A 61,123-nucleotide genomic window follows, 5' to 3' on the forward strand; every position below is an offset into this window, starting at 1 on the left:
ATTCTGGCACAGATTTGTACCCTGGTTCATCATCTGACTATTATGATAGTTTATATGACTGAAAGTATTATATGGCTGACCTTGATTGTTCAAATGTTGTCCATTTTGTGTCATTAAAGTTGGCGATACAAAATTTTGCGCCATATCTGGTCTCTTTGTTGTTGGGGTGTCTGTATTGTTTGGCGAATTTTTATCCTTTTTACGCTTTCTATTACCCATAGAACTGGTTCACATATTCCGTCAACAATTGCTCATATGCCTCACACAGAGTTATATCCAACTTATGTATTTAGCAGTTATTAAATCCAATATTTTATCATATATTCTTCTTCAGAAAAAAATACGTCCATTTTTTACGCATGCGCAACAACCATTTCATAAACAGCATTTGGGTGTTATTTTGTAGACAATTCACTTGTCTTTCAGATGGAGTCTTAAAATGTTACTGAAATTATCCCATTTAATTATTTTATTACTGTATTTGATACCACTCTCACCCGCAGAAATGGACCAAGAGTTTCTCGTCTTCCCGTGGATTTAGATTTGACTTTTCATCACAAATAAGTTGTAGAATTTAAAACATTAAAATTACCATTGTGTTATAAAAAGATATATTCTGTAGTAAATACATCAAGAAATATTACAATTAATTGCATAATCAATAATTTATGGCAAATTTGCTAACACCACCAGAAAAAATAAGGATTTTTTTTGAAAATTGAGTAAAATGCTGATAGTTTCGTCAATATGCATTCAAATCACTTGAAATTTTCAGTGTGTCAGTTTTGTACCATTCCTGTCTAGAAAATAACAAACATTAAATTATTTGACACCTTGAAGGCAAAAAACGAGAATATGAGAAACCCTGAGAATCTGAGAAACAGGGATATATATATAAATCCATTGTGGCTCGAGTTGATACTTAGTTACTGATTTGACGGCATTTGGCATTTTTGATGTTTACCTAACTTGATGTACGATTAGATGCGGTTACTTGATAGAAGCTCTACATCTACAGCTAGGTCTTACATTCAGCCAGCTGATATATATACTTTAATTAATATCTAATGACAAAATGTTTAGCAGTTAATGGTGAACTGAAAACATGAAACGTAAGGGTAGAACCACTGTACATGCATCAGTATTTATATAAAATAATATAAAGTTATATTCAAATAAAAGTATGCCAGAGCTGAATTCCTGGAAGTACTAAACAGCTTAAAGAATTCTACTTTCTAAAAACTAAAACTATATCATTTATCAAACCTTAGGTGTGCTTGTGAACCATACCACCTGAAAACTGTAGCATGGATTATGTTATAAACAGAAAACTCTTGCTATTGTCAAGAGTACATGTACACTTTAGTAGTAACAAAAAAGTTGATATACAGGAAATTACATCTTCATTTAGAACTATTACTCTATTACAAACCAAGCTGAAAGAATATGCTAGTCAGGGCGCGTTCAGATAAGAGTCAATGACTATTTTAAGACGTATTTGGAAGCAAACGTTTCTAAACATAAACATATATTTGCGTCAGGATTTATACAGAAGCATTGTTATTGATAAACTTATTCAGTCTGTTTTGAGTAAATGTTCTCAAATCTGATAATTACAAAAACGATTTGATGAGCTTTATAGTTATTTGTACTTCACTGTTGAATTATGTAGCTCCTGCCAAGAAGTTTGCTTAGGGAACATAACATCGGGTGTCACTGTACGATTTGATGAAGTAGGTGTGCCACAAATCAGAAAGATGAACAACTGTGCTATAATTAGCTTATTTTAGCTTGTAGGAGTTGTTTCCCATTATACAGATTTGATATGTTATTTTGATAGTTGTACAATATGCATTGTGTAATGATGATACATATACTCTTCCATATTATCAATTAAACGATATATGATGCATTATATAGCGTATTATAGACAAGTAAACAAACAAATGTTTCTTATGCTAAATGTACGAAATGACTATATCTTGCATCCACTTAAAATTACATGAACATTTAAAGTACAAGCCATAATACTAGTTTATTGCGTTGTTTCAATTCTGCACATTTTTTAATTATAACGCTGATCAGATTAGTACCTTGATTCTTGCGAGCCTTCTGAAGTCGACGACTTGTATATACTCCTCCTATAGTGCACTATCTCACTTCAAAGTTCAAAGTATCAAGTTGAATATAATAGATATCTGACCTTTGATATAAGAGTCATTTTTTTAACATAAGGATGTCTGCTTAATACAACTGTTTTATAAAAAAAATACTTATATAGCTCCTTACCTGAGTTTCTTATGACTTTTCAAGCATTTTTTCTACATAAATCTAAAATGGCGGACAAGCATATTAACGTGACGTCATTTCGTTCAAATGAGCCCCATCCCGAAAATTGACTCCTCCCAATCCAAGATGGCGGTTTTATATAGACAAAGAAGGAAAAAAGTGGTCTAGAGTCAGGTCCTCTACTCTGTGATCGAACAGGATGCGCGATTGGCGGTGAAAAATATAGCCGGTTGTACTTGCATACCAGAAGGCAGTGGGCAAACAATTCTAAGAAAGTGTTTAGACCTGAGAAAGACTTTTTATCTGCTTTTCGCGATTAGGTAAAAAGGTTACAAAATGTGTTTCGGTAATAAAGGGAGAATACTTTGAAAGTTTATATTAAAAATAATTTTGATAAACGTAGCACTTAGGAAATCCGAAACCAATGACAGAACCATTACAGGACCCTCGTGAAAATTTATCTGTTTCATTTCAAGCGGATTTCTCAAATATTGTTATATTCCGTCTCACCCTGACTGTATTTTACTAAACACTCGCGTTATTGCGTTATTGCCATTTCTTCACCATGCAAAAGATACTATAGAAAGTTTTATTTAGTATGTTGGGTTTACAATCACTAGTACGTAAGTTAGATTGTATGGCAACTTCTTTAGCCTTTGGCAGTAGACCCCGGGTGTTACTATTTACAATTTATTTCATTTAATATGCTAAGATGAGGGGGTTATATCTTTCATGCATTTCTACCTTTAAATGTTGATACTTCCACTAACGTATTTCGAAGTAAACTTTCAAATCAACATTCAAAGAATACCAGAAGACGTTGTGTTCGATCCCCACCAGCACCATACCTTTTTGAATAAGTTACTCATAATAATATCAGTTTAATATGACTTCAACCCAAATGATATTAAAAAAATGTACGTACTAATGACTTGAGATCATGTTTATCATTAACAGGTACGCATTACCGTAGCGATGCTGCATAAACGTGTGGTTCTTTCAATGTGGAAGTGACATATGGTTTAAAGTAATTATATTTAAGTCTGTGTCCATCAAATACTTATGGGTCCGGCAGAATTAAGGGGGCATTTGGCATTTCAGACAATCTTTCTATTTTTCTTCTCCCCTCTCACTTTCAAGATTTCATTTATCTGGTATTTTTATACATGATTATTTAGTTATTTATTTTCTACACTGTAATAGATCTACCATAATTGTAAAGATACAATAATTGCATGACAAGTATCGGAACAGGTGTATATGTGAAACTGTGAATTTTTAGGTAGTACTGTCGCTAATGATGTTAAAATTTGAGGCCCGACCCATTTGCACTATATATATGACAGATGTATACATATGTATTGTTACCATTCATGAAATTGTAATAGTTGCAATAAGATATTATTAAACTGGTACCCGAAAGTCGCCATATGACCTAAAGTTTAATATAGCTACGAATGTGCAACCTGTATTGATCATGATAAAAATATCAAAATAAGTAAGTAAACCTAAATAGTACCATGGTAGTGCCTTACTTTAAAAAATAACACACAACAACTTCTATTATCATACCCTTTCATGTACTTATCTTTTAAATGACATGTACGTTATATTCCGGTCTCTTAAGATCGTTCAACATGACATTTTTTCAGTTTAAACATTTCGGCTTTCGTACTTCCAAATACTGCCGCTTTTAAACAGCTTTAGATATTGTTAAATCACCCCTGATTTTTAATTTTGTCTGTTGGCAGTGTCTGTACGTGGCTCCGTAACTACAGATCCCCTCTCTAAATTCTAGTTTTTTCAGTTCTACCGTTTAAAGCAAAGCTATTTTTATCAGGGGCATACGCCACTTTTCATGGAATTGCACTCTGTGCATCGTGCGCTGTCGTATGAAATTCTATGCATACATCTGCGGAGGTCACTAAATGAGCCGTGCCATGAAAAAACCAACATAGTGGGTTTGCGATCAGCATGGATCCAAACCAGCGCAGTCTGGTCAGGATCCATGCTGTTCGCTTTTAAAGCCTATTGGAATCGGAGAAACTGTTAGCGAACAGCATGGATCCTGACCAGACTGCGCGGATGCGCAGGCTGGTCTGGATCCATGCTGGTCGCAAAGCCACTATGTTGATTTTCTCATGGCACGGCTCAAATTATATTACTGATACCTGTAACATGTGTAAATATTGAGTTCTGCTCAATCCGGGTTATAAAGGGTGTAAACGAAAGCTTGCGTTTCCACTATCCTCTATGAACAGGCTCAATCAAACTGAACCTGCAAAATTTTCGTTTATGTAGTGTTGGGCGACCTGCGGTTTTCATCCTTTTTTTATTGCATGTAAATTCAATAATTCGATTTATACATGTTAATAGAATTTTCCCATGCTTTTAGATTTAGATCGACACTAATTTTGGCAGCATGAACTAAAATTGTCCTAGAAATTGATAATTTCCCTGGGAAACGTTATATTAAGATGCAGGTATCACATCAACAGTGCGTCTTGCTGACGACTGTGTGTTGTATCGTGATAACCATTCCTAATCAGATTGTATGATCCTACAAGATGATCTGGACCCGCTTTCACTAACGTTCTCAAAGTGAGAAAATTCTCAAGCTGAGAATCAAAGTTGAGATTTTCCTCAGACTTGAGCTGAGATTTTGACTTGAGAACGTTAGTGCCCAGTAGGCATTTGACGTCGGTTAGACGTCGTATAGACGTCGGACCGTGACGTCGGATTAACGTTGGATTTTGGTTGGATTTGCAAACCGTTTAGACGTCGGATCCCGACGTTGGCTAGACGTCGCAATCCGACCGTTTTCCAACCAAAATCTAACCATTTTCCAACCAAAATCTGACCAAATTTTCAACAGAATTTGCAATCAAACAAATTATCAACACATGTATTTTATCATCTTTATTTCATATAATAGCGACGTAAGTCTAATAATTATCATAAATCCAAAACAGGTAATCCAGTTATTGAAACTTTCAAGTTTAGTCATGTCAGCATGATTCTTCAACTCCGGTAAAATTCCCATCTGAAATGTATAAAATTTGACAGTTTCACCATTTTATAAAATTTGAGAACTTATACAAGTGTGCTAGAGCTTTTACTAAAGAACATAATTGCTACGAGCAAAAATAGTCATGTTATATTTTAAATTCTAAATGAAATCAGGAAGGTCTAATACGTATCAGTTGTTCCAGATGAAATCTCTAAAACCTCATAAAATATAAGTTTTATGTTAAACTCAATTGATTTTTAAAGTAATAAGCATAATGCATCAATCTTTAAAAGAATACGTAACATTAAAAAGAATAACTGTTAAACTAAGTACAACTTTCAAAAATCTGCTACTCACGTTGTGGATCCCTTTGTGTAAAGTATTTATAAACTTGCTCTATCTTATCCCACAAGTATCAAATTACCGGAAGACTTGTGTAAACCGATGCAGGCTGATCTCGCGAAGGCATGACTAATAAACAACATGTGTAGAAGAAGATCCTTAGATGAATTTAGAATAATTTATACATGTGTATAGAATGCATTTTTTTTTCTGAACAGTTCTAAATTGGTAAAAAAGAAATCCATTTCCGAAAATAGACAATCTTATGCCATTTTGTAACATAATTAATGATAATGTTTGATGTGCGAATGAACTATTATCTATAAGCGCAATCTTAAAATTACACCAGTTAATTTTATAAATGAAAACATTTAAACAGACTTTCTATCCAACCTTATTCCAACGTCTCCTAGACGTCTAAGTCTGACGTCTATTAGACGTCGTGGTTATGACGTTGGTTAGACGTTGGATTCAGGTCGGCGACGTCGCGACCAAAATCCAACGTCTAACCAACGTCGGTACGACGTCAGGTGTTTACTGGGTGAAAGCGGGGCCTGAACAAACTGCAACAGTGGAAGCAAACTTGTTTAATGAAATTTAATGTGGCCAAACACGAGGTTATGAGAATTTCCAGACATAGGTAAACCTTATAAAATATGATTACTTGCTTCATGGCCGAGTCCTGGAAGCAGTAACCAATACTTTTGATTGGTCTAAACACATAGACAATGTGTCTAGCATAGCCATTAGAACACCGAGTTTCATACATCGTAATGTGAAAGGTGCAACTCAATGCGGCAAGATGGGCATGTAGGAGGTGGCGTAGGACTAGTCATATGGGTGGCATGTTGACCAAATTAGATATGAACAGTTTAGAGCATAGAAAAGTCTCAAGTCTAACCCTTTTCTATAAAATACACAATAATCTAGTTTATATTGAAAAGAATAGGAGCTTGGCCCCGATTGCAAATAGGTCACTCAGAACCAGACACAGTCATCCCTATCAATGCCATATAGACCTTCTCCGCACACAGAGTTTCAAGCGTTCTTTCTTCCCTAGGCTAATACACGTCTGAAATGGCCTGTCTGATTCATCTGTCTCCATTGGCACAGTGAACCCCTGTAAGAAGGCCATTATGCCACTGTAATGTAGTATATCCTTGTATATAGTTTTAGCAGGACGTGTCAGTGACCCTTTTTAAACATGTAATTAGGTTGTAAACATGTAATTAGGTTGTCAGAGCGATTTCGGCTTCAAAATTACTTCTTTTACACGGTGGGGAAACCAAGAATGCAACGTCATCAAAAAGCAGCGCAAATGAGCTGACCACACACAAATTTACGTCGATTCAGGTAAGAAAAGTCTGTAACTTTTTTATTACTGCAGCTTTCGACTCGAGATAAAGAGCACCGTACCCGGCATGGAGTATACTATTCTGCGGTAGTGTTCCATGTTGTACGTATAGCTTGGTTTTTGCTCGAAAACGCGAACAGTTGGCAAAGAGGGTATGAGCTGTACCACACTTTTGTCTAAGAAAGTGAGTTTTGATCGTGTTTTCGTAAATTGAGGACAGATTTGACGCTCATGTAATATCAGTGAGGAGCATAATAGTCAATCATTGTTTTATTTTGCTATTTACAAGGATATCTGACGATATTTTATTCGAAACAAACAACATTATTAAAATGAGAACATCCACACTGACGACTTTGTTGGAGAACATCCACACTCTTAATTACCATTATTGCAGTTATGCTTCCTAAAAGCTATGTCTTAGGCAGTCAAGCTACGTTGTTCAACAACCAGTGTCGTCTATACATACAATCAGCAGTTTACTCGAGTCTAGACCAGTTAAAATAGAGCTGCCTAATCATATGGCAATGGCTGAGCACATGTTAGGCTAACATTAATCTCTGTGTATAGTGTGGCATAAGGACACGGTGTTCAGATTGGTTGCATCTTAGGAAAAAAAATATTTTAAGATAACAAGACAAATTTGCATAAAAGTCCTGCACACAAAGTTTCAAAGCAAATAGAGGATTGGAATAGTTATTGTATTGTTATTTTGTTTATAACTATATCAACCCCAAAGTGCATAAAACACGGATAGTTAGTACTTTAACTAAATATTATAAGTGTAAGATATTTTAAATCTTATTTCAGCAAATGGAAGTCTCTTTCAAATATCAAATACAATCCAACCTTATACATAAAAAGGGCATTATCACTTAAGGTGATTATGCACATTTGATAAACAGGCAGAAAGGCATACAATGTATTATCATTGCGTAGACTAAAGCCTGGGTTCTGCATACGGAACCGAAATTCATTTATTGAATGGCAATCCCATGACAACAATATTATATTTCTAAAGATAAAACGTGATATTAAAATTGTTCGAACATTAAATAGTTCTAAATAGTGTCTTTAAATCAGCTTGAAATGCGCTGATCTCTTAAAATAAAGGCAATGTCTATAGCCTAGTGGTAGAGCGTCCGCTTCGAGCGCGCGAGGTCGTGGGTTCGATCCCCGGCCGCGTCATACCAAAGACGTGAAAAATGGTATCAGTAGCTTCCTTACTTGGCGCTCAGCATTAAAAGGGAAACTGGCCTCTTCTCTCATACCCTCATGGAGATAGATCCTATCAGGAATGAGGGGTCGAGAGTGAATAATATAAGTTGTAGAACTTCCTTCACAATCGACCTAAAATGAATTCTGTATAAACTAAAATAAAGGCACACGTAAGACCGTAGCTTATATTTTCGACTGAGAAGATTCATTAAAGCTTCATTGGGGACAATTTACTTTTGAAAAGATGATTTCCTATAGGCACATATTACAAAAAGTTACTTAAGGTCAAAACATTTTGTTAAGCAGAAAAAATCACATGACACTATCAATTTACATTTGCCAAAAGTTGCAAGTTTATTCTATAATTTGGAAAAAATCGGAGTTTAATCGAATTTTAAATCAGTGAAGAAAAACAAATGGATCAGAACTTGTAGAACTACCTTAGGCAACATACGGGAAAGATTTTCATGTGACGCCTTCAACTTTCGTCAGTATTTATACACCTTTCCACACTCCTCACATCCTTGGTTTTCTCTCTCCGCTGTGACTGTCTTAAGTGATCCCGCAGAGCAGGTTTTCTGGCTGAAGCTTAGCCCCTAATATCGCACTCAAATCAAATGCTGATTTATTAAAATAAATTTCCCATAATTTGAAATGTACTGCAATGCTATTGGACAAGAAATAATTTCAAACATAATACTGTTACAACTGTATTAATAAATTTACTAGTTGCGGATACCTTTTGATATTAGCAGATCTTAAGAATTTCAAACTGTTTTATAGAGCTTGAGCCGTATTGTTCATTAATAGTAGTTCAGCCAGGAAAATTGTAAGGGTGTTTAAGTATAGGTTTGTGGTTTGGCAAAAGAAATTTACATATACTTTGTTATCTCGCATATGTAATTGGTGCCAAAATTATTTAAATGAAATGAGAAGATTTATTTTTCTAATTATTGGCTATCTGTTTAGTATTTAAAATTATTTTGTGAACAAATTTAAGCTCCGCATACAGTATGTGACTTACCTGGTTAATTAACGACTGGAAGTAAATGTTGATTTACCAAAATTAATTTCCCAACGACATTTGTCGTTGAACAACGTAGCTTGACTGCCTAAGACATAGCTTTTAGGAAGCATAACTGCAATAATTGTAATTAAGAGTGTGGATGTTCTCCAACAAAGTCGTCAGTGTGGATGTTCTCATTTTCATAATGTTGTTTGTTTTGAATAAAATATCGTCAGATATCCTTGAAAATAGCAGGATAAAACAATGATTGACTATTATGCTCGTCACTGATATTAAATGAGCGTCAAATCTGTCCTCAATTTACGAAAACACGATCAAAACTCACTTTCTTAGACAAAAGTGTGGTACAGCTCATACCCTCTTTGCCAACTGTTCGCGTTTTCGAGCAATAACCAAGCTAAACGTACAACATGGAACACTACCGCAGAATAGTATACTCCAGGCCGGGTACGGTGCTCTTTATCTCGAGTCGAAAACTGCAGTAATAAAAAAGTTACAAGACTTTTCTGACCTGAATCGACGTAAATTTGTGTGTGGTCAGCTCATTTGCGCTGCTTTTTGATGACGTTGCATTCTTGGTTTCCCCACCGTGTTTTATATAGCGTATTAAACTATTTATTATATATGGGTAGTTGTTTTATCAACTTTTCTGACTGCTTAAATTGCCACCCGCATGACGTAACAATCAGTCTTGACTGAAGTAATTAATGGAAGAAAGAAAGAAAGATTACACGTAACAATAACGTTCTTCAGTTGGAAGAATTTCGGGAATACTCGAGTAAATGGAAACTGGTTCCATACATCAATGCTTCATTTGTTAAAAAAAGTTAATTTGAAGATAATGTGTATGAGCTGCGTCATGAAAAAATCAACATAGTGCGTTTGCGATCAGCAGGGATCCAGACTTTCAAAGCTTATTGCAATTAGAGAAACCGTTAGCGAACAGCATGGATCCTGGCCAGACTGCGCGGTCGCAAATGCAATATGTTGGGTTTTTCATGGTGCGGTTCATATGAAGCCACAAGAGTAATTTATGACTTCAGGGTTCTTTCGTTTGACATAATGGAAACTGTAACACCATTCACGCCCCCTAGCACCGGCTTCTAAAAATAAGAAAAAAAAGAAAGAAAGAAAAACAAGGAAAAATATCAAACAGTGAAAACCACGTTCTATAAACGCAGCCAACCCAGCACGCGGACGCGCACCTAACCTCACTCTCACCTCACCATGTTCCAAAGTCACAGGATAGTGTAAATAAAATTTATTTATTAAACCATATAACATACGCAAAGGCAGCAGAAGGCATTATGTAAAACACAAAAATGCTCTTACCTATATTGCAATTCTTAAGAACCTAAAACATATGTACTCAATGTCTTTTCAGAAGGCAGAGCAACAAGGGAACACCCTTAGGGGTCCGACGAAACAGGCCAGAAGACGGAAATCAAAATAGCTCAGTCCCGGTGGGATTTAAGAACTACTTTTCCTAGGGTCATCCACGTGTTCCAACAGGAAAGCGTAGCTTCCAACTGTAAAAAGGGCAGAACACCAAACATGCGGTATGTCTCAAAACAGTTGGGTCATAACCTCTTTTAATAAAACGTTTAATGACATTACTAAATACAATGGGAAAACTGTCATGACACAAAATCTTACGAAGTTTGTAAAATAAAAAGTGGAAACTCCACAGGTCGCACAACACGACAAAAACGAAAATGTTGCAGGCTCGGTTTGATTGAGCCTGCTCATATACGGTAGTGGAAATGCATGTTATCGTCCATGCCCTCTAGCCCCGGGCTGAGCAGAACTCAACATTTACGCATGCTAAAAGTACAAAAAAAAAAAGAAATCCGCAGATGTATTCATACGGCGGTGCACATAAACCACATCCTCATAAAAACGGGTTTTGATATGCCTTCTCGCAGAAGTGTCTTTAAATTGCTTTTGTATTAAAACCAAATCTGAATTACGATAGTAAAATTTAGCAAAGTATTTACGTAATTTATAATAACGGTAGCCCTGTTGAAGACGCTTATTAGTCTGTGTTCAGACCTTATGTTTTGTTCATAGGAGAGAACTCTTGAGACTTTTCAAATGTTGTATAATTATGTCCCTTTCCTTCTCAAAACATAAGATAATCAGAGCCAAGACTGATGAAGTCAGAATATATGAAAGAAATATTTTTTTTTCAAAAAAAAAAAAAGATTATCTAGTCGGTATCCAGACTAGACGCTAATTTTTATTAGCCTATATACGTTCATTGGTATCCTCAACATGACTATAGTATACATGTTCTTGCAAACCGAATAAACTGAGAAATATATTTCCCATAAGATGTAGCCCGAGGTACATCCCCATCCAAATGGGGTAAATTTACAATACTAAAATTAAATTCATCCTTCTTGTCATAAATTTTGGTATATATAAAATTGTCGTAAATAGAGAAATACAAATCAAGAAATGAGTCAGTGGTATCCGAGTTGTTAGTCTTAAAAATTTATAAAAAGTTAAAAACCTTTCTGGCGGTTCTTAACATAATGCAAAGGTACTTTTTTTATTTATTTACCGTCGCTTTGTGAAACATTTAACTTTATAAGCTCTTTAGAGCTGTTTGAGTGCGTTATGACTGAACTTGATAGCGAGATCAAGTTGATTTCGCGAAATCAAATCAAATAAGCGAAATCAAGACATAAAAAAACCTTTAAACCTTTCATTTAAAATATAATTCTACGTGCGCACGTCAATTTTCAAGAAAAAAATATTTATATTTAGTGTGGTTTTGAAACGAAAAACGTATACCGGGTGTTGATTTCGCCAGATTCTATATGCGCAGAAATCTCTTGAAATGAAAGTGACAGGCAAAATCGAGATAAAATTTAGAGTGAAGAATATCTTTTTAAGATCATTTTACGCTTTTATTAACAATATACTTCTACGTGTGCATGTCAATTTTCAAGAAAAAATATTTATATTTAGTGTGGTTTGATCAACACAATATAAATGTTATTCTTTGATTGACCCTTTTTAAGAACAGTTAAACCAATTATACCTTACCCCAACAATTTGCTGACCCGTATCTATTTACAACCGGGTCCACTGAGGCAATCGTGATAAGAAGGGGCCTTCACCACCGTAGGAAATCGTCTTAGCCCTCTCGGCCAGTGTGTTCGCTGCAAACCCGAAAGCGACAAGAAAAAATTGATATTCAATGAATGATATTCAATGAACAATTCATGAACGATTTTGATTCTAGGGGATGATAAAAACATTTAATGATATAATGTCTCAAGTCATTCTTTAACATTGCAATAATTATAAAACTAAAATGACTTGAAATTGAAATTATACCTTCTTGATGCTACGTGTCGCTTTGTGAGCCCCACGAAGTTAGAGCACAAACAGACACACCATCAAACAAGAAAAGAGACGCATAATACAAAATACTCCCTTATATATACCAGTATTATGGAAATGAATAAATGCACAGAAACACCATTAGCAAGCGCGCACTAACGGTGAGCATTAAAACTAGCGCGCATTAAATTGAGTGTTGAAATCAGAAATAAAACTGGCGAACAGTAGCTTGCGAACGTAACTAAACTGCGACCAAGGAATCTATTTACGGTCCGCACACTAGAGCTTTGGCCAGTTGGATGGTTATTGTGGCCCGGGCACTAATTTTAAATAAAAGACGTACATGTACTTTAAAGGCATTCATATATATTGGGTTATTTATAATGTTTGAAGAACTAAGAATTTCCGCGAAAGAGTAATTGTATAAATAAACGAAAATGACTGAATTGATTTTCCTAGCTCCTTAGGGACTGTAGGGTCTAAAATCTTAACTGAGGTATTGGAAAAATGTCGAAACGAAAACGACCATTTATCCATCAATTAAGATACAACTCACATTTGTAAAAGAAGAAACCCCTCTAACCCAATGTTCAGACTGGACAAATATAACAACCAGGTGATTGTTAAAAGTTATTTCAGAATTTAACACTAATCAATAAAAACAATCTGTCACATTATGAAATTCTAAAAATATAAATCTTAGAATGCTGAATCAAATAGGAAAGGGAAACCTGTTAGGGTCGTGAAAAGGACAGTGTCGGAGACAAAATGGGCCTCCTTGGCCCCCTTTGAGCCGCTGTAGCTCAGAACCCAGGAAGTGTGCCCCCCCTAAAACCGGGACGTAAACCGGTTATTTCGTTTGCTTACGGTCTCTACTGAACTCGTATATACATGTTGCTCTTTTCTGATATCTGTTGTGCCGTAGCTGAAAAGTCTGAAACAATATATATTTGATACGAACGAGAACACAAAATCGTAAGTTTCGAACTCACAAGATGTGCTTCCAAAATTCAATATCTGGTAAACGTCCTTACTCGTATGGGGACAGCCTCATTTACCCACCTTATCCTAGTCTTGGCAAAATGTCCCTTTAAAAGTTTCAGCTTCTATTGAGCATATCAAAGGTCACTGATTCTGGATACTTTGGAGTTTGATAATGTTCCCAACGGGGAAAATTGTAATGGAAAAATGGATGATATTTGGTATGTAAAACCTTTTTGCGACCAGGTTTGCAAATAATGAAGGAGCCTCCGGGGCCGATTGGTTCAGTCGCCAGACTTCGAATCACCTGCCTCTCCGGCGTAGATGTGTGCTCGAGCTTCGCTCGGGGCTTTAAAATTCTTCAATGTGAGGTAGCCATTTCTGGTTCCAAAGGTCGTTGTTCTACTGGTTGCAGTTCGTGATGAAATAATGCAGGGAGGGACACCTTCGGTCTTCCTCTACCACCAAAAATCTTGAAAGTCGCCATATGACCTATAGTTGCGCCAGTGTCACGTTTAACATAAAAAAAAAACAACAACAAACAAACAAAAAAAAAAAAGAACAATGCAAAATAATGAAAATCATTATACTTGACATTTACTATATTAAAGTTCCATCTTCGGGTAGATCAAATGGTACAAAGTCAATTTTGTCATTGGGATTACATGCCTTGGGTTTTGCTTATGAAGTTTTAAATGTGACTAAAGGTCCACCCCTACGAGGTAGAAAGCTTGTCTACTTGTCCCCTCAACTCCGGAGAGCGGCTAGTATTGAATGAAGGGGGATAAGTGAAAGGTAATGATTTCCAGCAATGTTTTATTGGTCCAGTTCTTTTCAAGGAATCCCTGTCCATTCGTTCTTAATTATTTCAGGTTTTTTTTGTATTAATATATTGATACATTTTCTCTTTGCGTCTTGTTTTGAAATAATGCAAGCTATTGCCTACATGCATTGTATTTGTTTGTTCTCCCCCTGCAAATGATGTTTTGAAGTGGATATATACTATAAAGCTTTTTTCTGGACGTTTTAAAGTGGTAAGATTAATGTTTATCAAACAATTATTAACGGGCCCGAATAAAGAGAATAAAGACATTCTGATAACGAATGGTTGTTAACCCTGATCAAATATTTCAGAATCAGGGAATGTTAACAAAATGATACATGTATAAACAGAGTCATAGGGGATACAATACCTACCTGCAATAAACGCAACTGACCTTAAAACGTATTTATTTGTCAGTTCATTGAGATTATAATCTTATCCTTTCTGTTGAAAGGGTTGGGTTAACTGCAGACTAGCTCCTAGACTATGATATATCTTTTTTACATTTTTATGATTAAATGTTGTGAACTGAGCCAGTCTATATTCTATGTCCAACATCATGATAATTTCAACATCATTCCTCCGTGAAAATCTCTAAAATAGACTGGTTTTTGTCTCTATGAAATCAAATTCGTCAAAAAAGGAAAAATGAAGAAATATATTATTATCAGTCTAGTGGCTAGTCTAGGTTAACTGTCACTGGATAATAACTCGACTGAGAGAGGGGTTTAGAGGTAATCAGTTGCCCGCTGCGGCTGCATGAAGATCTTTTTACCTAGTCCGAATGGAAAAGAAACCGAACCAAAAGTAAAGAATGCATTACAGCTAAAAGTTTTCACACAAACAGTCAACCTGTCTATAAAGATCACACTTGGGAAATGAAAAGGTGGTCTTCTTGCGGGTGATCCCTCCACACAGTTTACATTTTATTGGTTAAACAAAATTCAGAGCAGATAGTAGCCTTATAAAGAAAGTTTTATAGTCGTTTCCTTAATTCAGTGGTGGTCCTTTATAAAAGTTTAACTTATGCCGAAAACGATTTGGAAAGGTGAAAAAAGTCGCATGTTTCCACAACATTTACACATTTATATGTAATGGTATTTAGAACAAAATTATAGGGGGGGGGGGGGGGGGGGGGGGGGGGGGGGGGGGTGCGGAAAAGTAATGTCTGTCATTATAACTGAGGCAAATATCCAGTAGTCCTTTTTTGTGGGGGGGGGGGTTGAGGCAAATGTCCTGGGGGCAAATGTCCTACAACCCCAGACGGAACAGTTTAGTATTGATATTGAATCTAGGGACACTAGCTAGCTTAACTGCCCATCATTACGTAACTGACATTCTGCTTAATCCTACCCACCCCTGAAATCACCCGAAATTTCGGGAGAAGTGAAATATCTAAGTGGTCAGTCATTCACAATTGACTTGAACAGTCGTTGGATAAGAATCATTTTTCTCCTTTGGATAATAAGTAAACTGCATAAAAGAAATTTCAGATACATATTTTATTCGTATAGCTTTCCCAATGTATTGAATTCAATGATATTCAGGGCGACATTTGTCTGGACGACGTTCAGTGGGACGCCATTACGGATGTTTCGTGGGGCGACGATCGGCGTGGCGACATTTTGGGTGGGGGGACTTTTCGATGAGGCGCCATAACGGACGTTTGTCGTTGGGGCGTTGCGACAGAACGAAATAACGAAATGGCACAAAACAGCCGCAAATTTAACGCTACTGTTGGTCATATCAGGTATTATTACATTACTGTAGGCGCAAAATCCCAGTTGCTGAGCTACGACGGGTATAGGTACATATTATAAACATTAAATGATAGAAACATTTTCACGTATATCTAGTCAACCATTTACTTTTTTCTTGATTTCTATACACACTTTTTCCAAAAATTGTTAGCTGGAATGGAAGGTTTGGATCACAATACTGATTGAGTAAGAGCACTGAGTGGGAAGGAATGGGAACCCCAAAAACCTGACTTGAATTAAGAGCTTTTAAAAGGAAGTGGGGAGAGAAGAGATCACAAAACCTGACTTGTGTTAAGACGCACTGAGTGGGAAGGGATTGGATCACAAATATCTGATTTGAGCTAATACGCATTGAGTGGGAAGGGATGGGATCACAAATACCTGATTTGAGCTAAGACGCATTGAGTGGGAAGGGATGGGATCACAAATACCTGATTTGAGCTAAGACGCATTGAGTGGGAAGGGATGGGATCACAAATACCTGATTTGAGCTAAGACGCATTGAGTGGGAAGGGATGGGATCACAAATACCTGATTTGAGCTAAGACGCATTGAGTGGGAAGGTTTGGGATCACAAATACCTGATTTGAGCTAAGACGCATTGAGTGGGAAGGGATTAGATCACAAATACCTGATTTGAGCTAAGACGCATTGAGTGGGAAGGGATGGGATCACAAATTACTAATTTGAGTGAAGACTCATTGATTGCCCGTGGTACAAACAGTGTCTACTATACTAATATAACTGGTATGTCAGTGTTCTTTTCATCCTAGGGGCATAATTGGAACAATTTGTTTGGGGACTACTAGGCAATGCTTCATACCACATATCAAAGGCCTAGGCCTTGAACTTTCAGAAAAGAATATTTCAAAAGTTCTTTTCTATAAAAAAAAAAGATCTATGTAAAACTTGGGATGACCCAGGCGAGGCCACTTTTCACCCCAGGGGCATAATTTGTACAATCTTGGAAGAGGACCACCGGGCAATGCAACAAACTAAATATAAAAAAAAACCCAAGGCATTGCAGTTTCAGGCAAGAAAACTTTATAAAGTTTTTACCTATAAAAGTCTATGTATAACTTGGGACTCCCCGGGAGGGGCATATATTGAACTCGTCAGTGTTTCACATGAAATATCAAAGGCCTAGGCCTTGTGGTTTCAAACAAGAAGATTTAAAAAAAATCCGTTAAAAAATCTATTTTTAGCTCCTGTTACCTAGTTGTGCAATGGACCAGAACCATTTGAACAACTTTGAAAAAGGCCCATCCAAGGACCATTCCTTTGAAGTTTGGTCAAAATCAAATCAGCAGTTTAGGTGTAGTTTTAGAAATTCTTGAAGACTAACGGTCAGACTGATGACGGGAGACGGACATTGACGATCTCAATAACTCACAATGAGTACTTCGTGCTCACATGATTAAAAAGTAAATTATCCCTAAGGGAAAATGATGTGTAACACTTAATTGTTACTTCTGCACATACTGATCACAAAGCGGCACATCTTCAGAAAATTTCTTTAAGAAAGTAATTTTTCTATAATTCTGCTCATATGTTTTACATAAAAGCCGAGATCGCGGGCAGAAGAGGCGAAATTTAAGCATTACAGTGGCGGGGGCGCGGGGCGAACACTCGCTAATTGTTGGGGGTGCGGGGTGAAAGTCGAGATTTAGTAACTAAATTGGGGAGGGTGCAGATCGAAACCACGCTAACTAGCACTATTCAAATGTCGACTTTTCGCCCTGCGACCCCGCTAATTATCGTTTTTTGTCTCGACGTCCCCGCAATAGCGATTTTTTCGCCCCGCGTACCCGCCATTTTAATTTGTTAATTTCGTGTTTTCGCTCTGCGGGTTGCGGGTTGAAAAGGCGATATGGCAGAAATCAGCCACCATAGGATAGTGACTACACCGGACACCGAACCTATGATCGCTCGATTGACAGGCGAACGCAAGCCCAAACATTTTTTTTCTGTGTTAAAATTATACGATTGTATTATTTTATGTATGAAACAAAGACGAATCAAGTATAGTTAAGATATTTCCTTGTTTCTGTTTGTTTTTCCTTTTTCCCTTTTTTAATAGTGACCCTGAGAGGTCACGTTTCATTTGACCAGGGTTCTAAATTTCTAAATTTTTGCGTAAAAGTTTGGAAACGCCTCAATCTTACATATTTCGTCTTTAGTTCATTCATTTCCTGGTTTTGTTTCTGCTAAAGTTGAAAATGACAGCAATTTAGGCTATATCCAGCTACAATATTCACGTTATTCAAATTTGAAAAAAAAAGATACACATACTGATAAAAACAGTGAAGTTTTATCTGTTGTTAGATACGAATCGCTCAAATGCGACAAAAAATTTAAACTATATTTTATTCTAATCCATAAGTAAGTATATACTTTCTGCTTCCAGGAGTTCATTTTTGGGTTTGGTGGAAAATAATATATGTCAGAAATAATATTCTCCTTTCATTAATTACAAATAATATTTTACTGTTACTATGAGGAAAAAAATGATGCTGAAATTAAGTGTTTACCGGCAACGCTTAGAACGCAAAGACGTGGCGTCGTCTAGCGTAATGTTTGACGTTCCGCAAGATGCCACTGCATTACGACAGTTCAGAGTGATTCGTGGTTAAAAAAAGCCTCCTACTGAACCATTTTAAAGTCTCTCTTATGGATTCCAAACCCACGATATAGCTTTCCACTTGAAATTTTCATGTTTTTTTTTCCGAATCATCCTTTCAATTATATTAGTTTAGCCGCAAAATTTACTTATTTTAAGCAATGCGGATCAAGGGGGCAATGGTACGAATGATAAACATTTTTTTATTATATTTTTCACCCTGTACTCATACTTCAGTCCAAAATACAGTCAAACCATTTCGAAACGACCGGCTTTAAAGCGACTCGTTCATACATTTTAAGGGAACTTTTTTTTATGTGGTTTTGAAATTTCCAGTGATACAAACTTGTTGACATAACAATTTGCAGGATATCTAGTAACTTCCAAAAATAATGTGTAGAAGGGAAGCAAACTGTCGTAACCTTTTTAAATTATGCAGAAAGTCAACATTCTTCTTGCTTTTTTCCAATGTCTTACAGTTATTTTTCACCCACTTTGTCGTTTTTCACTGTCATACGTTCAGATCCGTTCTATGTCAAAGTTTGTGAAAAAGAACCTGTTAAAACATTTTACACAAACTGTGGGCGAGTAGCTTTATGGTTTCTGATATTGAGCAACGACAGGTCAAATGGGTTCGTGGTATAATAATTTCTCCGACTGAATCATTTTGAAGTATCAAGATTGTTTTAAAACACCCTTTTCAATAACGTTCCGGTGTAAACTGTGGGCGAGTACCTTTTAGGTTTCTGATATTGAGCAACGACAGGTCAAATGGGTTCGTGGTAAATAATTTCTCCGACTGAATCATTTGAAGTTTTCAAGATTGTTTTAAAAACAAAACCCCTTTCAATAACGTTCCGGCAGTCTTTCCCCGATTCTAATTTCTAAGTTTTAACGTCAATGGGAAAAAAAAAGTCCAATAGTAACATTACCCACGCATGTACTGCAAGATATAGTAGTTCACTTTGCTATGAAGTACCAATTCAATACAATCAAATGTCATGACATATAATACAATGTACCTGCCTGACACTTTAAGTTCCAAACAGCCATTCACTTGTAATCATGTATTTTTCTCTTTGTTTTTAAAACATACATTTGACACACACATATAGCGTTTAATTTCTTGTTTGTTTGTTTTGTTTTGTTTGTTCGTTCGTTCGTTCGTTCGTTTTGGCGGAGTGGGCACTTTTTTTTCAAATTGATTAATTTTGTAAATTATACGTCCTTGGCATATTTATATCAAACCTTATTAATATTTCTGACCAAGTGTTCAAAATACGTTCACCTCCTTAAAGTGATAACAATAGAATATCTTCAACTTAGCAAAATTTTATTTATATGCATCATCCTTAAGACCAAGTTATTGTAATACTTGACATCTACATTCTCAATGTATTAATGATCCCTCAGAAACTGTTTTTAGAACATGTGTCTTCTATACTTAGTCTTTATGCACCCTCCCTCTATTTACCTATTGTTAAACTGATCGCATTACATATGACTTCTTGTTGACAATATTTTTATGTTACATGAATTCACATAAAACTGTATAGTTTACGATAATAAAATTATCTGTTGTCTGTCTGTTCTGTCTGTCTGATTTTTAACTAAAGATTGGTGAAAAGGGAGCATAACATTATAACAAAAAAATTTGTCAGTTACTATTACACTTTTCATGCATGTACTAACGGTCCCAAGATACGGCTTCATTTTCGGAATCTGCAACCCGAACATAAAATTATAATTTCCGTGATCCTATTTATTAAGCCAAGATGGCATTTTGTTAATAACATTTATCGTACCTTTACTTACGCCCATTTTTTGGCAAGTTTTTGAAATTCAATGAAGAAAAATGCCATATTTGGCATAGGAACATTTTAAGTTGCATATTATATAATTTTGGATACAACAATAATTATTATACAGCACTAGACACACAACGACCTTTCGTTATTGACGACTGTAAAAAGGCGTATACTGACAATTTCTCAAATATTATCAACCGGCTCTGTCAGTATAAAAACTTTCTCTTTGCGTTTACAGTGTAGATATCATCAGCGTCAGTGAGAAATCTGAAAAAAAAGTTTTTCTTTTCTTCTTCTGCTTCTTCTTCTTTCAGTGTTCTCAAAAGTACGACTTTTTATTTCTGGAGCTTCGATATATAAACTTTTGCTTTTGGAAGTAGCTGCTTTTTTCTTTATCGTTCCGTTCTTTCTCGATCGCATGTATATACTATCTTCTTTTTTGTTTGTTTTTGTGGGAGTGGGGGACGATACACTAAATAGATTCTGTGTTACGACGAGTCAAATGAGATTGTATTAGAAATATGTAGAGTAAATTGTCAGTGGGCACCTTCCCGGGCTGAGGTTCTGTACTTTTCATTTGCGGCGATAGCCTCAACTGTAAGGCGGGGGCGCATGGTCCAGTAAACCAGTGTTTGACTACGAAACCTGGGGTCGTGATACGAGCCGCTTCTTCAACTGAAAATTAAAACCCGAGTCCTGTTTCCACGGTGATTTACCCTGGTACACTAAAGAACCAGGGAAGCTTCTTGAATCGGGGCGTCTTCTGTATCTCGCACTATCCTCCCATAATATTACTTATAGTTTTCCGCCCGTATGGATTATCGATGGCGACTATAAGTAAACAAACAAAAGAAACCTCTTCTGAGAGGTTCGTAGTTTAAATAGATTTTATTTATTCACTCCGAACCTGAAAATTGCAGAAGAAACATATAGTAGAAAGCTTATGTTTATGTCACTGTTGTATTCTATTTCTAATAGTTTTATGGAACCTTGGATCACATGACATCAACAACCGTTCGTCGTAGTAAAATTTTGCCGAGTTCTTTTAATAGTTAAAACGAGAAAAATCAGAATGGACATCTTTACCATTTTTAACGTTTAAAAAAATGCTTTCTTACTCAGTCTAAATTGTTTGTGTATTTGTTAAAGGATAGGATTATTTTGTTGGTTCAAGCTGATGTTAAAATGTATCTTTGCGGACCGTATAAACTGCTGCAGGGCCGCAGTTTAGTGCTGTCAATTATTATACTTTTATATAATTCAATTATTAATTGATTAAAACATTAATTGATTAAAACAACTATTTCGCATAAAAATCATATTTAATTGTTGATACTGTTTTTAAAATTACAATACAGTAGACGTACATATTAGAATACAATATTAAAACACCTAAAATGCTCGTCCCTTTTTGTGTTGGTTAGCTTACTGTCTGGTAGAAATCAAAGGGGAGTAATTAACGTTCGCTGAAATTTTTAATGTTTGCTGGAGAAATTAATGTTCGCTGTTAACGTTCGCTCGCTTAATGTTCGCCATCTTGTTTTCAGTTTCTGATGAGTAAATGAAACAGGAAACGTGAATAGTTGGATCATTCTGTAGTTGCATGAAAAATATTGTTTTCGAACTTTTGCGTAGACAATAAAGATTTCGGTGGCAGCCATGTCGGTGTTTGATTGTGAAGGTCTCGGTAGGGAAGATTTAGTGCAGCTCTGTAAACTAGCTGAGCAGGGTGAACGCTATGAGGACATGGCAAATGGTATGAAGAAAGTTTGTGAAATGCTAGGAAGTGACGAAGAGCTGTCTACGGAGGAAAGAAATTTGTTGTCTGTTGCTTACAAGAACGTTGTCGGGGCAAGGCGATCCACATGGCGTATGATGTCAATGATTGAAGCTAAAGAGAAAGATCCTTCTAGTGAGAAAAGTGTGTACACGCAGAAGTACAAAAAAGTTGTTGAAGCTGAACTGGACAAAATTTGTTTAGAAGTTCTAGACTTACTAGAGAATCATCTGATTACAAAAGCAAAGAAACCTGAAAGCGAAGTGTTCTTTTTGAAGATGAAGGGTGATTACTTCAGGTATCGAGCTGAATACTTACCAGAAAACACAAAGCAAGAAGTTCAGGATATGGCCGAAAAAGCTTACACAGAAGCGATGGAGAGTGCGGAAAAAAATATGGCATCAACTCATCCAAATAGGCTTGGCTTAGCTTTGAATTTCTCCGTCTTTTATTACGAAATTCAGAATGCCCCAGATAAGGCATGTCAGCTAGCAAAGACTGCATTTGATGATGCTATTGCAGACTTGGACAATTTAGATGCTGATTCTTACAAAGATAGTACACTGATAATGCAGTTGCTGCGTGACAATTTAACACTCTGGACATCTGACAGTCAACAGGAATAAGAAGCTGACAACTGATAAGGGTTCACATGACTAAAATTTGTATTCAAATTATATCCTACTGTTAGACAATTACATGGAAATAATGGTCTTCTCGCCTTCATCAAAAGGAAGAATATGACAGGATATAACGGGTTCGCATCTAGTGTGGCTAACGTTTTTTTTATCAATCCAATATAGACCTGTAGCAGAATTAATTAGTCAAGGTTGTTTTAATGCGATTTACTGCAAAGATGATGTGAAAGTAATATGCTACTTTGCTAGATATTCGAAACAAAGTCCTAGCTACCAGGTCAAAAAGATTCTTCTACTGTTGTTATTGAAAAGAAACTAAAAATGAAACGAGTCATGAAGTGCAAGCAAAATGATAGATATATTACTTGGTCTACATTCACGCTGAATCGTTATGTACACTTCCTCACGACAAAAAAGTATCAACCTCTTCGGCAGATACAAATTACAATATACTGAAGTTTTAATCAATAAGTTTTAAAAATGTTATATATGTCACAGACAAAGTGCTTCATTTATATCTTGATTCTTATTTTTTTTTTTTTCATTAACTTATTGTGTAATACAGATTGGTTGTTGTGGGGAAATCCTTACAGTATGATCTGATTGATATGAGATTATGCGTTCAAATAGTTCTTGTGTAATATTGCACGAAATTTGGCGATTCTTAGAATATATTATATTAAGTTAACTTCGTCTTGAACTTTTAGAGGGACTATAAATTTTGGGCCAAAACTGAAATAAAGTTTCCTCTTCAAAAACCTACCTACAAAATTTCCCAAACATACGTTGTTGGAATATGAAAATGAATATTTTGTAGGAGCATAGTTCCAATTCTAAAAAGAAACCTAAATATTCAGTTTGGTTACTATCAGCAAGAAAGATGATACAGATTATCTAGAAATCTTAATGGTTTTGAAGGAGAGTCACAAATTATATTAGAAGGGTTTATGAATTCTGAATTGGATCTACATAAACCATGTAAACAAGAAAAAAAAAACAAAAAAAAAAACAACATAATGGTCTGTAGACCTATTTTATGGGTAGTGGAAACTGAAAATATTTCTAAGGTTGGCCTAGGTTTCTTGTAAACGCTTTCACTGTTTAATCCGATCCATAAATGGTCCATTTTTGGGGGTGTGGTAACGTTATATTTTTTGTTTATTTTATCAAAGGTCACCTTTAGTTGGACTGAAAAATTAACACTCAAAGGGCCTTAACGCAAATGGGGAGATAACTCTGTTCATTCTTTCCGCATGATGCATAAAAGTGCAAAAATATCTTACTAAAAAAAAGGCAGTGTGCATATTTCTAAATCTCATTTTGCTAATATTTTGAGTGATATTGATTTCAAAGTCTAAAAAAAATGTCATTTTTTAAAAAAAAAAACATTTGTTTTTAATTATTCCCAAATCATCTGCTGATTTTTACCAAAAAAATTGAAAATTGCCACGTGAAATTTAGAGATAAATCACCGAAACCTTTAAGAATGTACAATATTTTGAGAGAAGTAGCTTTCTTTTCTAAAGTATTGCTATGTCTCAAACTTTGTACAAATTAAATTTGGTCTGTATTAAGATGATTAAACTTATAACTAGAAATGTGTTCATGGGACACAGATGCCCCCACTACATGACAAAGGACACAAATTTTTTCCTAGGTCAGGGGCCATAACTCCTACAATACTGAATGAATCCGGATGCCAAACCTAGGGTTGGATACCGGTTCCCGGTATCGGTACAATACCGAATAATCACTTTGAAAAGTACCGGTATATACCGTTTCGTAAAAGAACCGGTTCCTATTTCGGTATTTCCATAAAAGTAAAAACAAAATTCTTACAAAATCTGCGGCAAAATAAAGCAGAAATTTAAGCAAATAGCGTAATAACACGATCGACATTTACTGCTCCGAGTAACCCCCCTTGACATGGAGAGCTAACCGTGTGAATAGTTTGGTATGCTAAATATTACCTGAAATACTTCTTTTCCCGTTGTTTTAAACAACGTAAACTAATACTTCATTTCAAAATATACGACACTATTTTTCTTTGTAGTATTCTTTTAAAACTAATGAAAAAAATTATGTAAATAAAAAGTTACGAGACTAAGCTGTAACCTACGTAAACAAATAATCGGTTTTCGCGAACCATTAGAAATAATGTTTTTGTTGGAATGTTGGTTGTTTCAAGTGTTTTGAAGGTTATTGTTCAATTTAAAATGTGTTGCAAAGTGTTTCACATTAAAAACATTACTAGTCAACCTAGTCGAAGATTATCATGAGTGAAAATGAGTCCGACTTGTTAGAGGGGTAATTTGAAAGCTAATAATTAAGTGTTCAGTTTAACAGTTCTAGACAGTACTGAGCTTTAAAAGCATTACTACAGTGAGTGTATTCATAGATTTAAATTGCATAGTGAGCGAGGTATCTACTCTAGATTTTTATTTTGGAAAACTAGTCTGTAAGATATGTTTACTTTTTACTCTTTCATAATCTAATACAACATTCCATTAAAGACTTAAAATGTTTATTTATCACAGCAAATTTTCATGTATATCTACTTACATAGGTGTATATAATACTAAGCAAATCACTGCTTATGTGATGTACTACAAAGCATGGTATCGGTATCAATATCGTTAAAAATACCATATGGTTTCGTTGGTATCGGTATCGGACCGCTTCGTCCTTAACGATATCCAACCCTAGCCAAACCCCAGGTGCACAACTGCAAATGCTGACCAACATTCCTTTAAATTTTGGTGACTCTAGGTCAAATACTTTTGGAGCTATGCGCGACACAACATTAAAATGACCAATTTTTAACTAAGTCAGGGGCCATAACTCCTACATGACTGAATGAATCCGGACGTAAAACCCGAGGTGCACAACTGCTTATGCTGACCAACATTCCTGTAAACTTTGGTGACTCTAGGTCAAATACTTTTGGAGCTAGACGCGACACAACATTAAAATGATCAATTTTTAGCTCACCTGTCACAAAGTGACAAGGTGAGCTTTTGTGATCGCGCGGCGTCCGTCGTCCATCCGTGCGTTCGTAAACTCTAGAGGTCACATTTTTTGTGGGATCTTTATGAAAGTTGGTCAAAATGTTCATCTTGATGATATCTAGGTCAAGTTCGAAACTGGGTCACGTGCCTTCAAAAACTAGGTCAGTAGGTCTAAAAATAGAAAAACCTTGTGACCTCTCTAGAGGCCATATATTTCACAAGATCTGCATGAAAATTGGTCAGAATGTTCGCCTTGATGATTTCTAGGTCAAGTTCGAAACTGGGTCACGTGCCTTTAAAAACTAGGTCAGTAGGTCTAAAAATAGAAAAACATTTTGACCTCTCTAGAGGCCAAATATTTCAAAGATCTTCATGAAAATTGGTGAGAACGTTCACCTTGATGATATCTAGGTCAAGTTCGAAACTGGGTCACGTGCCGTCAAAAACTAGGTCAGTAGGTCAAATAATAGAAAAACCTTGTGACCTCTCTAAAGGCCATATTTTTCATGGGATCTGTATGAAAGTTGGTCTGAATGTTCAGCTTGATGATATCTAGGTAAAGTTCGAAACTGGGTCACGTGCGGTCAAAAACTAGGTCAGTAGGTCTAAAAATAGAAAAACCTTGTGACATCTCTAGAGGCTATATATTTCATGAGATCTTCATGAACATTGGTCAGAATGTTCACCTTGATGATATCTAGGTCAAATTCGAAAGTGGGTCACATGCCATCAAAAACTAGGTCAGTAGGTCAAATTATAGAAAAACCTTGTGACCTCTCTAGAGGCCATATTTTTCATGGGATCTGTATGAAAATTAGTCTGAATGTTTATCTTGATGATACCTAGGTCATGTGCGAAAGTGGGTCACGTGCCATCAAAAACTAGGTCAGTAGGTAAAATAATAGAAAAACCTTGTGACCTCTCTATAGGCCATATTTTTCATGGGATCTGTAGGAAAGTTGGTCTGAATGTTCATCTTGATGATATCTAGGCCAAGTTCGCAACAGGGCCATGTGCAGTCAAAAACTAGGTCAGTAGGTCTAAAAATAGAAAAACCTTGTGACCTATCTAGAGGCCATACTTGTGAATGGATCTCCATAAAAATTGGTCAGAATGTTCATCTTGATGATATCTAGGTCATGTTCGAAAGTGGGTAACGTGCCATCAAAAAGTAGGACAGTAGGTCAAATAATGAAAAAACGTTGTGACCTCTCTAGAGGCCATATTTTCCATAGGATCTGTATGAAAGTTGGTCTGAATGTTTTTCTTGATGATATATAGGTCAAGTTTGAAACTGGGGCAACTGTGATCAAAAACTAGGTCAGTAGGTCTTGAAATAGAAAAACCTTGTGACCTCTCTAGAGGCCATACCCTTGAATGGATCTTCATGAAAATTGGTGAGAATGTTCACCTTGATGATATCTAGGTCAGATTCGAAACTGGGTTACGTGCGGTCAAAAACTAGGTCAGTAGGTCTAAAAATAGAAAAATCTTGTGACCTCTCTAGAGGTCATATTTTTCATGGGATCTGCATGAAAATTGGTGAGAATGTTCACCTTGATGATATCTAGGTCAAGTTCGAAACTGGGTCACGTCCGGTCCAAAACTAGGTCAGTAGGTCAAATAATAGAAAAACCTTGTGACCTCTGTAGAGGCCGTATTTTTCATGGGGCCTGCATGAAAATTGGTCAGAATGTTCATCTTGATGATATCTAGGAAAAGTTCGAAACTGGGTCAACTGTGGTCAAAAACTAGGTCAGTATGTCAAATAATAAAAAAAAACCTTGTGACCTCTCGAGGCCATACTTTTCATGGGATCTGTATGAAAGTTGGTCTGAATGTTCATCTTGATGATATCTAGGTCAGGTTTGAAACTGGGTCAACTGCAGTCAAAAACTAGGTCAGTAGGTCTAAAATTATTAAAATTTTTGACCTCTCTAGAGGCCATATTTTTCAATGGATCTTCACGAAAATTGATCTGAATGATCACCTTGATGATATCTAGGTCAGTTTCAAAACTGGGTCACGCGCGGTCAAAAACTAGGCCAGTAGGTATAAAAATAGAAAAACCTTGTGACCTCTCTAGAGGCCGTATTTTTCATGAGATCTTCATGAAAATTAGTGAGAATGTTCATCTTGATGATATCTAGGTAAAATTCAAAACAGGGTCACGTTCGAAAAATAGGTCAAATAATAGAAAAACCTTGTGACCTCTCTAGAGACCATATTTTTCAATGGATCTTCATGAAAATTGGTCAGAATTTTTATCTTGATAATATCTAGGTCAAGTTCAAAACTGGGTCACATGAGCTCAAAAACTAGGTCACTATGTCATATAATAGAAAAAACGACGTCGTACTCAAAACTGGGTCATGTGGGAAGAGGTGAGCGATTCAGGACCATCATGGTCCTCTTGTTAACTAAATCAGGGGCCATAACTCCTACACTACTGAGTGAATCCGGACGCGAAACCCCAGGTGCACAATTGCACATGCTGACCAACATTCCTGTAAACTTTAGTGACTCTAGGTCAAATACTTCTGGAGCTACACGCGACACAACATTAAAATGACCTATTTTTAGCTCACCTGTCACATAGTGACAAAGTGAGCTTTTGTGATCGCGCAGCGTCCTTCGTCTGTCCGTCTGTGCATGCGTAAACTTTTGCTTGTGACCACTCTAGAGGTCACATTTTTCATGGGATCTTTATGAAAGTTGGTCAGAATGTTCACCTTGATGATATCTAGGTCAAGTTCGAAACTGGGTTACGTGCGGTCAAAAACTAGCTCAGTAGGTCTAAAAAAAGAAAAACCTTGTGACCTCTCTAGAGGTCATATTTTTCAGGGGATATGCATGAAAATTGGTGAATGTTCACCTTGATGATATCTAAGTCAAGTTCAAAACTGTGTCACGTCCGGTCCAAAACTAGGTCAGTAGGTCAAATAATAGAAAAACCTTGTGACCTCTTTAGAGGCCGTATTTTTCATGGGATCTGCATGAATATTGGTCAGAATGTTCATCTTGATGATAAAATTATCTAGGTCAGGTTCGAAACTGGGTCAACTGTGGTCAAAAACTAGGTCAGTAGGTCAAATAATAGAAAAACCTTATGACCTCTCTAGAGGTCATATTTTTCACGGGATCTGCATGAAAATTGGTCAGAATGTTCATCTTGATAATATCTAGGTCAAATTTGAAACTGGGTCACATGCGTTTAAAAACTATGTCAGTAGGTCAAATAATTGAAAAACATTGTGACCTCTGTAGAGGCCGTATTTTTCTCGGGATCTGCATGAAAATTGGTCAGAATGTTCATCTTGATGATATCTAGGTCAGGTTCGAAACTGGATCAACTGCGATAATAAACTAGGTCAAATAATAGAAAATCCTTGTGACCTCTCTAGAGGTCTTATTTTTCATTGGATCTGCATGAAAATTGGGCAGAATGTTCATCTTGGTAATATCTAGATCAAGTTTGAAACTGGATCACTTGTGGACAAAATCTAGGTCAGTAGGCCAAATAATAGAAAATTCTTGTGACCACTCTAGAGGCCATATTTTTCATGGGATCTGTATGAAAGTTGGTCTGAATGTTCATCTTGATGATATCTAGGTCAAATCTGAAACCGGGTCAACTGCGGTCAAAAACTAGGTCACTAGGTCTAAACATAGAAAAACCTTTTGACCTCTCTAGAGGCCATATTTTTCAATGGATCTTCATGAAAATTGGTGAGAATGTTCACCTTGATGATATCTAGGTCAAATTTGAAACTGGGTCACGTGCGGTCAAAAACTAGGTCAGTAGGTCTAAAAATAGAAAAACGTTGTGACCTCTCTGGAGGCCATATTTTTCATGAGATCTTCATGAAAATTGGTGAGAATGTTCACCTTGATGATATATAGGTCAAGTACAAAACTGGGTCACATGCCTTTTAAAAACTAGGTCATTATGTAAAATAATAGCAAAACCTTGTGACCTCTCTAGAGGCCATATTTTTCGATGGATCTTTATAAAAATTGGTCAGATTTTTATCTTGATGATACCTAGGTCAAGTTCAGAACTAGGTCACATGAGCTCAAAAACTAGGTCACTGTCAAATAATAGAAAAAACGACGTCATACTCAGTTCATGTGGGGACATGTGAGCAATTCAGGACCATCATGGTCCTCTTGTTTACTAAGTCAGGGGCCATAACTACTACACAATTGAATGAATCCGGACGCAAAACCCCAGGTGCACAACTACACATGCTGACCAACATTCCTGTAAAGTTTTGTGACTCTAGGTCAAATACTTTTGGAGCTAGGTGCGACACAACATTAAAATGACCAATTTTTACAAAGTCAAGGGCCATAACTCCTACACGACTGAATGAATCCGGATGCGAAACCCCAGGTGCACAACTACACATGCTGACCAACATTCCTGTAAAGTTTTGTGACTACGTCAAATACTTTTGGAGCTAGGCGCGACACAACATTCTCGGAAGGACGGAGGGACGGACAAGGGCAAATCTATATGCTCCCCCCCACCCCCCAAAAGTGTGGGCATAAAAAGTGTAGGTCACCATGCATTTTTAAATGTCATGACCTAATCAATATACATGTAAACACCTCAAAACCGTTAAATATGGTTAAAGAAAGACCAAAAAACATTTTGTAGTGTACTTGAATCTGTATTTATTATGCTAAACATTTTTATTTTTGAAACTGCTTATTTCCACAAGTAAAAATAACATCTATACTAAATACATTTTTATTCACATATTTCTTTATAAAAATCAATTATGCTTCCATCTTTCAAATGCACTTTTTGAATCTATGTTTCTATTATAAAATACTCAAAAAACATGAAAAACTGGATGCTATGCACTACATTTGTTCATTCACACAAAAAGAAAGAACCATTGAATTATTTGCATGCAAATGTCATAAAGAACAATATGAACTAGAAAATGCTTTTGTAAAAAAGCGCATGTCTCCCCCAATGCAAAGTCCTATAGGCAAGAAGTCAATAGGGGTCAGGAGCGAAAGTCAAAGAGACACTGATGGTTGGCTGCAATAGGGATTATCTACTTGGCATGTCCAGTCATCCCGCTAAATTTCAACACTCTTGGCCTAGTGGTTCTCAAGTCACTGTTCAGGCTCCTGTGACCTTGACCTTTGATCAAGTGACCTCAAAACAAATAGGGGTCATCTACTCTGCATGTCCAATCATCCTATTAAGTTTCAACATTGTAGGTCAAGTGGTTCTCAAGTTATTTCCAAAAAATGATTTTACATGAACAGGCCACTGTGACCTTGACCTTTAATAGACTGACCCCAAAATCAATAGGGGTCATCTACTCTGCATGTTCAATCATCCTATGAAGTTTCAACATTCTTGGTCAAGTGGTTCTCAAGTTATTGATCGGAACTGGTTATCAATGTTCAGGCCCCTGTGACCTTGACCTTTAACAGAGTGACCCCAAAAACAATAGGGGTCATTTACTCTGCATGAACAATCATCCTATGAAGTTTCAACATTCTGGGTCGAGAGGTTTTCAAGTTATTGATTGGAAATGGTTTTCCATGTTCAGGCCCCTGTGGCCTTGACCTTTAACAGAGTGTCCCTAAAATCGTTAGGGGTCATCTACTCTGCATGACCAATCATCCTATGAAGTTTCATCATTCTGGGTCAAGTGGTTCTCAAGTTACTGACCGGAAATGGTTTTCAATGTTCAGGCCCCTGTGACCTTGACCTTTCACAGAGTGACCCCAAAATCGTTAGGGGTCATCTACTCTGCATGACCAATCATCCTATTAAGTTTCAACATTCTGGGTCAAGTGGTTCTCAAGTTACTGACTGGAAATGGTTTTCAATGGTCAGGCCCCTGTGACCTTGACCTTTTATGGAGTGACCCCAAAATTGATAGGGGTCATCTACTTTGCATGTACAATCATCCTATGAAGTTTCAACATTCTGGGTCAAGTGGTTCTCTAGTTATTGATCGGAAATGGTTTTCCATGTTCAGGCCCCTGTGACCTTGACCTTTGACGGAGTGACCCCAAAATCAATAGGGGTCATCTACTCTTTATGACCAATCATCCTATGAAGTTTCAACATTCTGGGTCAAGTGGTTCTCTAGCTATTGATCGGAAATGGTTTTCAATGTTCAGGCCCCTGTGACCTTGACCTTTGACGAAGTGACCCCAAAATCAATAGGGGTCATCTCGTCACCTCAACGCAACAAAGTCGTAACTCAGTTTTTTTGCAAAAATCACTTTTTAGCTTATTTGGTATTTTTAGGTATAAATACATATTGTGTCAAAATATCAAAATTAAATACCTGATAAACATAGGAAAAAAAGATATTTGTCAAATTGTCGTATCTCAAATCTTATATATTCTTTCAGCGCAAAAAGGTAGTATCTCAAGTTACGACCTTATTGCACAAAAATAATCTATAATAGTAAGCACTTTGTTTTATGCAAAAAGGTTGTAACTCAAATTATGTTTATAAATAGTTGTCTAAATATAGATTGCTTATGAGCCTGGTATTTAATACATGTATTATAATCATGACTTTTGTATTATGACATCACTTATCTGTGATGTAATCGTTATCATGATGTCATAGAAATTTTGGTCATACAATTTTTGCCTGCAGAATATATATAATATATGTCATATTCTATATAGAAGCTTTTGAAATACTACCAGGCGCGTAGTGTTGCATACTCAATTACTCACTTGAGTAAACTTTAAAATTTATTTAAAAACCCAAAAACGAAAAAAGCTAATTTTTCAAAAAAAGACAATAAAAATTAAAGGCTAAGGGGGGTTAAGCATTCACTAGGTCTACATTAGTGTTATTGCTTTTTTTTTTATTAGAAACTTCAGTTAAAGTTGTATACAAATTGAAACACCCCATGTTCGTAATTCAGTCATGTACACTACTGCATAACATTGTCTTCGCGCTCTATTTAAAAAATAGATTCGCAGTCCATACTAAGTATCCGAATGGAATGTTTACATGCCGCGAAATTCAAAATGACAAACGCTAATGATCCTCAATACTAAGACATTTTTGATCCAGGCGTTGAAAAGAACGATGGAGTGAAAACTCATATGTTGACAACAAAATCGGAATCTGCACACAAATACACATTCCCAAGCAGGTAATGTCAAGTATTCTAGAATTTCTACAAATAAACATGTACTTACAGCCTAAATCAATCATGTACCCTACTCTGACTCTTAGTTCTCCTGGTAAAAACATCTTAGTATAAGATGTAAGTACCAAATGTCATAAAATGTGTTTTAGTGTATAGATCTACTTCTACCAATCTAGATCTAAATATATAATTAAACATTAGAATGGTTTTATTAATTCGTTTTGTTTACAAATTTCAGAATAGATATAGAGTGTAGATCTATTTTTAAAGAATTTTAGATTTGAAACTTGATTACTGATTGACAGATTATTGACATGCGAATGACTTGTTTTTACTAACTTTACAAAACTTATTTCGTTTAGTATGCTGTACTCGAGGTAAATTATTCTAATTATAAATATATAAATTTAAATAAGCATGTATATATACTCTTCCATGGCGCAATCGGTATTATACATTGCCGCGGCGGCCCGGTTTCCACTCCTGACGCAGTCACCTTCCCCGCCCCCCCCCCCCCCCCTATTTTTCTTCTTTATTTGGCATTTTAGATGGTTTACAAACACAAAATCGTATTAAAATCTTAATAATATGACCAAACTTTAAATTCAAAGAAAGATCTTTTAACCCGGTCAGTAGATCTTTGTGGCTAATGCTAGTATACATGCACTGAAAGATGAACTGAAGGCAGTTCATTGCTATTCAGATGGTAGCGACTTTATCCTGACTTTGAAATAATAATTAACACCATTTGATGAAAAGTTCGTCCAAAATATTTTAAGCGGATATTTTACTCAGAAATGTTTGATATTCAGTGATCTTTTATTATTTCATGAATGTCTGTTTTTACGGGATTATTTTTTAAAGACATAGATCTACCAAGACCTAATTAATGATCTACATTTTGATAAAAAATTATGGCCTTTTTTCGACTTAGAAGGTTAAGGTTTTGTATGTAAGCTGGTATCTCAGTACTCACTTATGGGAATGAATTGAAACTAATTACACGCCTGTTCACTGTCATGATCTCACTGTCATGATCTGACATGCACTAGGCAGGTTCCATAACTTTTTTTTTTTTCAAAATTATGCCCCTTTTTCCACATAGAATTTTTTTGCTTAAGTTTTTGTATGTAAGCTGGTATCTCAGTACTCACTAATGGAAATGGATTGAAACTTCACACACTAAAGTCTTGTCCACTTCATAAGCTGATATGCACTGTGCAGGTTCCATAATCCTGTTTTGCATTTTTACAAGATTATTCCCCTTTTCCGACTTTCGTCTTCATTCAAATGACAAGGCTGTTGAGGCATTGCTGTCCTCCAACAGCTCTTGTTTACAATTCCAGTGTATTGCCATATCAATTTGATTATAAAAATTATGTTTCTTGCCATTTTCCTGCCAGATTTCTTCCAGACACTGGAAACAAGCTGACAATATTGTCAGTGTGTTTACATGCTGATTGTTATGAGCCAGTTTATTGTCATATAGTTTGAAGGTTATTCCCAGAAACTGGAAATAATATGGAAATAGTGTCCATGTTATTTTCAGCTTGACTTTTTTTCTTGGAAGTGTGTTTCTCTGTAGTAGTCAGATTATTTCCAGTTACCTTTTTTTTGACAGACTGTTACCAGATCATTGACAGCTTGTTTCCATATTTCATTTTCGTAAGGGACTGAAAAACCAAGTAGGGGCCGAAAAAAAACCAAGAAATCCCGATAATTGGAAAAGAAACCTTGCAAAAAAAACGTAAAAATGAGGGGAAAAGTTATGTTGATCGTTTTGGTAAGTGTAGGAGGGAAAAAGTAAATACCCATACCCATAAATACTTAGGAAAGGGGCATACTCAGAGTGAAGGGGGCTCAATTCATTACACCATAGAAAGAGCTACCTCTGATAGAAAACCAATTTACTCCACTCCAGAGTGGTCTGCTACTGTGCACATGGCACGCATTAAACACCCATACATTGTTAAAGAAATGTCTTAGACGGATTTCTTTGATTTTAAAAGCATGTCAACTGTTACCAAAAATGTTGATATTAACACTGACAGAGAAAAATTATACTGGAATTCCATTAAAATACTCAGAGACTGAATTCAGATAGTCCAAATATTTTTGAATACCAAACTGACTATTCAGGTGAGACACATTATGTGAGTTTGTTTCAGAATTTACGTTTGAGGGAAATTCCAACACCTAAGGTCCTTGCAGTTTACAACTTAAGCAGTTGCGTTCATAATTCATAAAAATTCCATGGCAGAAGTATGTGGACTTGGTTACTTTATGTAGAAAAAAACATTATTCCAAGTATGCACCATACATTTTACTTGTTCCTTTCACATGAGGAAAAGTAAAGGAATTTCTAACCAAAATTCTGTTTTTTGTATGCATTACAGGTCTTGGTTTATCAGATGTAAACCTCAGTAAATGTACAGTTCAGTACATTGTTACAATTTTGAATTATTAATTCATGATATAGATTGTTTTTGAAAACATTCAAGTTTTATCAAATTTGTCATGACAAGTAAGAAACTGAATAACCCCAATAACTGAATAAAAATTATTGCTAGACTTAAAAAGTTTTTATTACCTGTCTTACCTTGTGCATACCTGTATTGGGCAAAGATATTTCAATACCTGTTTGAAAAAACAAACAAAATGTTTTATCTAAAGAAAGTTTGATTTATTTAAAAAAAATTCTCTGAAGATGTGCATAATCATAATGTTATGTAATTTTATAAAAGATTTTGAAACACAAAAGTGTAATTTTGAAAGAATTTGAATATAGATATTTTATTATTATAATAAAGTGGCTTTTTTTAATACAATTATTTCTCATGTGTAAGTCACCAGGATATTTTACAGATATTTTTGTTAAATATGTTTTATTGACGTTAAAATATCTAAACATCTAATGAAATGTAATGACTTACGACCTTGTTGCACAAAAAAATATCATGAATTATACACAGTTTTAGTGCAACAAGGTCGTAACTCAAAATATTCACAAAATTGCATTCCTGAATTATGTTTCAATTATACTGAAGTACTTGCTTTATTTATTTTTCTGTTGCAAAATAAATTTCAAAAAGTTGCTTAGTAATTATTATTTTTCTTTAAAATAAGATGTTTTTTGTCTATACTGAAAAGTTTACAGAAACTGAGTTACGACTTTGTTGCGTTGAGGTGACGATCTACTCTTCATGACAAATCATCCTATGAAGTTTCAACATTCTGGGTCAAGTGGTTCTCTAGATATTGATCGGAAATGGTTTTCAATGTTCAGGCCACCGTGACCTTGACCTTTGACGGAGTGACCCCAAAATCAATAGGGGTCATCTACACTTCATGGCCAATCATCCTATGAAGTTTCAACATTCTGGGTCAAGTGGTTCTCTAGTTATTGATCGGAAATGGTTTTCAATGTTCAGGCCCCTGTGACCTTGACCTTTGACGGAGTGAACCCAAAAACAATAGGGGTCGTCTACTCCTGCAGCCCTACAACCCTATGAAGTTTGAAGGTTCTAGGTCAAATGGTTCTCCAGTTATTGCTCGGAAATGAAGTTTGACGTACGGACGGACGGACGGACGGACAGGGCAAAAACAATATGTCTCCTGGGGGAGACATAATAATAGGTACCTTTAAAAATAACCCTATTTTACATTACCCAGCCCACTAATGATAATGATGCTGAAATGAATGCAAATGGATAAATTCAAATTCATGAAAGTTATAAGCAAATGTCAAGTATAGTAGTCGCAACTTGACCGCGATGGTTGACCTTAGGCTGATTATTCATATCGATTATTTCATTATAGAAATGAAGGGTGCTTAGGTTAGCCGTGTATAATTTTATGGAATAAGTTTGTATACAGTGCAGTATCAAAGTATGTACACTTACATTTGATCAGTTAAAACTCTCCAATACACTAATTTATATTTACCCAAATTTATATTTCCTTTTTCTCGTGCAGCTCGTGCTTTACGTACACTCCTTTTCAATAATAGGTTGTGCCTCATTGTGTATTATAATGCAAAGGTCAACCATCGGGGTCAAGTTGCGTCCACTATAGGAATAGTTGTTTTTACAAATATCTGGATGATCATAAATACCATTTCAAAGAAAAAGGATTTCTAAGGTGGAGATAAATCTTGCTCATTTTCACAAATGATAAATTAATTTTACATGTAGGCCTTGGCAGGGCTGACTTATTAAAACTTGATGCAAAATATCAATATTTCAAACTAGTTTCACATACAAACTGTAAAACAGCACATATATAATATGCACATTACTTTCTTACCTCATGACATAAATATTATATGAAAAACAAAATATGAGAAAACCTGTATTAGTGACATAATGTGAATTTTGCATAATAAAAAGTTTAAAATACTGGAAAAACATGATTGTTTGTCTTATTTTCATATAGAAACTAGAAACAAGTCTAGTGTAATACCATTATTTAAGGCAAATTTTTATCTATTTGCCATATTTTACAAATTGTCATGGCAACGGAAATTCCAAAGCAGCCACGCATCAAGAAAAATAGAGGTATGTAGATAAAAAGCCCTTGACGAAATTAAAAATCAACAGCTAAGTAATTTTTCCGTAAAATCATTTTAAACTGTTTCTAAATATTCAAACATATGATATTTAGTAAGTGATATATAAATCTGTTGCTTTAATGACTTAAAAAACATGCTACGCATGACAACGTCATACTGCTCTTTCGTGAAGTTCTTAACGTCACGTCCCAAAAGGCACTGGGTGACTTACTTAAAATAATTGCAACTCTTGAAATAGTGAAGAAAATTACTTGAAATTTTCATATATGAAAGATAAAAGAATGTTCTTTATGAATATTTTGTTATCTCAATTTTGATGTCACTAATACTGGTTTTCTCATGGAACGGCTCATATCAATGTGTCTTCAACCATTTTTTCATGACCATAATTCAACCAAATATTTTTGACATAGTTATATGCCCTTGACTACAGATGGAGATAAGTAGAAGATGCTTCTGTACAAAAGCGTATGTTTCACCCAATGCATTGTTATAGGCACAAAGTCAATAGGGGACAGGAGCAAAATTCACAGAGACACTGATGGTTGCCTGCTATGGATCATCTACTCGGCATGTCCAGTCATCTCACTAAGTTTCAACATTATGGGCTTAGTATTTCTTAATCTAGTTACCCCAAATACAGTTGGGGTATCTACTCTGTTAGCCCTATCAACCTTTAGGTTTGAAGGTTTTTATGTCAAGTGAGTCTCCAGTTATTGCTGGAAAATGACTGCCATGGATGGATGGCCCCTGTGGCCACGACCTTTGATGGAGTGACCCCCCCAAAAAAAACAAGTGAATGAAGTATTGTCATGCAATACTAAGTCCCCTACTGGAAGGCACCAAATCTTTTCTAGTACTGCAGCATAACATAATGAACTAAAATCTGTCAATGAACTATATACACAGTATGTTATAAATAAAAGACTTGGATTAAAAGTTGTATATATAAAACCCATAGTTGTTTCCATATAGCATTTTTTGGCTGATTATCAAAAAGGTAATATGTTATTTACAGTAAAAAAATCCATATAAGTCCACAAAAAACTCTTTACCAGATGGAGATAGGTCAAAATACACCTAAAAACTGGTTGTAACATGCATGTTGTACCACAGAAAACTGGTCTCGATTTTTCCCTACGGCCTGTAATAAGTAAGTTACAATACAAGCTATTTATGGTGATAACAAAGGGACATAATTCTAAAAAACGAGAGTGCCTCGTGGTGTGAACATTTGTGCCAAGTTACATCAAAATCCCTCCATGCATAAAGAAGAAATGCTCCAGACAAAGTCATTCTTGAATTTGGCATTTGACCTCTAAGCGTGACCTTGACCTTAGACCCAGGGACCTGTTTTTTGCGTACAACAACCTGTCCATGATAGTGAACATTTATGCCAAGTTACATCAAAATCCCTCTATGCATGAAGAAGTGTTCCAGACAAAGTCATTCTTGAATCTGACCTTTGGCATCTGTGTGACCTTGACCTATCGAACTTGGCCTTAGAATCATCAAGATAAATTTTCTTACCAGGTTTCATGAAGGAAGGGTCATAAATATGGCCTCTAGATTGTTGACTAACTTTTCCTTTGATTTGAGTGGGTGACCTGGTTTTTGACCCAACATGACCCAGTTTCAAACTAGGCCTCAAGAATGTTTACAAGCTTTTCCCTTTATTTGACCAGACAACCTAGTTTCTGACCCCAGGTAAACATTCTGACCTAGTTTCATGAAGTTAGGTTATAAATGTGGCCTCTAAGGTGTTAACAAATTTTTCCTTCGATTTGACATGGTGACCTAGTTTTTTTTTACCAAGTTTCTAAATTCTAAATTTCTAAACGTCAATATATTCCCACTTGTTTATAATGAGAAAATAGCTTAAGTTTCTGTATGCTAACCGGTATCTCAAAAATATAATATAAATTTTGCAAAAATAAGACCAGCTAATATCTATATGAATATGTACCACTATATGATTTCAAATTTAGAAGCATTTTTATTTTACTGTATAACTATTACAAGGCAGTCTGAAAGACAGCTAAATCCCCCGCCGCTGCTATGGATAGTGAAAGAGTAAACCTTTGACCTTTAGCTGTGACCCTGACCTTGAACTGACATGGCTGACTCATGAATTCTGCACAATGTCTTGATGAGATGATCATTTGACCCAAGTTTCATGAAAATCCTTCAAGGGGTTTAGGAGATACAGAGCTCAAACCTTTGACCTTGAGTTGACATGGTTGACTCGTGAGTTCTTGATGAGGTAATATGACTTAGAAAGCAAACATGGTAACAAATGGAGATTGGTTTGGCTATCTGAATGTGGCACTGATGGTGATCGATGGGGTCTTTGGCTACGAAAACCGGATATTGCAGGGTCTGCATTTAGTGAATGTTGTGCCAAAACTTAAAAAAAAAATAGGGTGGCATGAAAAAACAAAAATGTTGCTAGAATTACCAGGTTGTTTCAGTCTGAATCTTACAAAAAAATGTTGAGGGTATATTGTTGAAACAAGTCCTTGGCTTAAATAAGTTGCTGTTTACTGAAAATCATGCATTTTGTGCAATATAATTAGTAAATTTTTGGCACACATATAAGGCTAGAAGAGGGCTGTTCTAAGCGTGCAAAATCACTAATTCTCAGTAGCTTCCGGGGGGCTTCGCCCCCCTGGCCCCCCTACCAGGGCTTTGCCCTGGACCCACTGGGGACCCTATCGGCCCCCATGCTCCCAGCAATTTTTTCAGGATTTTCAATATTCCATACTTTCACCCATGTAATCATCTGGCCCAAGTTTGATGACAATCCTCCAAGGGGTTTAGGAGATATAGAGCGGACACAAAATGGAAGGCTCAAACCTTTCACCCTAAGTTGTGACCTTGACTTTGAGCTGGCATGACTGACTAATGAGTTCTGCACATCATCTTGATGAGGTGATCATTTGACCCAAGTTTTATACAATTCCTTCAAGGGGTTTAGGAGATATAGAGCGGACACAAAATGGAAGGCTCAAACCTTTGACCTTGAGTTGTGACCTTGACCTTGAGCCGACAAGGCTGACTCATGGGTTCTGCACATCGTCTTGATGAGGTGATCATTTAATTCAAGTTTCATGAAAATCCTTCAAGGGGTTTAGGAGATATGGAGCAGACACAAAAGTGTTACGGACAGACAGAGACCATTCCTATAACCCCCCACCATTTGTGGCGGGGGATTAAAAATTACACATATGGTCTTGTTTATTTATATTTTGCCTAACAGCCGTCTGCTTTGAATCTAAAGTTTACATGGAATTTTATCAGAGTCAACTCCTTCTCATATGAACTCTGAAAATGTAAAAAGTTGTACGAGAAACCACTCAAAGGTCTATTTGATAAATACCTCATATTATATAATATACATTGTGAATATATTATGTGATGTTCTATCAGTTGGAAAAGAAAGCACAAAGCTTTGGAATACATTCCCCTAAAACCTTTTTGTCTGACGTAACACGTGGCTTTCCAAACTTATTTTTCACAGAAAACACATTGTAGAGACCTGATCCTCGCCATTTCTGTTGTAAATTATTCTTAAATGTTCCAGACACAGTCCAGAGCCAGCAACATTCTCTGCCGTGCATCTTTTCATAATTCGCTGAGCTACCAGTACATACAGGCTTGGAAGATTCTTAGCCTTGGAACTGTTGAAAGTATCTTGTATGTAGTGTGATTCTGCATTGTAGGAGAAGTGCTGAAAATCAAGTTCAGATAAACTGGCTGCTACAATTATCTTTTCCAACATGCTCACATCATCTACGGAATTGTGAGCATTGTATTCTTCATCACAAAATATTTAGCCAGAAAAAGCTGAGTGTACCTTTCAAGTTTAGGATGTTTTTTCTTTAGCATTCTGAGAGTCGGCCAAGGCTGTTACACAACTCTAGAGATTTCCTGAAGATAACCAGTCTTCTGAATAGCATACGACAGAACCCTAAAATCAAACAGTCTTCCATTGTGTGCCACAAGAATAACATTACTGAACTTTTTTAACCAATTTAGGAAATCTTTCAGATCCTCTTGTATAGTAACAGCTTCGACAGGAGTTCCATGGAATTTGAATGATCCGTAATAGGTGATACGTGTTACCTTCTCGGCCTCATTGTTAACAGGCATTTTCGGCACAACATATCTCGAAAATACCTCCTTGCTGGAAGTTTCCATGGCAGCAATCTGTGTCAAGTGAGGAATCAAATCTCGCTGAACTGAAATGTAAATAATACACTAAAGAAAATATAATTAACAAGAGCTGTCAGTGGACAGCGCGCTCGACTATTCTCAGTGCTTGATAGTATAATATAAGCAATGAGTAAAACTTTAACATTACAATAAGCATTTTCTTAGTCGAAAAGGGTCCATAATTCAGTCAAAATGCTTGATAGAGTTGCCACCTCCTTTTTACAGACTGGGGTCATGATTGTAAACAAGTATGCAAAATATGAAAGCAATATCTCAATGGACTTTGCAAATATTTGGGGTGGTACGCAAACTTTAACATTTATTCTAAGCTGAAAAGGGACCATAATTCAGTCAAAATGCTTGATAGAGTTGCCTCCTCCTTTTTGCAGACTGGGGTCATGATGGTAAACAAGTATGCAAAATATGAAAGCAATATCTCAATGGACTTTGAAAATAATTGGGGTGGTACGCAAACTTTAACATTTATTCCAAGTTGAAAAGGGGCCATCATTCAGTCAAAATGCTTGACAGAGATGCCTCCTCCTTTTTACAGACTGGGGTCATGATGGTAAACAAGTATGCAAAATACGAAAGCAATATCTCAATGGACTTTGAAAATATTTTGGGTGGTACGCAAACTTTAACATTTGTGTAACGCTCAAGCTAACGCTCATGCCGACGCCTGGGCTAGTATGATAGCTCCCCTATTTTTCAAATAGTGGAGGTAAAAATCATAGACAATACTTAAACAACAATTATTCATATTTCTTTTGTACTTGCAATGATAACCCTGAAAGATTATATACATTATAACATCAAATGAGGTCACATGATTTCAAGTATAGGCAATATAGTCTATGTTACAAGGCAGCACTAGAGTTTCCTACTTGGTCTATTCCAGTACATTTTCACACTGCCTTTTGAGCGGAGGTGTCATAATATATGGCTGTATAGGATAAAGAAACATTATAAAAACAACAAACAAGAGCTGTCTGATGACAGCGCGCTGGACTATTCGAAGAATTGATTGAAGAATGGGGTCAAAATATTTCCACGGATATTCAGACAAAAGAAATAAATAGATTAGACAAACAATGTTCCTGTATTACTTTGTTTTCGATAAGTCTTGCACTAAATGGCAATATATGAGCCAATTTCAAAGTCCAAAAAGGGCCATAATTCAGCCAAAATAGTTATGTACTCTTGCCTACAGATGGAAATCATAATGATTAACAAGTGTTCAAAGTTTAAAAGCCATATGTCAAATAGTTTTGACAAAACATGGACTTGTATGAAAACAAAACCAATTTCAAAGTCCAAAAAGGGCCATAATTCAGCCAAAATAGATGACAGAGTTATGTTCTCTTTCCTACAGATAGAGACTATTATACTAAACAAGTGATAAAAGTTTAAAAGCCATATGTCAAACACTTTACAAACAAGAGCTGTCACTAATGGTGACAAATGCCCCCGCAGCACCTTGACCTTTGACTTGGTGACCCCAAAGTCAGTAGGGGTGGTGTACTCAATAAGTACTATCAGCATGTGAAGTTTGAAGGTCCTGGGTGAAGTAGTTTGCATGTAAAGTGCCTTCATGCAAAAAGTTAACGTTGACCCCTGTGACCTTGACCTTTGACCTGGTGACCCCAAAGTCAGTAGGGTTGGTGTACTCATAAAGTACTATCAGCATGTGAAGTTTGAAGATCCTGGGTGAAGTGGTTCGCATGTAAAGTGCCTTCATGCAATAAGTTAACGTTGACCCCTGTGACCTTGACCTTTGACCTGGTGACCCCAAAGTCAGCAGGGGTGGTGTACTCAATAAATACTATCAGCATGTGAAGTTTGAAGGTCCTGGGTGCAGTGGTTCGCGAGTAAAGTGCCTTCATGCAAAAAGTTTACGTTGGTGCCTGTGACCTTGACCTTTGACCTGTTGACCCCAAAGTCAGTAGGGGTGTTGTACTCAATAAGTACTATCAGCATGTGAAGTTTGAAGGTCCTGGGTACAGTGGTTCGCGAGTAAAGTGCCTTCATGCAAAAAGTTAACGTTGTGACGAACTAACTAACTAACTAACGAATGGACGGACAGTTGAAAACTAATATGCCTCCGGGGGCATAAAAATATGAACTGGTACAAAAAACTTAACCCAGATTTCTAAGTCAAAAGGGGCCATAGTTCAGCCAAAATCTTTGATGGAGTTATGTACTCTTGCCTATAACTGGACATGGTGATGGTAATTATAAACAGGTGTTGAAAGTTTCAAAGCTTTATCTCAAAAGACTTTGTCTAAATATGAACTGGTACGAAAAACTTAACCAAGATTTCTAAGTCGAAAGGGGTCATAATTCAGCCAAAATCCCTGATGGAGTTACGTACTCTTGCCTATAACTGGCCATTGTGATGGTAAACAAGTGTTGAAAGTTTTAAAGCTTTATCTTAAAAGACTTTGTCTAAATATGAACTGGTACGAAAAACATAACCAAGATTTCTAAGTCAAAAGGGGCCATAATTCAGCCAAAATCCCTGATGGAGTTATGTACTCTTGCCTATAACTGGCCATGGTGATGGTAAACAAGTGTTGAAAGTTTCAAAGCTTTATCTTAAAAGACTTTGTCAAAATATGAACTGGTATGAAAAACTTAACCATGATTTCTAAGTCAAAAGGGGCCATAATTCAGCCAAATTCCTTGATGGAGTTATGTGCTCTTGCCTATAACTGGCCATGATGATGGTAAACAAGTGTTGAAAGTTTCAAAGCTTTATCTCAAAAGACTTTGTCAAAATTTGGACTGGTACGAAAAACTTAACCAAGGTGTGACGCCGACGCCGGCACCGACGCCAACGCCGTGGTGAGTAGGATAGCTCTACTTATTCTTCGAATAGTAGAGCTAAAAATATTAGAACAGAGGGGATGTGAGTAAATCCTGAACAAAACAGCAGGTGCACAATTTCACACACTGAAAAACAATCCTGTAAAAATCGATGACTAAGTTAAATACCTATTCTAGAGTTGTATGAGACAAATCTCGACTGACTGACAGTACAATTTGTAGACCCCCTACCCTAAATGTTGGGGTGTAGAGAATAAATATACTGCATTTTTGGCTTGTCCTGTGAGGCAGGATTGGCAGAGTAACTAACTTACTCAAACCAGTAGTTTCAAGATCCAAAGTGACTATGGTGGGACTACAGTTCTTCAAGCTCTCAACAGGTCCAAAAGAAAGTTTTGGTATGGCATCAGGAATAACTTCAATATTGGCATCAGTAGCTGTGAGTTCAATTTCTGAAAAAGAAAAAAAAACATTGCACAAGAACAGTACATGAAATTTCCCAACGATTATTGTGTATTACTAACAAGTAAAAAGAAGTATTTCCATGCAATGCAATTTTCCCCTGAAGGCACCTAACTTTCTCTACTACAGTATAACAATATTACCTGAAATCTATCAATATAAATATGTTAAAACAAAATGCTTGGATTAAATTTGCATATTCAAAAATTTACAGTTTTTTCTAAACATTATAAATATAAACAAGGAGCTGCCTTCAATAAACGCTTGATGCCCCTGGTGGCATCCTTGTCGATACAAAGCAACCTAAGTCCAAAACGAGCTCAAGGACAAACTGAGGTCAGGTGATGTTTGAAGATGAGGAATGGTCACAGGTTACATCTGTATTAGTATCAATTCATTCTTGTAAGCTGTATTGATGCTAGACGAAACGGTCCCATTTGGTTAAAACCAAGAGATCGCCCATATAAAGCAACCAAAGTCTCAAATAAGGTCAAGGTCAACCTGAGGTCAGGTGATGTTTGAAGATGATCACAGGTTACATCTGTATTAGTATTAATTCATTATTGTAAGTTGATGCTAGACGAAACGGCCCCCTTTGTTTAACCAAGAGATGGCCCATAATAAAGCAACCCAAGTCCAAAATGAGGTTAAAGTCAAGGTCAAACTGAGGTCAGGTGATGTCTAAAGATGAGGAATGGTCACAAGTTACATCTGATTTGACCAGGTGACATAGTTTTCGACCCCTGATGACCCAATATCGATCTCGTCCAAGATTTTATTGAGGGTAACATTCTGTCCAAGTTTCATTAAAATTGGGCCAAAATTGTAACCTTTGGAGTGTGAACAGTCAAACTGTTGACGACTGACGGACGACAGACACAGGGCGATCACAAAAGCTCACCGTTTCTGCATAAAAAGAAAATTACATTTGTGACTTTCCACACTGAATTTATTAAACTCGTTGAATGAAATTGATAAAATGCTCGTCAAAGCCTCGCATTTTATTATTTTATTCAACTTGTTTAATAAATTCAGTATGAAAAGACACTCATGTAATTCCTCTATATCTTAATTTTGATTTTTTTGTCACTAATACAGATTTTATAATGGAAAGGTATATATCTACCGGACTGATAAGATGAACCCTCAACAGTTTCAAAGGCTCCCTTCCGGGTGACATTCGCTCTTGCTTAAGATGTATTCGTCGCCTTTTCTTTTCTGGAAGCTTTGCCTTCTCTCGTCTTTTTAATCTTTCCGCATCTAGTTTGGCACTATATTTTGCATTGAAGTTTCCTGGTGATAATCCATGTTTTCTGAAAGTCTGAAACACATTAAATGATTATCACAAAAAACTGACAAAAAAATTCTCTTTTTTCATAAACAGAATTCTTACAATAACACTGTTATATAGTTAATAAAACATGTATGTTACTAAATGTATATTCTTGCATAAAACTGCTGTTCTTGTCACTTTTCGGGAGTGTTTTAACAGGAGAGAAAATGTGTGTTAACAAAGAGATTCTCGCGCTTGCGTGCTGTTATAACACCTTTTTATATATGCGCGTACCGTCAGTCAGGGGTGTAACTGTTTCAAGTTATCGCATTTTGTAACCCATTTGAGTTATTGCTTATTCTTCCATAACTTGTTTCAGTTATCATAAAATATTACAAAGCCCTCCAGTGTGCCAATTCCTTATTTTGAATGAGACTAATGCAATTATTTCCTGAATCCTTGAACTTTTATCTTTCCAGCTATGCATTAAAAAAATTTACGCAAGGCTGATAAAGTTTTACGCAAGAGTTTAAAGCTATAAATCTCTTAACATCCCATTATGCTTATCAGGTCATGATCAGACTAAAAGAGAATTTGATTAACCACAGTTTACTACTAATTTCACTTTAAAGGTCACTTTGTGAGAACAGCAAAATGGCTTTTTTTGAATAACTTACCAGTGTTAACTTTATTTTATAACTAATACAGGTTACAAAATGCTTGCAAAAGTAACTGAAATAGGTTACATAACTAAAAACAGTTACACCCCTGACCAAAAACTGATTTCAAAATGAAATGACGTCAACGTGAAAAATTAAAGTAGACTTTACCACACATTTCATGGAAATCAAATGACGTTGAAGGAAAATATATTCATTAGCGCATGTTCTTTTTGTGTTATAACATCTAAAGGGCTCGGGTATTAACCAATCACTCGGGATTCTGCACATGTTATAACACGAAAAAACATATGTTATCCCTACATTAAATAAGTATCTTATCTTATTTTCTGAAATAAACTTATTTTTTTACAATAAATCAAAACTTTTAAGAGTTGAGTATACAATAAAGTGTGACAGACAGCAAACTGACAACATACCAATGCACAGTACAAATCAGTAATGAACAACAGAAAAATTTATAACTTAATTAACAAGAGCTGTCACAGGAGACAGTGCGCTCGACTGTAATGATGCTTGATAGTGATACTGGTCACACCAATAGGAAGCTGTCACTAGAGTGTTTAATTGGGAAATAGTAAGTTCCCAATCGTAGTTTATTGTAGAATAACCCGTGTTTTGAGTTCTTATGGGTAAGAATATATCACAAAGGCCATAGGCCGGAGTGTATTACAGTTTCCCATAAGAACGAAAAACTCAGTTTATTCTACCATAAATCAAATCCATGTACTTTTGAAAAAACGGCAATAAACCCAAAACAAACAAAAACAAACAAACACAACTTGGAACTTACTATTTCGATTCTAACACGACATACTAGTATCAAAAGTGTTAGAAGAAATTGTAAATTCTTTTTAGGACCGTGCTATGCACCTGGATCGAATGACATCATTGCATGCGCAAAGGCTATCACAAAATAATCATTGACTGATGTTCTTCTTTGTGTATAACGGTTATTTGCAGGTTGTGTTAGAATTAACTTAAATATGGATGAAGATATTGGATATTAACCCGAGTCTATGTCAGAAATTTTGACTAAGTTATAAGAGAGATTGAGATAAAGTGAATTGAAATATAAAGAAATTCTAGGAACATGGTTAAAAAGCATCAAAATTAAACTGAGTGTGAGTGTGTGTTCGCGTTTAACGTCTTTTTCAACAATTTTTCAGTCATATAAACGATGGTGTCTACTTGTTGCAGTGAGCACAATGCCCAACTTTATAGTGCTGCTTCACTGGAATATTACGCTGTAGAATTATTATCCGAGAATCAGGAAAATGTTACCATAACTGTTAAAATATCTATAGAGTTTAAATCCAGTACCTGCATTAGTTTTGGAGACAGTAACTTGCATGCAAAACTTTAACCAGAAGTTTTATGTTCAAAAGGGGACATACTATGACCAAAATGCGTGTCAGAATTATGGGACTTGATGCAATCAACTAGTTTCATAACCTCGAAGGTACGTGTGAAATTTCAATTTATTATCTGCATTTGTTCTGCAGATAGTAACTTGCAAGCAAAAAACTTAAACCAGAATCTAAAGGGGGCATAAACTGCCCAAAATGCATGTCAGAGTCATGGGACTTGACCAAGTGAGATTGGTAATTGATCGAGAAAAATAAAAATAGCTAAGCTTCAAGATTTTCTGTCATGTCATTCACATTCCCTTGGTTTTTGGCAAATACATACTTGATAGACTTTGTGAGATGTTGTATGACTTGACTGCTTATTTTCACCTGTTTGAAAGTTCTGAATTCATACAATGATTTGACAATGTTTTTCACACAGTGATTTCTGTCAAGTTTTTTGGTCACTGATAAACCAAGGCGGTTCTTTATTTGGGCAATTAAAGTGTTGTCACCATCTCCCTCTATCACCTTAACAGGCGTACCTTGCTTTTGCATTTGCACAACTGCAAGTAGTCCTGCTTCTGCTTCCATTGATAAAGCCGATCCTTTATGGTTCCATAAACAGCGATGTGCTCGAGGTTTCATACCGGGCCTTTCCTACGCCACCATTTACAGGTTGCACAAGTTCGATGTTTTACCACTGCATGCTTGCAGAACTTTGTTATCCTTGCTAATCAGGAAGGTATGACCTGTGTAAGAAGAAGACTGTTTCAAAAAATATTCATTAAGACATCTATGTTTTGTAACATCCCTGAATACAGCACATTATTACAACAAGACGGCCTTAAATGTCCTGTATCATTCATCTGATTTGATAACGTAGTATATAACTTGACATATATTTCGGAAAAACTACCAGCTTTAAGTTCAATCTCTACATTACATGGGTTCTTTAACATCAAATATTCATAGTGTTTTATAGTGTTCAACTTCTAATCACCCTAACTTCAACTGACAGGAAGGACTAATGATTTCACTGACCTGGTAATTGCACTTGTTTAATTAATGACCAAATTCTATGATTACATACACCTGCTACAAAATTAATTTCACTTCACTTACACTCTACACTGACTGTCACTCACCTGTAAGGCTATCAAAGCCTTTCTTCTGCCATCAGTGATCTGCACATACTGTCATTCCCAGGCTTGATTTATCAGGTCCAGTTGTATCTCCATCTCTTACGTTTTCATGACTTAGCCAATGCTGGAATAACTGGAGGTGACCTATCAAAAATAAAAAAGACCTAATATACTTTCATCTGTGCACCTCAACCATATGACCTTGCTACATACCAATTTTGATGAAGATCCATCAAATGGTCCCTGTATGACTCACCTGTTAAACTTGGCCTTGGAATCATCAAGACAAAATTTTGACCAAGTTTCACAAAGACCGTGTCACAGCTATGGCAAGTGTTCAAAACTTTTCCTTTGATTTGACCCGGTGACCTAGCTTTTAAACCCACATGTCCCAGATTCAAACCTGACCTAGAAATCACCAAGACAAACATTCTGACCAAGTTTCATAAAGATTGGGTCACAACTGTTGCATGTAGTGTTCACAAGCTTTTCCTATAATCTGGCCTACTGACCTAGCTTTTTACCCCAAATGACCAAGATTCAAACTTCACCTAGATATCAACAAGTAAAAAATTTAACAAAGTTTCATATAGATTGGGTCACAACCGTGGCCTCTAGAGTGTTCACAAGCTTTTCCTATGATCTGGCCTGCTGACCTAATTTTTAACCCTACATACTCCAGTTTCAAAGCTGACCTAGATATCATCAAGACAAACATTCTGAGTGTTCACAAAGCAAATGTTGACACACGTGTCATGACCGAGGCTGGACAATGACTGGTCTCAATACCTCACCTTGAACACAAAGTGCTCAGGGGAGGTAAAAAAAACCCATCTTAAAATGGACATTGGTTTTTTGCATTTTCAAAATTATTTATTTTATCTATTTTGTTGTTTAACATGGCAATGGTACAATTATAGGTCATATGTCCACTTTTCAGCTTTGAATCGAAAAAAACAAAAACAAGAGGGCCATGAAGGCCCTGTATCGCTCACCTGACCTACTGACCTAAAGATCATCAAGATTTAAACATTCTGACCAAGTTTCATTAAGATATGGTCATAAATGTGACCTCTAAAGTGTTAACTAGCTTTTCCTTTGATTTGACCCGGTGACCTAGGTTTTGACTCCACATGACCCAGATTCAAACTGGACCTATAGATCATCAAGATTAACATTCTGACTAAGTTTCATGAAGATACATTCATAAATGTGGCCTCAGAGTGTTAACAAGCTTTTCCTTTGATTTGACCTAGTGACCTAGTTTTTGACCCCACATGACCCAGATTCAATCTTGACCTAAAGATCATCAAGATTAACATTCTGACCAAGTTTCATGAAGATACAGTCATAAATGTGGCCTCTAGAGTGTTAACAAGCTTTTCCTTTGATTTGACCTAGTGACCTAGTTTTTTACCCCACCTGACCCAGCTTTGGAAGTGACCTATAGATCATCAAGGTTAACATTCTGACCAAGTTTCATTAAGATATGATCATAAATGTGGCCTCTACAGTGTTAACTAGCTTTTCCTTTGATTTGACCTAGTGACCTAGTTTTTTACCCCACCTGACCCAGCTTTGGAAGTGACCTATAGATCATCAAGGTTAACATTCTGACCAAGTTTCATTAAGATATGATCATAAATGTGGCCTCTACAGTGTTAACTAGCTTTTCCTTTGATTTGACCTGGTGACCTAGTTTTTTATCCCACATGACCCAGATTCAAACTCAAGATTAACATTTGACCAGGTTTCATGAAGATACAGTCATAAATGTGGCCTCTACAGTGTTAACAAGCTTTTCATTTGATCTGACCTAGTGACCTAGTTTTTGACCACAGATGACCCAATATCGAACTCGTCCAAGATTTTATTGAGGGTAACATTCTGACCAAGTTTCATTAAGATTGGGCCAAAATTGCGGCCTCTAGAGTGTTAACAAGCTTTTCCTTTGATCTGACCTGGTGACCTTGTTTTTGAACCCAGATGACCCAATATGGAACTCGTCCAAGATTTTATTGAGGGTAACATAATCTGACCAAGTTTCATTAAGATTAGGCCAAAATTGTGACCTCTTAGATAAGAGTGTTGACAAGCTTTTCCTTTGATTTGACCTGGTGACCTAGTTTTTGACCCCAGATGACCCAATATCGAAATCATCCAAGATTTTACTGAGAGTAACATTCTGACCATGTTTCATTTAGATTGAGCCAAAATTGTGACCTCTAGAGTGTTAACAGTCCAATTGTTGCCGACGACGGATGGACGGACGACGGACACAGAGCGATCACAAAAGCTAACCTTTGAGCACTTTGTGCTCAGGTGAGCTAAAAATCAAACAAACAAACAAACCCACATTGACGAGGGGCAAGTGATTAGAAGTAACTAACCTTAACCACTTGGCCATGGAGGTTTTTTCAAAGTTTAGACGATTTCTGAAAGTACTTCAAAATTTCTCTGGTGAAATCCTTCAAATATCACAAAATTGTTAACAAATGGATGAACGAACACCGCCCTCATAACATAATATGTTGATCCAGACGTACTTGTATAAAAAAGTCTGAGAACAACATATGAATGCTTTTTACTCTTATTGTGTCTACTCTCTCTCTAACAACTCACCTACTCATTTGTATGTTCATAAAGACCCTAAAAAAACTTACTGATTGTTTGAACTGTGTGGCTTGTTCGTCTGTGTCTCATTTATTGGGAGATTGGCACTTTCAACACTGACATTCTGAAATCTGCTTCCACTCAGTTGTATCAAAGGATGTCTGAAGTTAAGAATAATTTATTCACATACAAGGTCATGATGGCACTGGATCACTTGCCTCAGTAATATGACTTACATGTTTCAAATATCAAACTGATGCTAAAATAATAAGACAGTTGGTCAGTAGATCAAGTTCATGGTCACTGAGTCAGTTTTAAAATTGGGTGTGCGAAACTGTACACAAAATCCAGATTTCATCTGTTGGCCATGATCAACCTCCCTATTTAGTTTCTTGATCCTAAGCCCAAGCATTCTCAAGTTATTGTCCTGAAACTGTTTAACTGGGTCACTTTCACCTTGAACTTTGACCTCATGATCTCAAAATCAATAGGGGACATCTGCTGGTCCTGCCTATCAAGTTTCATGATCCTAGGCCCAAGCATTCTCAAGTTATTGTCCAGAAACGGTTTAACTGTTCCAGGTCAATCTGACCTTGACCTCTGACCAACTGACCTAAAAATCAATAGGGGTCGTCTGCTATTCATGACCAACATTCCTATCAACTTTCATGACCCTAGACGCATGCATTATTGAGTTATCATCCAGAAATCGTTTAACTGTTTCAGGTCACTATGACCTTGACGTTTGACCTTCTGACCTCAAAGTCAATAGGGGTCATCTGCTGGTCATGACCAACCTCCCTATCAAGCTTCATAATCCTAGGCACAAGCATTCTTGTGTTAATCATCCTGAAACTGTTTAACTGTTCCATGTCACTTTGACCTTGACCTTTGACCTAATAGCCTCAAAATCAATAGAGGTCATATGCTGGTCATGATCAACCTTCCTATCAACTTTCATGATGCTATGCTCAAGCATTCCTGAGTTATCATCTGGAAACTAACTGGTCTACAGAACGACTGACATCTGCAAAACAGTATACCCCACCTTCTTTGAAGGAGGGGGTGGGGGCGGGTCATAATCACTTGAGGCCATAAGATAATCATGATTAATTAAACAATTAAACAGTCTAGGGAATAATCACTTGAAGTCATAAGATAATCATGATTAATTAAACAGTTTAGGAAACATATGACAATTTCTATATAACAAGTGACCCCCAGGGCAGGGCCTCTTTTTACCCTAGGGGCATAATTTGAACAATTTGTTAGAGATCCACTAGGTAATGCTACATACCAAATATCAAAGGCCTTGGCCTTGAACTTCTAGACGAGAAGACTTTTATTTCCAATATAAGTCTATGTTAAACTTGGGGACGCCCAGGGCAGGGTCATTTCACCCCAGGGACATAATTTGAACAATTTTAGTAGAGGAAGACTCTTTTTACCTGAACAATCTTGTTAGAGAGCCACTACTCAATGCTACATACCAAATATGAAAGGCATAGGCCTTGAACCTTTAGATTAAAAAAAAAATCTATATATTTATATGTCTATGTAAAACTTGTGACCCCCTTTTACATAATCTTATAACTTTTGAGTGTTAGTATTTGAAACTAAAATTCTTGGTTTGGATGGGAAATGGATCAATAACTGTGCTTTTGAAAATGGGAAATGGGCTGATTTTCAGAACCAAAGAACTTACTTGCTGTTTGAACTGTGTATGTTCTTGGTCTCATAAACTGGGATCTCGACTGGATCAACATTTTCATCACCAATGTTCTGACCACCACTGCCTCCAGCCATATTTATTAAAGGAGCTCTGTAAATTATAATGATTTGTATACATTAGTATTTCATGAAATTAAAGTTATTCACATCTATATGAAATATTGATAGTTTTCTCATTTATATATTACAACATAAAATATCTTAAGTACTCTATCTTCTGTTTGGAAATGTTACCTATTACATATTCTTCAAAGTTAAGTTAGGATATGTAAATATATAAAAAGTTTCTTTGGTGAAGATTTTTCTAGTAAAAAATTGGTGAAGAACTTCACTTCTCAATAAGCAGATAAGGAAAGGTCGTTTTAATTTCAACACAAAAGAACTTACAGATTGTTGAAACTGTGTATCGATCTTCAAAGGACACTCTTGAGCCTGGGTCTCATTAATTGTGAGCTCGACTGGATCAAGGTTTCCAACACTCATGTTCTGAACACTGACGTCAGTCTCATTTATCAAAGGATCTCTGATAATTAGAATGATTTGTATACATAAGAATTGTATGAAACAAAAACAGCTGTTGCAGGACATCAAGGCTAGTAGACTGCTCAATAGACCTTGTCAATTTAATGAATATTAAACAAGAGCTGTCACAAATGGTGACAAATGCCCCCGCAGCACCTTGACCTTTGACCTGGTGACCCCAAAGTCAGTAGGAGTAGTGTACTCAATAAGTACTATCAGCATGTGAAGTTTGAAGGTCCTGGGTGAAGTGGTTCGCATGTAAAGTGCCTTCATGCAAAAAGTTAACATTGCCCCCTGTGACCTTGACCTTTGACCTGGTGACCCCAATGTCAGTAGGGTTGGTGTACTCATAAAATACTATCAGCATGTAATTTTAGTTTGAAGGTCCTGGGTGAAGTGGTTCGCGAGTAATGTGCCTTCATGCAAAAAGTTAATGTTGGCCCCTGTGACCTTTACCTTTGACCTGGTGACCCCAAAGTCAGTAGGAGTGGTGTACTCAATAAGTACTATCAGCAAGTGAAGTTTGAAGGTCCTGGGTGCAGTGGTTCGCGAGTAAAGTGCCTTCATGCAAAAAGTTAACGTTGGCCCCTGTGACCTTGACCTTTGACCTGGTGACCCCAAAGTCAGTAGGAGTGGTGTACTCAATAAGTACTATCAGCATGTGAAGTTTGAAGGTCCTGGGTGAAGTGGTTCGCATGTAAAGTGCCTTCATGCAAAAAGTTAACGTTGGCCCCTGTGACCTTGACCTTTGACCTGGTGACCCCAAAGTCAGTAGGAGTGATGCACTCAATAAGTACTGTCAGCATGTGAAGTTAACGTTGTGACGAATGAACTAACGAACGAACGAATGGACAGACAGTTGAAAACTAATATGCCTCCCTTCCACTGTGCACGACACTTGGTCGAAAGACACTTGGTCGAAAATGACACTTCGCCAAAGATGAAACATGGTCGAATCCGACACTTAGCCGAATACGACACTTGGTCTAATTTTCATATAAAGTACGACACTTGGTCGAAATTGTTACCTTTGACAAAGGCCTTTATGATGAAAATTGACTGTTACATAATTATCGGCTTACGTTTACCATTTTAACTCAATGCGTAAATAACCATAATTGATTAGAAACGTGTTATTTGGTGGACAAAGTTCTTATGAATAATAATAAATCAGAATCGACCGGAGAAGCCTACGGGTAAGTATAATTATAATTTTAGTTTCAGTATATTTGTTATGGTATGTTATTGTAAAGTGTAAAGTGTAAAAGCAAACATTAGTAATGGAGGAAAAGCCTGAATATTTTCTTAGTTTACGTGGTGCAAAAAAAGAGACTTTTTAAAAGGATTTAACTATAATAATATAAAGATAGAGAAGACTTCTGAAAAGGTATACTGTCATTGCGAAAACAGAAAATGCAAAGGCCGCCCTATTATTGGTCTGAATGATGTATGTACTACTTAAAGAGACATCACATGATATACATGGACCAGACGTAACATAAGATACTGAATAAAGAGACTGTAAAGAGACTGTAACTCGATTAATCTACCTGATTGATTTTGTTATAAATCAAGCACAGTTTAATAAAAGTGTTTCCGCTTTCTTTTCTCGTTCAATATTGTAAGTACTCCTTTTCCGATTTTTTTAGACCATTACTTTCGACCAAATTCAACGAGTATGTAACTTCGACTATGTGTCGTATTCGACAAAGTGTCAAGTTCGGCAGTGTCGTATTCGACGAGGTGTCTTTTGGCTAAGTGTCGTAGACTCCTCCCTTCGGGGGCATAAAAAAGTACATAATTTGTAAAATCAGAAATCACATATTAGCTATTATATAGGTCTACATTTGTACGACTTCAGCACAAATGCCTGTTGCATACATATATACATATCAAACAAATTGACAAAATATTGACAAACAGATATATTTTTTGCTGAGCAGTTTTAAGGTATAGGTCCATGTTTCGGAGAAAAAAGTTCGAACGTCATCAAATCATAGAAAGAAAGCATTGTTTTACATGAAAATTTAACAGCATATAAAACATTTAAATTATTCTACAATGCCATTGTCAATTTACTGAAATATGTATTGAATTCCGGAAAGGGACTGCATGAAGGGGCCACACTTCTGGACAGTTCAGCGCCTTTAAAATTAACTCACCATTTTTAAAAGCTGTTTTACATGTCTTCGTTTTGATGCATTTGCAACATCGTGCGAGTGTTTAAACTTTACATAACTAGGTAAAACATCGTTTTTGACAATTGTTTATATTTATTTCGTTACAAATGGCATTTTTTTTTAAAGGGGGACAACTCAATAAGAATATTTTAAGTATCCAACTCTGTGGGACAGAAAGTAAAACATGTATTAGACAGATAAGTTGTGTGTCAAGTTGTTGTTCATTCGATAAAAAATCTGTTGTTTTTGTGATCTGCTAAACCTTAAAAGTATTTCTTACCCTGCTTCCTTCTCAAAAGCTTTAAAGCTTTCTTCTTTCATGTTATCATCAGCAAATTGTTCTATCACAATTCCAGCCCGCCGTCTCCATGACTTTTAAATTCTTGTTGTTATAATGGATGGATTTATATTAAGTGTAGTGAGTAAGTTGTTCACTCCCTGTGCCGGCCACCAACATTGTCAATCATTATGCTGCAAAAAAGTTAAATACTAAAACTTTGATGCTACGTACAGTTCTGTTATAAACTTGCTATAAACTAGAGCTGCTTCTGAGAAATGCACAAATTGTCTCCCACAACAGCCTTAAATCATCTTAAATTAATAGTAAGTGACTAAGTCAGTCTTTACATACTATATTATATACCTTTGAAGAGTACAAAGGCTAATTTGGGGTAATTAATGGGCCATAATTCTTAAGTACCTGGGGCAATTCGACTAGTTAATGAACTTGGCAGAGTAATTATGGTCAAACACTTTGGATCAAGTTTGGTGAAAATGGATGAGAAACGTATGACTAAGACATTGCTGGTACAAGAGTAAAAGGCCAATTTTCAGCGTCCATAATTGCAAAGTGCATGGGCCAATTTGGCTAGTCATCAAACCTGGCCGAGAACTTATGGTCTGAAAACAAGTTTTGTTCAAATTTGGTGAAGATCGGATGAAAAATGTTTGCCTTACGACAGCGAACAAGGAGACATAATAAATTCATGAACAACTGTTCAAACTAAGGCACATGTAAAATAGTTTTGACAAAACATGGACTTTAATAAAAAACTATACCCTGGTTTCCAGTCCAAAAAGGACCATAATTAAGTCAAGATAGTTGAAAGAGTTAAATATGTACTCTGGCCTATAGATAGAGGCTGTTAATAAACAAGTGATAAAAGTTTCAAAGCCATATGTTTAACACTTTACACAAAATATGAATGGTACGAAAAAAACTTAACCAGGAATTCTAAGTTGAAAGGGGCCATAATTCAGCCAAAATCCTTGATATAGTTATGTATACACTATACACTTGCCTAAAACTGGACATGGTTATGGTAAACAAGTGTTGAAAGTTTCAAAGCTTTATCTCAAAAGACTGTCAAAAAGTGGACTGGTATGAAAAACTTAATTGAAGGTGTGACGCCGATGCTGTAGTAAGTAGGATAGCTCTACTTATTCTTCGAATAGTCTAGCTAGTCCATTACAGAACTAGATAAAATGTATATACATTGTGAGTGTAATTCAGTGTTGCGCACCCTTTACATATCTGAATACTCTAGAAAGTAACTGACATCCAAGTGGTGTCCAGACGTTTCCCCCTCAAGACAGTTCCTCCCAAGACGTTTCCTCCCAAGACTTTTCCCTCCATATTGTGGGGCGGGGGGGGGGGGGGGGGGGGGGGGGGGTTGTCTCAGTTTTTAGGACGTTTCACCCCCAAATTCATTTAAGGTATTTAAAGATATCGTATAACATATAGGCTAATAGATAATGTAATAAAATGAAAAAAATGTATGGAAATAAAAAATAATGCAGCAATATTTTTATTGTTTTTAAAATATGTGTTTATAAGAAAATTATCAAAATTTGGTAAGGAGACATTGTTAAAATTATCCAAGTTTTAATATTAATAATTATTAGTATGAATTGGAAAAAATACCAATTGCTCATTATTTAGCCCATGATGGTTGTGAGTTACCTTAAATAGATATAAATATATATGTTTGCACATATAAATATATATGTTTGCACTCATTAAAAAGTTTTGTTTTTGAAGTTTGCTAAAATGAAATATGGATTATCACTTAACGTTCCCAGTTAAATTCTATGATCTGTAATTGTATTTGCAGATGATTTTATTTACAAGAAGTACTTGATAATCAAATTTACTTTTCTTTCAGAAATTCATTACAAAATCAAAAGATTAAATGACGTCTTCAATCCAAATTAAATGTTTGATTGGATTATCAGAGTCACATAATAAATGTACGTGGCATTTATCACCTTCAGTAATTACCATTTAACAGTCCTTATTAAGTGAATGCCGTGGATCCTTTTCTGTAACATTCATCAAGGGAATTGTCAGTACAATTTGTTAAGACTCAAATATTACTTTGAGAAATATCAATTAAATTGAAAGTTATGTATATTTCCCTTATTTATTTATTTATATACATTTAGGTCAATGCATAAAAGAACACAGTCATTACAATACATAAATATCACAGACAAGACTTCATAAAACATATTTTCTAAAAAAATCACAATTCTATTACATTAAATAGCACAGACCTTACTTCACATGTGTAAATCACAGCTTTTGATAATTTAAGTGCTTAACTAAGGGAGTTCACATTTTTGTACCTGAGAATTTGCATCTGACTTGAACAAATTATGAACAATGATTAAAAAATCATACAGAAATGGAGTAAAAGATAATTTTTGTTAATATATATATGAAAGCTTTTAACCATATCCAATGAGGCCATATCTCAAAATAAATGATGAAATTAAGGGATAAACTTTTAGGTTGACTCAACAAGAGCTATATTTTTCTTTGAATGTCCAAATTATATCACTAAATATTGTTGCAGTTCATTACAAATGCACACTTTATTTGCAAAAAATCTACTGGTACTCAGATGATAAACCCGAACAGAAAATGAGGTTTTTTACCTGTAACTTTTTTATTTCTGCAAATTGTAATCAATGATCAGTATCAAAATAAAGCTTAGCCTTTGCTAAAACTTTACATAATTCAAATTTATATTTAGTAAGCAAACTCACACGCAGTGAGGCCCTGAAAGGGATATGTAAAAAGGCGGCTGTATGAACGTTGACTGATGATAAATTCGAACACTTTGTCATTTACAAAATTTTCTTGGTATTATTATATTGAAACTTTCGGCAAAAAGCTGCAACAGTCATTCCTGATCAAGTAATGAAAAATTACTATATGTCAGGCCTTCATGTTTCGACAGTGAGCATGTGCAAAAAACACCCTCTTCCACAGTAATTTTGGATAAATATTTTTTATACAAATTTATGTAAGTCATTTTTTTATACAGAATATCTACCAATTTTGTTTTTGTTTACACCAGTTGGTGTTGTAAGTGGAAACTATTAGATGGTGTGTTCAATTTTATAAATAGCCGATTGCAATCGAATATTTCCAAGGTGGTCGGCTTTATCATCTGTCCGGGTTTATCATCAGTACCAGTAAGCATGTAAAAATAAAAAACTTTGCAGATTATGCACATAAAAGAAATTCGCCAGTATAAAATTTCATCCAAATTCCAATTCCTCTTCTCAAACGATACTGTAATAACTAAATAAAGTTACTATAAATCTGTATGTGTTTTTTTCTTTACATTGCAGAATTTCTAAAATGAACTTGTCCATCTTTCATTTTGGACAGTACCGGTTCGGGTTACTGTTAAAAAGGGTGCATACAAAAGAGATACTGACTGATAAATGGCAAACAGTGCAGATCATGATCAGATTGCATGGATAATTTACACTGGTCGCAAAGGCAGAATCAATCGTATTCAACATGTTAAAGGTTAAAATGTTTTAAATGCAACGTAAGCACCTAAAACATTGCCCAAATCAGATATAATCTGTTACACAGTATTATAATCAACCAGTAATTTCCTAAAAAGCCTTTGTCGAAAAAATCTCCTGGATTTTCATCAAATATCCTGGATTTTCAACTGAAATATCCTGGAAAATTGTCCACGGAACTTGACATGTATTGTTACAAACCCAAAATGAAAGCATATGCCAGTCAGGGCGCGTTCAGATAGGAGTCAATGACCTTTACAAGACGTATATAGGGACAAGAGTCTTCTAAATATATGTTTTACAAATAGTATATGTGTCAGGAATTATACAGAAGCATTGATATTGATAAACTTATTAAGTCTCTTTGGAGTAAATGTTTATATTCTGATAAATCACGCATTGATTTGACGAGCTTTAAAGTTATTCTTATTTCAGTGTTGAATTATGTAGCTCCTGTCAAGACTGGGTTTGCTTAGGGACCATAACATCGGGCGTCACTGTACAATAATATTGAGCCGCGCCATTAGAAAACCAACATAGTGGCTCTGCGACCAGAATG

The 61,123-nt window shown here is 36.0% G+C and overlaps 1 protein-coding gene and 1 long non-coding RNA gene across 2 annotated transcripts; one reads left to right on the forward strand and one right to left on the reverse strand.

The window, feature by feature from the left end:
• Positions 1-22,130: 22,130 nt before the first annotated feature.
• LOC123527292 (14-3-3 protein zeta-like) lies at positions 22,131-23,536 on the forward strand. The gene has a single exon (XM_053533323.1). It carries the CDS (start codon positions 22,246-22,248, stop codon positions 22,987-22,989), a length of 744 nt encoding a protein of 247 aa, XP_053389298.1. The 5' UTR covers positions 22,131-22,245; the 3' UTR covers positions 22,990-23,536.
• Positions 23,537-40,904: 17,368 nt separating this feature from the next.
• Positions 40,905-46,551, reverse strand: LOC128552291 (uncharacterized). The gene is made up of 3 exons (XR_008369031.1): positions 46,370-46,551; positions 45,096-45,233; positions 40,905-41,978 (listed from the first exon to the last, which is right to left on the reverse strand). It is a non-coding gene; the product is annotated as an uncharacterized LOC128552291 (long non-coding RNA).
• Positions 46,552-61,123: the final 14,572 nt, after the last annotated feature.

This window comes from Mercenaria mercenaria, unplaced genomic scaffold (assembly GCF_021730395.1).
Source record: "Mercenaria mercenaria strain notata unplaced genomic scaffold, MADL_Memer_1 contig_2241, whole genome shotgun sequence".
Taxonomy (NCBI): Eukaryota; Metazoa; Mollusca; class Bivalvia; order Venerida; family Veneridae; genus Mercenaria; species Mercenaria mercenaria.

Excerpts from the sequence above, each read along its gene's own strand:
- LOC123527292 (XM_053533323.1), top strand. The coding sequence starts at position 22,246 with ATGTCGGTGTTTGATTGTGAAGGTCTCGGTAGGGAAGATTTAGTGCAG.